Genomic DNA, 71,806 nt, shown 5'->3' with positions numbered 1-71,806 from the left:
TAGATGCTGATCTTTTACATAATTTTTCTTTTGTTTAGCCGGCCCTCTTCTCCAGAAGATATGTCTTTTTCACCCTGAACTGAATATCTGTGATACTGTGGCTTATTCCTTCATCTTTAATTTGTTGCATATTTCTCTCCCCTTATTTTTCCTTTATGTCATTTTTTATTCTCTTCTGAATTAAAGTAAAAGCAGTTTTAGTGTTAATCACCAAGGTCCATTGTGCTTTGGATAAAATCTGTGTTTAACTTGTTTACATACTTTGGGAAATCTGTATATTCGGTTTGGTTTTTGATTGAGTGTGGTAATAATATGGCAAATTGTGAGAAAGGGTCAATTTTTGCTTCTGAAGTTTAATTGCGAGAAGGAAAATAATAAAATTTCTCCTTCTGGACTTCGTTAAGTTACTATGAACTTTCTCAATAGTTATATTTGCGCCTGTCATCTTTAGTTGGAGTAAAGCTTGCTTTCCCTTGAAAAGGAGCATCCTATTCTAAGCCCATGCCCCATATGAAGTTGTGTTTCTTTGAGCTCTTAAAACTTGTTTTTGTTGTGTATTATAGAGCATGGATTCAACAATTTCAGTCTTTTTCTTCTTCGTTTCCACTCCACCCATACAGTCATAAAGAAGCATTATAAAAACTTTTAAAGCTAACATTTACTTTATAATATTTGAATATTTCTGTTAAAAGGAGTAACATTTTTTTTGTTTTGATAATAGGAGAAAGGAAGACCATCAATTCAGAGTTATGGCATGCTTGTGCTGGACCTTTGGTTTCTTTGCCTCCTGTTGGAAGTCTTGTGGTTTACTTCCCACAAGGACACAGTGAGCAAGTATGTTTCTTCTGCCATGATTCTATGAACATGATATACATTTCTGTATTTTGGTTGCTGATGGAAGCTTCTTTTCACTTCTGTACCTTTCAGGTTGCAGCGTCCATGCAAAAGGAGACTGACTTCATACCCAGTTACCCTAACCTTCCGTCCAAGTTGATTTGCATGCTTCATAATGTTGCCCTGCATGTACGTGCACTTTCCAGTTTCCAAACATGACATGACTGTTCTGCAATAATGAAAACTTGTGAAGAAGATTTTTTATAATTTTTATGATGTATATTTCATCTCCACTGAGATTTACTTTCCTTTAGTGACAATTTTAGATCATGCCTAGTTATCTGAATAAACTAGTTTGTTAAGAATGTTTTTTTGTATGAATTTTTTTTGACATTTCTGGATAATGTATATAAATTATCTTAGTTGTCTTCAGCTACATCTTAATCTTATAGTTGAACATTCTACCTGTATTTTTGTTTAATCTTCTGCTTTTCTTGTTGTATGTCATTCACCACCACACCAGATATATACCAACCTGGGAGGATAAGCAAAATCATGCCACAATATTAATTTCACAATAATTTGATATAATGATCTGTCTAAAGTTTTCTTATGGGGAAATCTATACACATATATTGATATTCTTGTGAATTTTGGATCAGGCTGATCCTGAAACAGATGAGGTCTATGCCCAGATGACTCTTCAACCTGTAAATAAAGTAGGTTTGCTGTTCAATCTGAGAATTTGATTATGGTATCTGGGTTTTATTTCCCACCTTTTCTTTAACGTTCTCTCAAGCAAATGATGTGTAAGTTGTAACTATATCAAAGATTGTTTGATTTGCCTCTTCTACAGTATGAAAAGGAAGCAATACTGGCATCAGACATGGGTCTCAAACAAAGCCGTCAACCTACTGAATTCTTTTGCAAAACTCTTACAGCTAGTGACACAAGCACTCATGGTGGATTTTCTGTGCCTCGTAGAGCAGCTGAGAAAATATTCCCACCTTTGGTGCGTGTAGAACATTTACATTTTCCTTGATTCTTTGTGGAAATAATTGCAAGAGGCTTACGAGATACATCTGGGTTTTCCGCCGTATGCTGACCATAAGTGTGTTTGATAGGATTATTCAATGCAACCTCCCGCCCAAGAGCTTGTTGCCAAAGATTTGCATGACAATACTTGGGCATTTAGACATATTTATCGGGGTATTTCCTCTTTAACATATTCTTCATTCATTGCCATCTTTTTTTAATATGTCGTCATTAGTATGTTATATGCTTTATTGATGAATCATTGAAATCCAGTATTTGCCAAACCACCAAGGCATATATTATCTCGTCGGTTGATCTTAGAATCATCTTATCAGTTGTTTGACCAAATTATGAATATAGAAGCTGTTCAATTGATGTTTTACAAAATATGAATGCTGAAATTGCTAGCATATGGCTACAGGACAACCAAAGAGGCATCTATTGACTACTGGTTGGAGTGTATTTGTCAGCACAAAAAGACTGTTTGCTGGAGATTCTGTTCTTTTTATCAGGTAAGAATATATTTTTTTTATGCAGGAATTTCAGGAATATTTTGATTCCTTGTTGCTGAGAAAATTGTTTTTTTTTGGGGAAATTTTTAGAGATGAAAAACAGCAACATCTTTTAGGTTTAAAGCGTGCTAATAGACAGCAGCCAGGACTCTCTTCATCAGTAATATCCAGTGACAGCATGCATATTGGCATACTTGCTGCTGCAGCTCATGCTGCTGCAAATAACAGCCCATTTACTATATTTTACAATCCAAGGTACTATTTGGCATGTATGTATGTATGTATTAATATGACACGGAATGGCATCCATTGAATATTTGTAACAGAATCTTACTGAAACGGACAATTTAACAGGGCCAGCCCCTCTGAATTTGTTATTCCATTGGCCAAGTATAACAAAGCCATGTACACTCAACTTTCACTTGGAATGAGATTTAGAATGATGTTTGAAACCGAGGAGTCTGGAGTACGCAGATATATGGGTACAATCACTGGGATTAGTGACTTGGATCCTGTCAGATGGAAAAGTTCACAGTGGCGCAATCTTCAGGTATTATTAAACCATTTCTTTTTTATGAAGAAATAGATGCATTATTTGAATAACTAGATATGACCGTAGAAAAAGTTATTTCGCTCTATTTCCTATTTTATGGAATTGGTATGAAGAATATTTTCCTAGTGCCTATAGTTTCTATAGACTGGTTAATTATTTAACAAGATGTTTTTTTGTTTCCTTAGTTTTGAGTAACTCATAACATCCATTATGGTCTACTTGGCCCTCTGTTTTTGTCTCCCATGGTAGTAGTATCTGCCTTACTGTAGTTTTACGGATCCTCTTTATTGGCTTATTGAGGCATTCATGTTTGAACTATTGATAGGTTGGATGGGATGAATCAACAGCTGGCGATCGCCCAAGCAGAGTTTCAATTTGGGAAATAGAGCCAGTAGTGACTCCTTTCTACATTTGTCCACCTCCATTTTTTAGGCCCAAGTTCCCCAGGCAACCAGGAATGCCAGGTAGCAAGAGTCACCCCTTAACTAGTTCAGCTTTAATGCCAAGATTCCTTACTGGCCTCCATTGATATCTCTGGTTCACTCACTGCCTAACAAAAAACTTCCTTAGATTGTTTTCTCCTTGTAAACTGTAAAGAACAATTCATCTAATTAAATAGAATATCTATTTCCTCTTCAACACAAATATAAGGTGTGGGGAAATTCAATACTGGTTATAGATATACTCAATATATGCCTCACACACATATATAGACATATAGTTGTAAAGAACCATTTCAATCCAAAAGCTTAACTTGTTGGATGAGGCTATATTAATGGTTTTATATTTCTCTAACTATAGTCCGTAAACAGTGTGGTATAGAATTTTAGTTTAGATCCACTAAATTGTCATGCTTATTAGAACTTAATTTAAAGAATTGGTTTGCAGAGCCACAAAATGACTTTGATGTGAATCTACTGGTCCATAATTTTCTTGTTTCCCTTTCTACATTGATATATGAGGTTATGATTCTTCTGTCGTGCTTCTAACATTGACCATCGAGAACATAAATTTTGTTCATTCTATTGGTCATCTCTTGTTAAAAAGCTGGCAATAACTAACTGTATTAGTTGACAATACTCGATAAGTTTACTGCTCTTGGAGTGAAGCTCACATTATGAAAATGACTCCCGATTGTAATATCATTTTTGAAGTTTATCATTCATAAAACCCGCATTTTATTCTCATCCCACCCTAGCATGTTGTGCATGATAAGCGGTGACAGATGATCCTTGCGATTGATTTTGCAGATGATGAGTCTGATATAGAAAATGCTTTCAAGAGAGCTGTGCCCTGGCTTGGAGATGACTTTGGCATGAAGGAAGCCTCAAGTTCAGTCTTTCCTGGTTTGAGTTTAGTGCAGTGGATGAGCATGCAGCAGAATAATCAGTTCTCTGCTGCTCAATCAGGATGTTTCCCATCCATGCTTTCACCTAATACTCTGCAAAGTAACCTTAGCACTGATGACCCATCCAAGTTATTGAGCTTTCAAGCTCCTGTCCTCTCTGAATCGAGTCTTCAATTTAACAAACCTAATTTACCAAATCAAATCAACCAATTGCAGCAGTCCCCAGCATCATGGCCTCAGCAGCAACAACAACTGCAGCAGCAGCAGCAACAACAACTGCAGCAACAGCAACAACAGCAGCTACATCATCAACAACAGCAACAACATCAGCTGCAGCAACAGCAGCAGCAGCAGCAACAGCAACAACAACAGCTACATCATCAGCAACAGCAACAACATCAGCTGCAGCAACAACAACAGCAGCAGCAGCTGCAGTCATTGTTGCAAATACCTATGAACCAGCTCCAGCAGCAGAGGCAACAGCAGCTGCCTGAACCACAAAACCTGCCATTGATGCAGCAACAACTGCCTCAGCAGATGGGACAGCAGCCACAGAAACAGCAACAGCAACAGCAACAGTCATGTCAAAATACTATTATGAATAATGGTGTAGTTGCTTCTAACCAGATTACAAATCAGTTTGTACAGCAACCAGTAGGCTACGCTCAGCTTCAGCAACAGCAATTACTCTCAGGAGGTATTCCAGCCCAGCAAAGTATCCAGCCGGCTAGTAAGAATACATTCCCACTGACATCCCTAACACAAGACTCGCAATTTCAGCAACAGATAGACCAGCAAGCTAGTCTCTTACAGAGGCAGCAGCAACAGACACAGTTGCAACAATCTCCAATGCGGTTGTTACAACAAAGCCTGCCACAGAGGGAGCCACCAGTGACTCAAATGTCACAGCAAAACCCCTCGGAGCAACAACTACAGCTACAGTTGCTAAAGAAATTGCAGCAACAACAGCAGCAGCAGCAACTTCTTTCCACTTCTAGCCCACTTTTGCAGTCTCAGCTTCTACAGCAACAAAATATTCACCAACAGAACCAGCAATTACTGCAGCTTCCTATATCTCAGCATCAACCTCTACAGCTTGGCAATAATGCCTTCTCAACAGAGAAGCTTCTCAATAGCAACAATTTCTCTTCTTCAGCTCTTGTACAGTCACAACAGCTTCCTGCGAATCAATCCCAGAATACACAGAAATCACTTACAATTACTAGAGCTCCCTCTACACTTACAGATGGAGATACCCCCTCATGCTCAACCTCACCATCTACTAATAACTGCCAGATATCTCCATCAAACCTCCTAAAAAGAAATCAACAAGTACCAGCCACATTAGGGAGGAGTTTGGTAGTTGAACCCACTAGTAATCTGATTCAGGAGCTTCAGAGTAAGTCTGACATGCAGATCAAACACGAGTTCCCCAGTGTAAAAGGACCTGACCAGCTAAAGTATAAAGGGACAATTACTGATCATCTGGAAGCTTCTTCTTCTGGAACATCTTATTGTCTTGATCCTGCTAACGTCCAGCAGAACTTGCCATTTTCCAACTTCTGCATGGATGGGGATGTCCAATCTCACCCTAGAAACAATCTACCATTCGATAATCTTGATGGTCTATCGCCTGATACTATGCTTTTAAGGGGATATGATTCTCAAAAAGATCTTCAAAATTTGTTGTCTAATTATGGTGGTGCTCCAAGAGACATTGAAACTGAGCTGTCAACTGCTGACATCAGCTCACAGTCATTTGGAGTTCCAAGCATGCCTTTTAAGCCTGGTTGCTCAAGTGATGTTGGCATAAATGATACTGGGGTTTTGAATAATGGCTTGCGGGCTAACCAAACTCAACGAATGCGAACATATACTAAGGTTTGTCATTTTTTGACAATTGCAAATCTATTTAGGTTTGGTATATATTTACTCTCTGCATTGTGTGCCTCGATGTTTAATGAATTGTAGGCATGTTTGCAATTTTAAGGTGCAAATTAAACTTCATTGGGATTTATATATTTTAGTAGCTCTATGCTTCTTATAGACTATAGATCTGGATTCTGAGATTCCAAGCTTGACTGTAGGGAATCCCCATTCTGGTCGTTGTTTCTCCTTTTCTTTTTATCTTACATTTCTCTATCTCTTCGATGTTTTTCTAAAGAAAAAAGAAATGGATTGTATTTCAGCATCCATTTACTAGTCTGAGCTGCAAGCTGAAGGAAATATTACTGCAGTTTAACGACATGAACGTTTTTTTAAGTTCATTTCTAGTAAGCTTATGCTTTTGTTATTTTTAACATTTCCAGCCCAACATTCATATGTTTTGTCTATGGTTTTTGAGTCCAACTCAATTCATTTCTAAGTTCATTTTGTTTTACTAGAGAGCTTCTCGTTAACCTTTTTTTCCATCTTGTTTAGTCTCTAATGCTATTGTATCTTTGTAAATTACCTTAAACCTGCACTTTGTACTACTCTTTGTATTGTCCTTTCGGAATATTTGGTAATATACTATTATAGTTGTGAGGGGTGTTACATCATTAATGTCATTCCCGAAGCAGTGCCATCTGGAAAACCACCCTCTAATGCTTTAGCCTTGCCTGCCTGTGTTTTGTATTCTTTAGATGATGTATTCAAATGTTCTACAAATTTTGTAGGTTCAAAAGCGTGGCTCTGTTGGAAGATGTATTGACGTCACCCGTTACATGGGATATGATGAACTCCGGCATGATTTGGCCCGAATGTTTGGGATTGAAGGGCAGCTAGAAGATCTTCAAAGGACTGACTGGAAACTAGTTTATGTGGATCATGAAAATGACATTCTTCTTGTTGGTGATGACCCTTGGGAGTAAGTAGTTAATTGCTTGGTAGTTTGTAGGCCTACTATTTCTGCAATTCTGGTTTGTTTTCTTGACCTTCGATGTAAAATTCCTTGCAGAGAATTTGTAAGTTGTGTCCAGAGCATAAAGATATTGTCATCTGCTGAGGTGCAGCAAATGAGCTTGGATGGGGATTTAGGTAATGTTCCAATCCCCAATCAAGCTTGCAGTGGGACTGACAGTGGCAATGCATGGAGGGGACAGTATGATGATAACTCTGCAGCCTCATTTAATAGGTAAGGATGTCAAATACTGACATTTTGGAGCAGTCAACTTGTTGATTCTGAGAGGAGGAAAACCAACTTAACCTTTAAAACTTCTGGTTGGTGTTTCTTTATATCACAAATGGAAAGGAGACATATTCATTACAAATGATGCAGTTGATGGGGTATTGTAGAGAGGTGGACACATAATTGCATCCTAATTCTGTGTCACCACTTTAATGGTGAGAAATTTAGATCCTTAGATGTACCAAGGACAGATTCCTTTACTGTTAATGTTACATATCCTACCTTGGAATCAGTTTTCTTGTGGATGTTGAGCTAGGATTTTTTTTATATTTTTCTTTTATCATTTTTTGCAAGGTACGGCAGTATAGTGTATGATATGACCGTTCCTATAAAAGATTAATTTTTACTTAGCTCTCTGTAAAACTTGCGATGGTTTAAAGTTATAAACGAAAGTGAGGTGTCTAATTGATGGCTGGGACAATTAAGAATGCACGCCAATTCTAGCTATTGTGTAAATTTCCTAGGCTGTTTCCGTTGTGGCAATCATGGAAGAAGTTCTTTTATGGATGAAGATAACTTTAACCATTGTATAAAGTTCCTGGGAATTTGCCTACGTCATTGGCTTGCCTTAACCATTTGAGAAGCATTCGGCTAGAAAGGAACATCGTTAATATAGTCCTTGAAACCATAGAATTATAAGATACAAGACCAAGTTTATTTTGGGATTTCTTTCCATATATTTGTATGTTGGATCTCCTAACAAGTTAAAGGAACGCCTTCCGAAGACGTTGTCCTTGAAATGCAATTTTGTAGACAGTTGAATTGAGTTTTAATTATTTGGGAAGAGTAGTCCGGTATGATCCAGCCCGAAATAAATCCTATTGTTAAACAAAAAATGACATGTTCATGTGAAAAAATCATAATCATATAAAGGTGAATCAATGGTTATAATTTTATAACTATCAATTTCAATATTCTTTCTCTTTTTTTATCACTATTAATCCACATTTATATGGTTATGATTTCTCACATGATCAATCATATCATTTTTTTTAACGCTAGAAATTCACTCCCCAAAACTAATAGTTTATCAGTCCTGTGAAAGAACCATAAGTCCAACCTGTTTCCCTAGGACCAATCTATATTGATGGAATTCCTGCAAGGATGATTTTAACACCTTCACCTCGATATCTCCAGTTGAACAGCAACAACCTTGCTGGGTAGCTGCCTTCAACCTTGTAATATTACAGCAACATGTACACAATTGATCTCGGAGCAAACAGGACCGAGTGGCTTGGGCAAAACCAATCTTGTATCAATATACTAAGGTTACTAGGCAAATATCCCCGAAAGTCTGTGGTGCCTTTCACAACTCCGTGTTCTTGATCTTGCATGTAACAAGTTGTATGGTCGTATTCCTGCATGCATGGGCAAAATGCTAGTCCTTGAACTGGTCTTGGAATCAGTTGAGAGGGAGCATACCAGCAGACATTGGAGCACTGCCTCAACTAAAAAGTCTAAACCTTTCAAGCAACCATCTCTCAGTTGCGTTGGTGACTTGGTGGTTTAGCATATACTTTTGAGCCATCTGAACTTGTCTCATAACAACTTGTCTGGCGAAATATCAAGTAATAATCAATTCCAGACCCTTCCATCTCATGACAAGTTATGTTCTATTTAAGCGTAGTACTGGGTTGCTGGGTGAGATTTCTGAGTTGCTTGCCGCAGCTTGGTGACAAAGAGATCTTGGAGACATGTCTACTTTCGGCTTGTTGATACGCCAAGTTCAATTGAATTCTTATAAAAAAAAATTTCGGCCTTCAAGCAACTGGCTGTCATAGCATTGGCTACTACGCGTTGACCTATTGGTTTATGAATTGCCTTCGTTATAGTACTTTTCTTTTTTCTTTTTTTATTTCTTGCCCCTGTTAATTCATATTAATTGCCTCTCCTTTCCGGATTGGATGCTTATATATGTCTTGTGGATTTCCTTCAATTTCTTGTTCCTGGAATCGAATCAAAATCGTTTTTTTCTCTCTAACCAAACATTTAGTCCATAGGCCATGGTAGAATAAATATCCATTTCCCTCGACATTTAACGCACAAAAATTGAAGTTACCAAATAAAAATTTGTTACTAGGAAAGGACAGCCATAACATCCGAGGCCCTTAAAGCAATGTAGTCAGAACCATCTTTGCCCTTGAAGTCATTCCCCGCATATTTGGAGTACAGAACTGTATTCCCTGGTGTGATTGATAACGGTTTTCTGTTACCTTCCTCATCCAGAGGCCCTGGACCAACTGCTATCACCTGTAACATTCATAATAGAGCAGAAGATTATGAACTAATCTCAGAAACTGAAGAGCAAGATTTATTCGAAATCATTATTTCAAGCAAACCATTGTTACTCCACAACAAAGGTACCCGTCTAAAACAAGGAAATACAACACTAGCAAGTATCAATTAAATTATCCAAAACATATTCTATCTACTCAGGCAATTTTTTTCAGGAGTGTTGTCAATATTAACTATAATATCTTATAAAACACAACTAATGGGAAAACTCACTGTTCCAATAGATGGTTTCTCCTTAGTTGCCTCTGTGAGCAACAGACCTCCAGCAGTTGTTTTCTCAGCTTCTGCAACCTGTAGTAAATATTTAACCAAATCAATAGATACCATCATTATCACAAGCATGTCAGACAAGCACAAATTATATTGTCTGTAAATGCTACACCCTTAATGCAAAATACAGCTAAAACAGAGAATTAAATGTGCAGAACATCAATACAACTCGAGTATTAGATTATTAAATACACAATTGACAAATGATCCGATGCCATTCACCATCTAACATCAAACATCAAAATAAACAAAGCTATAAAGAGTAAGCACCTTTATCAAGACTCTATCATTCAAGGGTTTAAGATCCTTGACCTCATCGGTTTCAAGGATACCAATGATGTCATCGTCCTTCAGTATAAGATGTTTTGAACCATTAAACTCCACCTCAGTCCCTGCATACTTTGAATACACAACTTGTGCACCTGTCTGTACAAAGAAATGCATCACATAAGTTTAAAATTAGTAAAAGCAACACCCCACCTCCCACAAAAAAGAAAAAATGATGATAGATTAAAGGGTTAACGATTTCCTAAATAGTAAAATCACCTTCACACAAATGTCCACTTTGCTCTTCCCAACTGACTTCCCTTCTCCAACAGCAACCACCTCACCTCCTTGAGGCTTGCTTTGAGCAGTTGTTGGCAGTATAATTCCACCCTCAGTCTTCTCTTCTGCATCCTTAATTTTTACCAGTACTCTATCTCCCAGAGGCTTAACAGAGGTGTGCTGCTTAACAAAATGACCAATTAGGCACAAGTAGCACTGAATTAAAACATATATGTAAAAACCAAAATACTAGAAATAGAAAAAATCTCAGGGGCCAGGACTTATATATCAACAATCATGTTAGGTTCCATTACAAAGACTACCCAGAAAAGAAGCATCCAAACTATAATGTCTGTCAATTTACAAGCAAAATAAGATAGAAAGTTGGACCCACTTCGATATGAAAATGAAAGATAATAGGAAACGAAAATAAGTGGTAGAAAATTGTTTCAATAAAAAAAGGAAAGATATATCACATGTGTTCATCAGCTGCGTTTCCAATGCTCTCAAGCATAAAACCAAATGAATTGCTTTTTCCAAAGAGTAATTTTACCAAACCCACCAGACTCAATAAACAGGACAAAACCTTCAAAATGCTAGTCCAAGAAGAGTTTTGCTAATGCTAATATTGGACTTTCCTAAAACAATCACAATAGGTTCTTACGCAAAGAGCATCAGATTGTACGACTGATGCTCCTTCTTCCGGGAAGGAATTGTGGCAATGTCACAAGCTGGACAAACCATAAATAGCAAATGAAGCACATAGGTGAAACGCATTCAAATTTTTCTCAGATGTAATCAACAACCCAAGACCCAAAAAGATAAAATTTAAAAAAAAAAAAGTACCTTAGGGGCGACAACAGTGACGGCTTTGACAACCAGAGACGGGAACGACCTTTGTGTGAGATTGCCAAATCGTATATTCCTGATTGAATGAAATTGAAGCGCTGAAGGTCGAAATCCTTCAAATGACGGCAAGTTCCTCGAAGAAATCGAGGACGCAGTAAGCTGAGCGGTCGCCATCGGAGCGTGTTCTTCCTATCTGCTCAACAAATGAATTAAAATAAAAAAATTAAACTACGCTACGAGAACAGAACATGTACGAGAATCAATGCTTTTAGAGTCAGTGTTCTTCGAGCATATTTTATGTCGTTTCTCGAATGATTTTTACTTGAAGCGAGCAAACGGTTATCCTTCGAGATTAGGTAGTTATCCAATTAAATTTTCTTAATTTTCCCGACAAACGAAAAGCTTAGTCGTTTAAGGGGACAAAAATAGAACTTGAGTAGAGAATGTACCTTAATCAAAAGAATGCTACGAAGCTTGTGAAGTGGAGGATCTATGAAAAGATAAACCCTAAACAAATTGGGGTTTTATCCGATAATAGAGCCTTCTAGAATTCTCAACTCAAGAGACTTAGTGTGGCAGTGTGGTTTACGCGCCTGTCGTGTTCATGTGATATTGTCCGGTAAAAATAAATGGAAAACATTTTTTCATATTGTACGAAAATTTATTTCTGTTATAAAAAAAAAAATTTAATTCTCATGGTATGACATTTTGATTTGTGTACAAAGTTTTTTTTTTTTTAATAAATGTGGAGTCTACAAATAATTAAGTGACAACATAAAAATTAAATTCTCATGCAATACGAGAAAATCAAACACAAGAATAAAAATTATTACTGTTATCCATCAAAATTAACTTTTATAGCATTGTTAAAAGCAACGGTTTAAGAAGGCCTCAAAAAGAGACCAACATATAGCGGAACCAAAAGTCCAAAACTCTTATGGGACAAAGTAAAAACAAGCCCAGAATGTACCCAAAAAAAAAAGCCCAGAAAACCTCCTATGGTTCCAACCCTAATTGTAGATTCAGGGCCGTTTGGTATGCGAGATTCTTGAAGATTTTTGAGAAATTAAATTTTTCTAAATTTTTAATTTTCAGATATTATCGTAAACTGTATGTAAAAATCATATTTTTAAAAATTGAGATTCTCAGATAAAAAAAAAAAAAAAATTCTCTACCAAACGTCCCCTCAAGGTAATCCGACTCAAGCTCTTGAAACAACGTCAGCATGACCTACTCAAATATTAGGATCACATTATAATTTTTTTTTAAATAATTGTAGCATTTTAAATTTTAAATAAAATTACATTACATGTGTTAAAATTTTAAATATGAATAAATCCAAACCATGAAAACAATAATTAGAAGCAAGAAGGGCATACAAATATAAAAAAAAAACAATTAGATTTTTAATATCAATCCTATGGGAAATTCACTGCTGGTAAAAATAGTATATAACAAAATTATTTTGATAAACAAAAATTTAGTTAAAAATATTAAATATTTAATGAGTAATAGCCCATATAACAAAATCAATAAGCACACATCAACTCTCAAGTCTTAATAAAGGCTTGCAGTCCACGTTAATATTTGAATTGAGAAACATGTGGGCAAAAGTATGTATAACAAGCAAATGATATAGCACATACAAAATGATAAAAAATAATTAATTAGTAACTAAATGATGAGTAAGCTAATTAACCCAACTAATATTCCAACCAACCTATGTATACTAACAATACTGTGAAAGAATTGGTCTTTTTTGTCCTGAATTTTATAATATATAAAAAAACTTCTAACGTTATTTTAAGTGAAAAATTATTCTTGTAAAGAATAATGCCCGAGTTTATCATTTATAAGTATACATTTGTTTAAAAAAATAGAAATACCTTAAATTCTTTTAAAATACAATTCAAACGCTCACAACCAAACACTTATTTTTGGGTAATTAGACATTCAAGCATACTTGACATCAATTTAAAGTAAATAATATAAATTATTTTACTAAAAACTTATTTACCAGTAAAGTTAAGATAATACACAATTAAATTTTTAAAATCTAATACATTAAAAAAAATCATATGAACTACGTCACTGATTGGTACTGAAAACGACAGTGTTGGATGGGTGAGGCAACCCGATATCCTGATGAGGAATGAAAATGACCAGATTATGAGAATGGAGAAATAACAAGCATAGTCTCTCCCAGGCTGGGAGGCAGAGGCGGAGGGAGGGGGGCTAGGGCTTGGCGACCGCCCCCTTCCAGAATTTGATGAATTTTTTTCTTTTAATAATTTTTTAAAATGTTCTGGAGGTAGTTATGGAGATGAATGTTCTGGAAGTGAGTATAGTAACGAGCATGAAGATCATTTTGGTGGAGGATATGATATGACTACGGAGACTAGAATATTGAAGGCTTTTTCTGAAAGCACTGATTTTAGTAAATATATATTATGATAAGGGTTATGCATGTATAGTCTGTAGATACTAATAATTATGTGTAACCTTACGTTTGAGTTTTAAACCTTTAGTATTTTGTATAATAGTTTTTTAGTATCTCTTTGTTTGTTGCTTCATACTTAGCAACATTAATTCTACCATGGCAATATACTTCTGTATTTCACCTTGTAATAAAATAAATCACGAGATTATTGTATATCTTGTTAAGGTTGTTTTACTCTCTCTCTTTCTTTTCTTTTTTACTATTCCTATTGTAAATTTTGTGGTGTGTGAGGGTGGTTATTGTGTGTGTTTTCTTTTTTTCTAGCCCTGCTACTTAACAAGAGTATATAGTATTAAAATTTATATTTCTTATTATTTTTTTAAATAAATCATTTTGATCCTTTTTTTGGATACAAGTTGTAATTGAACACATAATCTAACATACCAAAATCCCTCACTAGATCAATTCTAATGGCTACACTGGATTTGGTGTTTTATTCAATAAATTTTACATTTTTTGGATGAAAAATTGAGTGAACAAAATCTAGATTTGGTGGTATTAAATTTCTTAACATTTATTACACATGGTTATAAAAAAAGAAAAAAAAATCCGTCCCCTCTAATTAACAATACTGGCTCCGCCTCTGCTGGGAGGGGAGTAGATTTTTGGTGCAACCACTATATATTTTTTCTAATAAAAAATAGAAAAAAAAAAGAGAATATTGAAGAAAATAATTATTAAAACAACAGTAGTATAAAGATTTTTTTTCATATTTAATAAATAATGTATCGAATAATCGCTATATCTATAATACCGAAAATATTTCGTAGGAGGAAGCTCATTCATGACGTAACGTAGAGGTCTCCATTCCCGCACGTGGATGTGCGTGTCTGCTGTTTCCCTGACCCTATTCAAGAATTTTCATTTTTTCTTTATTTATATATTATATAACTAAATCACGTTTATTATAATACAAAAAAGTCAATAAAAGTGAATGAAATGTATTAATAGTTCGTATAAATAAAGACAATATATTTTCTCATGTTAAATAAAAAAAAATTTATTTCATGCACATATAAAAAATTAAATGAGATCCACTTTTTTTTTTATCTCTTTTTTTAGTGGGTCACACCCACTTTTTCATTTAATATGAGAAACTATATTCTCATAAATAAAATAGGATACATTAAATAATATAGAGATTTTTTTTATTCTTTTTCTGGTAAACATTTTTTTAATTGTTTTTAAGAGTATATGAGAGTCATACAATAATTATACGTTTACATGACGATCTAAATTCATATTTTTATTTATGAGGATAATATTTTTCTTTTAGCTAATCATATATACTATTTGTTTAATTACCAAATAAATTATATATGTTATTTTTTAACTATTTATGCTTTACTAAGTTTTAAGATTTAATTTTATTCCCGTGTTTTATATTATTTATATATACAGTGAATTACATTTTGAAAAAAAAAAGTTATTAAACATTTGACATCAATTCAATCTATGATAAATATTATAACACGAAAAATATATAGCATGCTTAATCTTAAATAATTACGATATATATGTATTCTTTAAATTATTTAAATATATTATTTTTATAATAATAGCTCCTATTGTTATCAACTTATCATCAACTCCTATGATAGAATTCAGCCTATCACATAGATCTATTACTATAAAAATGGTGCCACCCCTCCTAAACCTCCCTTTTCTTTTCTGTGTGTGTTTTTTTAACATAAAAAAGGGAAACGACTAATGTAACACAATCCGGTTGGTTCGTTCCTCTTATTTATCTTAAATGAGAAAAAATAAAAAAATTATTCTCTTTTATAAAATATAAATATTTTTATATTTATTCAATTAATAAAATAAGCAATACAATATTATTAATTATCAATGAATGCTGGCATAGGTAATAATCATTGATGAAAAATTTGCATAAATTTATTAATTAAGTATAATTGTTCTTTAAATGTGTATCCTTATGATCAATTAATGGATCAAAATTTGTAAAAATATTCATATAATTAAATAAAACTGATTTTTAAACAAAAAGTAATTAATGATTTTAAAAATATTTCAACAATTCCTTTATGAGAAAGGATATTCTTACTACAAAAAAAATCCACTACCAATCTAATCACCATTAGATCAAAAAGAGAATGCTGAAAAGTTTCTAAAGAGAGAGAAAATACTGATCTAATGGTAATTAGATAGGTAGTGAATTGATAGTGAATTTTTTAAATAGTAAGAATATTCTCCTCTTCTTTTATAATCTAACTCCAAACAAAAATTTAGTTTTTATGGATTCTTACCAATTTTCAGATTCCATTATGTAACCTTGAGTTGTTACTCGTTACTAATTCCATATAATGTTCTGAAAAACCGCAACAACAAAAAAGTGCTAAATGAGATTTGTCATTGAAAATATTATTTATCAAGTATATTCAATTAGTTGATTATTTTCTAATATTTTGCTGAAATACAGTTATGGATGAAAATTTGTGTAAATTCATTAATTAATTATGATTTATTTAAAGAAATTTTTCATTCTTTAATTGATTATAAGTATACTCATTTAAAGATAATTATAAACAGTTATTAGATTTACACAAAATTTTTGTTAATGATTAATTACAGGTATTAGTGTTGATTGATAATTATTAACATAATAATATGGATAATATTCTTAAATATTTAATATTTGAAATAAATGAATGTAGGGATATAGGTGTTTTATGGAAAGAATAATAGGAAACTTTTTAATTATTTTTATTTAGATATAAATAATAATAATAGAAAAAGTTGCCCAAAGGAGAAGAGGGGGGGGGGGTTGCCATCAATCACCCTTTAATAACGTCAAACAGCCATCAAAGCATTAATCGGTCTGGAGAGTGAGCCAAATAAGGCATAAGAATCACTATTGGAAGGTGGTATCAAATCACATTTGAGTGTGGGAGGAGAAGACACCATAAAAGAGATGACATAGCTAAAAGAAGTGCACTTCCCGGTTCAAGAATTCGATTCCCGTGGTTAATGCTGATGTATCGAGAAATTGGTACTGTGCATGCCATGGACCAATATTTTGCGTAACTAATACACTAAAACCAAATCAATACAATCCTACCATATAAGGGTTAATGGTTTCTTATATCACATGTTGAGACAAGAAGTAGGTGGGCTTCACATGTTTGTTATGGGTCCCACATATTTTTTATTTTTTTTTGTAATAAGGTCCCACATATTTTCAGTTCGGCTTATTTGCCTGTTGTGTTAGCAAAGAAAAAAATCTTTTCCCATGGCATAAAAAATCATTACTCTTTGATTAAGTGATTGTTTGGATTTTCTTTTCTTTTTTAGTTTTATTTTTCTTATAAGTACGCAGAAGTTAGGCTAAATAGATTTTTATAAAAGTTTTTATACTAAAAATAATTTTTTTTTATATTACGAAAGAGTTCATTTTTTTTGGCAGTAAATACAGATACATTATCTGAATTGAACCCAAAACGACGTTATTTTGGGGCTAAAATCAAAGTGTTTTTATAATTTTAATTTATTTCTGGATTATAATAGTATTTATCATTATAATTTTTAATCTTTTAATCCAAAAATGACGTTGTTTTGAAAGTAAATAAAGATAACTTATCTCTAGTCACTATAGAAATATTTTTCTGATTAAGAAAAAAGTCAGAAGCCAAAAACTCCTAGAAGGAACTTTTTACTCGTATCAGCTTTTCTTGAAATGAGATTTGAGCTTTGAAGCTAAAAAATTTATGCAATCACCAAATAATTTTTAATTCTTTTAAGCCTTTTTTTTTAGTTTTAGTTGAAAAATAGCTTTTAACTTAAAAAAAGAGAAGATCCAAACAGGCTCTAAATTATCTATTGTTTAATATAAAGAGTATGATAACTAATAAATATAGGGTTTAATATTTATCTTGTTGTAAGAGAAAAAACCCTACATGCATAAAACCATAAAAGTGTATAAAATTCATATAAAAAAAAAAAAGAAAGAGGAAAAAATATGGAATCCATATAATTTTATGGGTTTGGTGTTTGTCATTTTAAATGATATAAGTTATGTCATTTTAGGAGAGAGATAGACACAAAAAACGGAAATTATGGGAGAGAGAAAGTGAGTGACTTTTTTTAACTTAAAATTTTAATTTTCTGTGTCTGTATCTCTCTTAAAATGACATAACTTTATGTGATTTAAAATGACAAACACTTTTTCCTAATTTTATATATACATATATAAAAATATATATTTTATTTCTTACAATGAAGCAATAAACCTATAAACATATGCTACCTTTCCCAATTCAGCATGTCTAAAGGAATCATGACATTTCTTTTTTTTTTTAACTCAGATTTTTTACCTACTTTATTCAGATTATGTTCTCAACTAAGCTACAGAATTGAGATATCGCTTTTTTAACTATTAAGTTCACGTGGATTACAAGACGAACGTGGTCCAACAATGTCACCTTCTACCAAAGGTCACAACGCGTAGCTACGAATTATCTGCCACGTATACGAACCACAGTGGGTACGTTGGGTTCGAAAACTTATGGACGCGCCTCGGGGAGTGTTGACCATTCACAGTGAGTCAAACTTCTTCACTCGCTTCAGCAATCAACCCTCGTAGCAATTCGGTCAAACTCATTCATGCACATATATATATATATATAGAGCCGCAAACCATTCACCAACACAAACCACAACAACAGCCAACGACAAATATTAATTCCTCAGCACAACCCAACGTACATCAAGTTTTCACAAAGCATAAAAAAAACATTCTTATTCTTTTGTTTTGCTTTTCCTTTGCTTTGCTACCTGTGACTGTGACTTGTTCGGAATCAAAAAACATATAACAAAAGATGGTGAAGCCGACCATTGGAAAACCCGAGGAGCAAAGCGAATCAAAGTACAGAGGGGTCCGAAAGAGGAAGTGGGGCAAATGGGTATCCGAAATAAGACTACCCAACAGCCGCCAGAGGATTTGGTTGGGATCCTACGACACTGCCGAGAAGGCGGCGCGTGCTTTCGACGCCGCCATGTTCTGCTTACGTGGCCGCAACGCTAGGTTTAATTTCCCTGATAACCCGCCCGATATCGCCGGCGGCAGGTCCATGACTCCCTCACAAATTCAGGCCGCCGCATCCCGTTTTGCCAACTCGGAGCCCCACGAGGGACATTCGGGTCGACCCGCTTCCACCGAATCGCCCGTGGGATGTTCGTCGGAGGGCACAATTTTGCATACTGAATCTCCGTCGCCTTCTCTCTCGGAGGGGACTGTCCAAACGGACAGTGACATCACCATGAACGGTTCGTTTCCGGATTTGTTCACCCCGATCGGGTCGAGTAGTCATGCATCCGATTATGAGATTTTTCCGGGTTTTGATGATTTTAGCGGTAATTTCTACGTGCCCGAAATGCCAAATGTTAATTATGGAGAAGAAAACATGGATGGATTGATAGTTGATGACTCTTTCTTGTGGAATTTCTGAGGATTGATAGTTGTTAACTATGGTCCGCTAAATCCTATTCACCAGCAAAGCGGGTCATGGTTGTGGATAGTTTTATTGTTTCCGGAACTGTAACAACAACCCGGGATTCTATCCGGGTTTGGATTGGTTAATTTTTACACTACCAATCCAAACCTCTGCTTATTTCTTTGCTGGTAACAATTTTTTATTTTCTTACCAAGAAACTATGGTGTCCATACCAGCATAAATGAGTAATGCAATTGTCAAAGATAATTGTAAATTTCTCGACAGATATGGTAATATTTTGTGATTCATTCTAACAAATTATAATATTTGATCTCATTCAAAGATAAAGAACTTATGTCTACCTTTTCTTTTTTTAATATTTGTGTTTATCACGTGTGTGTGGAAAGATACATGCATTCAAAAATTAAAATATAAAAATATGGTTCCCATGGTAGGTATAATAGTCCCATATTAAAGGATTATTTGAGACAGAGTTAGACAGACTGCTAGTAATATGGGCCGCTTCCTGTGTCCAATCGTGTGTTTACGTACACGATATTTTTAGATAACAAGAATTCTCAAAATAATCTTTCACGTTTGAAGATTCAATGAGAAAAATTAGATGCATTCTATTTGTTTAACTCCATCTTTACTTCGAAGGTGAAATGCAAAGACAAAGGTACAGGACAAAAATGTCAAAAGTAGGGAATGGCACGATTAACATCATTATTGGACTTGAAAAATGCAAGAGCTTGTTCGCGGAAAGTGTCACAGGGCTTTTGATCAGAAAAGCAAATGCATGAGAATGTTCAATCCAGTAAAAAAGAAATAATAGAAAGGCTCTGACTTATATAAATTCTAAGAGCAAAGTAACTTAACCACATGCAAAAATTTGTGTCGTAGGATAACAGTGGAAACACAATCACACATAGAGTGAAATGAATTATAGGAAACTAGAAAGCAATATGCAAGATAGAAAAATTGATGAAAATCAAGCCTGAGCCCAATATTGAATACTATGTCCTTAAGACAATTTTGTCTCCTGAACTGTGTCTAAGGTTCGTGGTCAAATACCTTCCAGAATAGAATATGTTATCTTTGTTTCGACAATGGCACAATCAGAAGAAAAAACACCAGCAGAAACAACGAACGCTTGATCAATCGCAGACAAAGCCGGTATCTGAGGATTTTTCTTGGCAGAGTTTCAGTAAGGAGTCAAGAAAATTTGTTATTTGAATTTACTGAATACTGATATTTATCAGAGATGAACGGTCGCTAAAGACACACCGAAGAGGCACGACTATTTGTAAACGAAGAAAAGGCACGACTGTTCAGAAATGAAAAGACATGACACTTTCAACTTCTAATTCATAAGCATTTATATAATAATCCCCTACATGAATAAGAAGTTTATCCTCTTTGACCATTTGCATTTCGAGCTAGGTACAATCTACGACTGATCAATGAGCAACAATTGCATCTGTGGACGCAATGCCTTGTAATCGTCTCTAGTAAAACTTGTTGGGTTTACTCGGTCAATCAATGGACATGATGCCTTATAATCGTTGACCTTTGAATGTAAACCAAGATAATAGAAAACACATAATTGTTCTTCGAACGTGGTTGGTCCTCTGTTTGAGTCCATTTTGGCCATGGAAACCTCCTGGTTCTGTAAGTGTATTAGAGAATATGACATTGTCATAATTTCACAAAAATGACCCTCACTTCACACTTATATAGGTGATTTCTGGAAGTGCATCCCAACATACACTGTCAGAACATATCGAAATTAGAAATCACTAAAAGATTACTTGCTTACCCTTTACTTATGCATTGTCTTGTCTAGGAATGAGCATGAGTTTTGAAAAATTAACTCCAGAGTGCTTATTCGTCAATCATCACTTGGTTTTCTCTTTGGAACTAGTTCGTGCGATCTCCAGTACTCTTCTAAGTAGAGTTTCCGCAATTATCAACATTTTAATAGCCTTAAACACATTCCTTTTGACAAACTATACATTTACTCTCTAGTTACACATTTGGTTAGCGGATTCGCAATTCACATAGTCAATGGTGATAGCCTTATGGTATCATGTCTTCGACGTATATGTCGAGATTTACCATTATAGATAACATTCCTTGCTCTTTCGATCGCTTCCTGACTATCACAGTGTATGCACACTGCAGGCACTGGCTTCGGCCAGTTCGAAATATCCTCAAGGAAGATTCATAGCCACTCGACTTCTTCATCGACTCTATCCAAAGTAATAAACTCTACTTCAATAGTAGACCTTTCTATACAAGTCTACGTGGACGATTTCCAAGAAATTACATTCCCACTAAGTGTGTACATATACCCACTCGTGGATTTAGTATCGGTAGAACTGGTGATCTGTTCGCATCACAATATCCTTCTAGTAGAACTGGATCCTTCTCCTAATGTAGAAATCTTTAGTATGCTATAAGTATCTCAAAACTCAGACTATTGCTTTTCAATGAGACTCTTTTAGATTACTTGTAAAACTACTTAGCAAGTTCACAACATATGCTATGTCTGGTCTAGTGCAATTCATGATATACATTAAATTGCCTAGTACTTGAGCATACTCCTTTTGTGCCTCTACTTGACCAGTATTTGCGTGTATTTCTGAGACCTCGAACTTATCTCAAGAAATCGATAAACACTATTATTAAGTACATATTCAATGAACACACAGTCTACTGTCTTTGGTCTAACTTAACCATTTTCTGTTTTGGAATCGTGACCTTTGCCAAACACTCTCACACTTTAAGATATTTCAAAGTAGGCTTCCTACCTTTGCATATTTCATAGCGAATGTTCTTTATTTTCGTATGAGGTACTCTATTGATTATATAGTTTGTTTTTAAAAAGACTTTCACTGACAAATTGTGGTAAATCAGACATAATCAACATAACATTCATCATTTCTTTTGTCTAATTTTTCCTTTTCACAATTCCATTTGACTGCGGCGCATAAGGAACAATTGTTTGGTGGATAATTCCAAATACAAGACAAAATTCTTCGAAAGGGCCATCATACTCTCCCCTCGATCGCTTCTTATTGCCTTGAGCCCTTGATTTTCTTACTCAATTGAGTTTCAGCTTCACTCTTGTATTGTTTAAATGCATTAACAGCTTCATTTGCTTTTAAGCAAATAAACATAACAATATCTAGTGCAGTCATCTATAAACGTAATAAAATATTTTTTATTGCCACTAGATGGCACATATTTCATGTAACATATATCTGTATGTATTAAATCTAAAGGCTTCGTTGTACTTTCATTAAGAGAAGGAAAATATGGTTTAGTAAACTTCGATTCAACACATACTTGACACTTTTTGTTCAAGCAATCAAACTTTGGCAATAACTCCATGCTAATTAAAGTATTTATCTACTTATAATTTACATGTCCTAATCTAGCATGCGACAAACCAAGAGACTCAAGCAAGTAAGCAAAAGAACCATTATTATTATTATTATCAGGATCCTTGGTTACAATAGTCATAACATTTATCTTCAAGAGACCATCACTAAGATATCACTTTCCTACGTATGTATCATTTTTAGATAGTACAAACTTATCGGAAACAAACACTAGAAGCCTTATTAGATGCGACTGTTCTCAAACGAAGAGGCACAACTGTTCGAAAGCGAAGAGAGGTAACTCTTACAACTTTTTACTCATAACCATTTATACAACACGACATTGATAAAACAGTCATAATAACATAATTAACTTCAGAACGACTAGGGCTTGAGCCTATAAATTCTACACTTAAAATGGACCTTTTATTATCTATAGATAAAGAAAGTCCTAGCAGACTGCCTCCACTGCAAGCCTTTTAGTAATATCTCCACAAGCCGTTGGCCCAAATGTCTTCTGTGAAACGTCAATTGAACATGCTTCCTTGTCGACGCATGCCTACAAAATTCGAAATATTAACTCAGAGCCATTTTCATGTTTTTTTTTTTGTTTTGAAAAATGCAAATAACAAGAGTTTTGCAGTTTGCACAATGGAGAATTCATCATTCTTGCTTTCGCAATTGCCCGTGGTGAATGCTCCACACATACACCTTGTGGGTCACCAAAACTAGCAAACTTGATAGCAGAGATTGGGCGACCTTGGCAAGATAACTTCTAAGGTCTTGTTCTCATGTGCATTTTCATGCTTATTAAATTGGAAACAAAATGCTGATCATGTGCACAATTAAATCATCATGATCCATACTGTGATACCTGAAGTCCAACGGTGACACTAAGAGGGCTGATAATATTCTTTCCAGGCTTCAACTTAAATCAAATTTATCATTGTGAATCCCATATATGGCCCAATGAGAGCCTATATATCAACCAGATGGAGATCATGTAATTAAAATTCACACACAAATATAGCTAATATAGAATGTTAATTAGTATCCTAAATATTACCAACATGTTCTCCATTGATGAATGCATGAATTACATGGCCACTGCCGTTAATCCTAAGAGACATATCATCACTCAAAACTGGATCATCTTGATCGAGATCAAGTCTGTCATAAAGGAAAATGATAACCAAAATTTTGTTAACAGTTATGAACAGAACAAAGAGAGCAAAAAGAAGAAAAAAATTAAGTGGATTATTACCTTGTCATGTACCAAAGATAGTCGCTAGCAGCATCTTTTTGATCAATAAGTGCGTTTGCAGAGACATTAACTTCAACTTTACCAAGAAGAGCATCACCAATATTCTCAGGCCTCCACACTACTACAAAGATAATGGTTCATCTTCAGCTTGGCTTTTTTGTTTAACCATTAGAGAGGTTTGGACAATCACCTGATTAAGAAAATATTAACGTATCAATTAGTAACAGAACCATTGATCATAATGAACAAAACTAGTATCGATTTTTTTGTTTTTATACTAAAAGACGTTAATTACGTACCTTGGCTGTGTTATACTCTTCATTTTAACAATCAGGAAGAAGGCTAACAGACCATGCGGGAACAGTATAGTTCCTTCCTCCAAATGTTAGAGTGGCATCAGTGGTACTGTTGTTGGCGTTGCTGAAGAAGCAGCTTGATGATTCATTTGGGGCATACACAGTGGCCTTAAATTTGAAAGTGTATCATATTAAGCGTCTCGTTTTTAATACCAAAGTCATTGAACTTGTAGTGTGCTTTATTTCCCCTTCTCATTTACCTTAACAGAGTTGCCAAAATCAGTCTCGAAGACGTTCCCTTGTGTAAGAGTTTCCTCCAGTTCTTTGAGGTTACCCCATTTTGGTTGGGCAATGTTGCTTGCAAATTTAAGTAATAAATCAGAGGTTTATTCATGAAGAGTTGATGTCCTATCCCTATATATATATATATAAATAAATCGAACACTAAGGTTTAAATAAAAGCAGTTACCATATTCATCGAGAGGAGCATCATATAAATATGAAGTGGTAATGTATGGACCGCCGGCTGTTCTACCAAAGTTAGTCCCACCGTGATACTGTGAAACACAAAATATACACATGCAAGAAGAAATTTGTTATCGTCTTATTTATAACAACTAGGATCTGGAGGCTTTTTGACCCTTATGACCTTTAATTAATAATTAATTACCAAATTGCCCTTCATTCAAAACTATTTCAAAAATTTACCTTCCCGAACAAACATAACACCAATCTGCCCCTGTTTGACCGTTGACCACGAAGCCTACCCGGGTACACCCCTCCCTACCCTGGTATTTTTTGAAATTTTTTATCTACCCGGGTAGAGAGGGGTGTACCCGGGTAGAGTTCTTGAATCTGGAAAAATGGTTGAATTCGTTACCCGGGTAAGAAGGGTTGTACCCGGGTAAACATCCAGAGTAGAGTTTTTATATAAATGAAAAAAACTGTGACAGACATGGTTCATGGACGATAGCAACGAAGATCCAAGGCTTCCTCGCCATGGCAGCCCTAATGAATTTGTTTCCATCAACCAATTAGCAGGTCATTACTCTCTCTATCTATCTATAGTTTCACTTAGTTGTGACGTTGCAGAAAAATGGTGAGTTTTGCAGAAGGTGCTTAATGGTAATGTTGTATTAATTTTTTACTAATTTCATTTTGTTTTCTGTAATCAGAAGGTGCTTCAATTTTTTGCGTTTTCATTAACCTGATAGAAATATAAATCCGAGGAGAATATGAATTGGAAAAAGAAACTTTTTAGCATCTCGGTTATATAAAAACGCTACTCTGGATGTTTACCCGGGTACAACCCTTCTTACCCGGGTAACTAATTCAACCATTTTTCCAGATTCAAGAACTCTACCCGGGTACACCCCTCTCTACCCGGGTAGATAAAAATTTCAAAAAATACCAGGGTAGGGAGGGGTGTACCCGGGTAGGCTTCATGGTCAACGGTCAAACAGGGGCAGATTGGTCTTATGTTTTCTGAAAGGGTTAAATTTTCGAATTAGTTTCAAATGAAGGTCAAATTGGTAATTAATTATTAATTAAAGGTTATAAGGGTAAAAATGCCAGGATCAGGAACATAATCATTAATAATTTGAACTTCGAATTGTTTACCATATAATAATTTTGGAATGTGCCTCCGTTTTGGAAAAATCTAGCCACAGCATAAGCAACATCTTCAGCAGTTCTATGTGGATCTTTGCCACCCCAATTCTTAAACCTTAAATTCACAAAAAAAATAAAAATAAAAATTGAAAATTTAAAATCCAATAATAAAGAAGACACGAAGCTAATTAAAACTAAGTTTTATTTTAAAAATTTTTAAGTGATTCCGTCGCAAAATAAGTTTATTCTTTTATATTATTGAATATGCACCATTTTATTTATAATGTTAAAAATAATTAAAATGAGGTTAAATAATAATTTTATTTGAAAAAAAATATAATATAATATTTATATTTAATTTTTAAATTTATTTTCTCAAATTTGTAAGAAAAGTATTAAATATGTTTTAATTTTGGTTTTAATAATAAAACATATTTATTTTTAAAAAAATTCTCTTAGAAGAGTTATAAAAAAGAATTCTGTTATTGAAATAAATTGATTTAAACACGTATTAATTATTTTTTGATATTTTCATTTTTAAAAAATTTAGGCTAAAAAATAATTTACCCCTTCAACTTTAGTCTTGTTTTAGATTTAACACGTTATACTTTCAATTTATTTAATTAACCCCTTGTACTTTTTTTTGATGATAACAAATTAATATATGTTAAAATTTTAACTAATAGTATTAACCCTTAAATCCCTAATTTTATTTTCCTTCCCAAATTTGCATTCCATACTATTCTCTCCCTCCCAAATTTGCACTCTATGTGAAACATTTATATGACGTTAATATATATATATTTTTTTTTTTTGTATAAGACGTTAATATATATTCTATGTGAAGCAAATTTGGGATGGAGAAGAAAAAGAGAGTGATGAAGAATTTGATAAATCTCGCCAAATTTTAAAAGGAGAATAGATTTAGGAATTTAAAGAGTTAAAATATTAAAAAATATATTAATTTGTTATGTACAAAAAAATTAATTAAAACCTAGTACCCAAAAAAAATTAATTAAAACCTAGTACCCAAAAAAAATTAATTAAAACCATTCAAAGTATAATATGATAATTTAAAACATGATTAAAGTTCAAGGGATGAATTATATTTTAGTAAAAAAAAATATAGTTATCTTTATTTTTCAAATACCTTTAATTAAATATTTTAAAAAATATATACCGAATCCTGGAAATAGAGTAAGCGAATTTTTTAAAAAGAATATTTTTTATTACCAAAAAAATAAAAAAGAGAAATTTTAGTAACCTGGCCAGTGCAAGAAGCACACGTGTGATTTATCACGTGATGCGGGTCCCGGTCATTATTGGTGTTTGTACTGTTCGTTTGGAAACCCGTTCCGTTCCGTTTCGTTTTCGAGGCTCCTTTATTTCAGCTGTCTCTGTGTATGTGGGCCACCCATCTTATTGCATCGACCTAATTATTCATATTCCCCTGACACTTCAATTACCAAAGTACCCTTTCCATCTAATCAATTACGCTATATAAAGACTTTAGTCCCTGAATCGACCAGACATGCGTGAAAAAAAGCACAAAGAAAATAATCGATGAAACTTTAATTTGAGTACAGTAAGATTAACTTTTTAAATGGCTTAGTTGAATCGAATAACGTCATATAAATAACTCAATGTTAATAGAAAATAGAGTAAATATCTTTTTTGGTCCTCAACAAATTTTACGATGTTCGTTTTAGTTCCTAACAAATAAAAAGATCTATCGTGGTTCCTACAAAATTCAAAATGGACTCATTTTAGTCATTTTAGAGACTAATATGGGTCTTTTTTAAATTTGTAAAGGATCATCACGATTTCAACTAAATGGGTCCATTTTAAATTTTTTAGGAACCATAAAATTTGCTGAGGATCAAAAAGTTATTTACTCTATAAAATATAAACATATCTATAACATGCAAAATTAGAAATAAATTCTTAATAAATAATAAATTAGCCAATTCAGTCAAGTTTTAACTATTTTTAATAAATTTTCACCAATGAAAGTAAACTAACCAGAGAGTCAATTGTACGACTGTATCATAATTAATAAAGTCTCTTATGTAAAGATAGATTGGACTAGTCAGATCAACTGAAAATTCATTGAATTGGTCAAGTGTCCCTTCCTTTAACCCGAAAAATTAAATAAATAGAGAACAGAACAAAACCTGGCGGAGAACTAGTTTGAATTGATTTTGTTGGGATAGAATCTGTTTGTAAACTTTTTTTTGCAAATTACACTAAATATGACTGATCGTACACTGCATGATTACAGTATGACTGGTTGTACTTAGTGTAGTTTGTAAGAGTTTGTAAACAGAAAAGTTTGTAAATATAACCTGCACTTGATTTTTTTTTTTTTCGTTCAACTTAAATATTTTTTTGAATCAAACAAAAGTCTATTATCAAGCTAAAAAAACTCTTGTTGTTATTTAATCATTTTTTAACATCATCTTTTATATTGATTTAATGATTTTATATTAATTTTTATTTAATATATTGTATAATATTGAAATATATTTAATAATCAATTATTCAACATACTTTAATTACAGTCGACCAATGAACTATAAACCTTTACCTGTTAAATCGGTCTAATTTTAAAAACATTAGCTATTCACAATTATTTTAGGGATTTATAATTTTATATGTTACAAGATATTCATTACATCATATTATATAAGGATTTTATAAGAGTTATGTTGTAAGAAAAGTGATTATGTAATGTTATAGAGATTCGTTTTGCGTGTCGTAATTTTTTTTTTCTGTAAAAAGTGTGGGCCCCACAAAATATTGTGTGTGTAGGAAAGTTTGTTGTGTTATGTTAAATGACAAATGCAAACCCTATTATAAAAAGACCGAAAATCTCAAATATTTTTTTTTTTGATTTTTTTTTTTAAAACAATGGGACCCATGGATATTGTCTCTTCATGAAAATAGGATTCCTTCTTGTTGCGTGACATTCATAATCCCCATTATTTTATGCGTATAATTTGTTATGAATTTTATTTTCTGGAAATACTTCTCTGTGCATTATCAACGTCTTTTATATAGAAAGTATGCATGTTTGCATATTAAACTATATTGATTTATTTGTTTTTCATACATGAAAAAAGAGGGTTAACTGTAGCGGATTGTATTTAAGATTTACGGTCAAAATGTTAATGTAATATATATATTGTAAATTTGATCAGTACCAGTAATGACAAATATTGACATATCTCATATCTATATCTTTTTAAAAAAATTATACTTTAATTTTGTTACGCCTATAAATGTAAAGGGAGATGACCCTTGAAAATGTGTACAAAATAGTGTTTAAATTCCATAAATATTGTTACGTGTAATATTAATTTGAAATGAAGTTTGTTACAAGCCCACTAATTCTCATAATTCGCCTCCTTGTAGTGGAAGCCTTAGTGTGGGTGATTATTATTATTATTATAGCGGCATCCAACACAAGTCGTAATTTACAATTTTTTTAAAAATATACATTTAAAATTTAAAAGTGATTATACTTAAAAGAAACACAAATAAATTCAAGACAGTAACATAATTTTAAAAAATGTTTTATAATCTTAACGCCAACAAAACACATTAAACAAAAAACTATCCATTGTTCTAATATTTCTTCCATGGGTGCTCAATACATTAAGAAGAATGTGATAGACAATTTTTATTTTCAGTTTTCAAATTATAATAAAATAAATATTATTTCTACTGAAACAAGAAAGTATAATAAAAAGTTTAAAGTTTAAACACATTATATTAATAACAATACTTGAAAACCCATCAAAGAGACGAGATAGTAATATACAAAAGGATGCAGTATTAATTAAGCTAGCCGTCTTAAAATGTGAAAAGATATACTCATTCATAAAGTAGGAGTCCAAGTTAGAAAAAGTATATTAGAATGATAGAATAGGAATTTTAATTTTAATTTTACTACAAATTTTGTTAAAATAAAAATTGATCAAAAACATTAAACATGCAAAATGGATAGATATAAATGTAATTCTGAATAGGATTAAAATTTTATTGTTTGCATAATTCATCGAGAATCTATGAATTAAATACATGTAAATTAATAAATACGAATATTAAATTGTTTTAAATAAATGTATTAATAACTTACTTAGCTGAACCACAATATATAGTATGGACAACGGAGCATCACAAAATGCAACCTATACTATGAAGTGGCCAAAGGACACCAATGTCAATAGTAGTCAATGTCGCAAACCTCGTGGTCGAATGCACATAGTGACTATGGTGGTTGTAGAATGTCAATGAATGACAGCAAAGATGATTGCCGAAACACTCTATGGCAATTGTTGCAATAGTAGTAAGTAATAAAGACAACGAATGATAAAATACACTACTCGTTTTTAACTTGCATGTGTAGTATTTGAAATTATAATGTTTAAGTTGTAAGTCAAGAATTAAGGTTACCCAAATTAATTGTTTTTCAATTTTTCAATTTTCATAATTGAACTTAGAATTAAAATTCAAACTTTAATATACACGCTGAATTAAAAAAAAAAATAGAACATCATGATGTCCCGTTCTATTCTAAAGGTAAGGTTCGATTTCTATCTTAATTTCCTTCGATAAACGGACTTAGGGAGGTGTATTTGATTTGGATTTTAAAAAAAAAATGAGATAAAAAATCTTATAGATTTTAAAAGACTACTCAAAATTGGAGAGACTTTAACGACCTTTTTAAAAAACTTTTTTTACAATCAAGATTTCATAAGATTGAATTTTAAAAGATTTTAATAGTATTTATAAGATTTGAAAAGACAACATGAATTTATAAGATTTGAAAAGACAACATGAATTTATAAGATTTTAAAAAACCATCTGAATTTTTAACAAACATTAAAAATTACAAGAGTCAATAAAAAAAGTTAATAAAGAAATGCAAAGATATTAATAAAAAAATGTAATATAATTTTCTCAATTAGTAAAATTATGATAAATTTTCGTTTGAAATTTTTTACAATTGATCTTGTAAACTTTGGGATTTTTGTTCTACGTGATAAGAGTTTTTTAATAATATATCATATGCATATTTTCATTGAGTAGTCTAAGAAAATTTTGAATCTAAATTTCTGGGTTTTATTACATAAAAGTTTAAAAAAAATTTCAAATTGCTTTCAATCAATACATTGAAATCTTAGGGGTTTTTGAAAAACAAGTTTTTTGTGATATATTGACACAAAAATTGTTTTAAATCGTGTCCTATAGCAAAGAAATTTCGTTCATGAATATATTATTATGAAGCATAGGGTTCATATTATGAAAGTTTCAATCGATCTTGTTTCATAGATGTAAAATGAAAATTGGTTTGAAGAATTTTTGTTCCCCTGTTGTTTTTCCACTATTTTATATTGTTTTTAATACAAAAATCACACAATTTTGTACCAAGAAAAATTATGACCAATAGCTTGAAAAATCATTTTTAAACTTTCAAAAATTGCTTCAAAATCTGCTGTTTTTGAGATGAATTATATTAAAATCTTGTTGGGTTGTTGCTTCTGAGTTGTTTTGTGATGAAAATCGCTCAAAAATCTATTTTTTTTGCTTTGATGAAGCTCCCACGGCGGAACTCAATTTCTAGCATGTTGACCCACTAAAGAAAAAAAAAAGACAGTGCAATAGAGAAATCTCAAAAAATCCTAAGGGTTAGGGTGAGATTGTGAGAGAGACATCCTGTTTATATTTCTCACTAAAAAGTCTCGCGAAATCCACACCAATAAAAAATTCATTAAAATCGTAAGATTTTTGAATACCACAATATTATTTTTCCTTTGTTTAAAATTCTGATTGAATACCAACGAATTTAGACGGACTCTAAAATAATCTTTTAAAATCCTAATTGAATACCACATGACTTTTTTTTCAATCATTTAAAATCCATTTTGTCAAATTTTTAAGATAAAAAGTCATTCAAATCAAATCATTCCGTTTTCTTATTTTCTTTTAATTTTTTTTGGTACATTGCCAGGAGTTTCTAAGAAACTGCTTGAAACAGGGTTTGATCTCTGCACCAAGCAATCCTTTGGGAGCTCAGCTACCAACTGAGCTACCCTTGGAGGTTTCCGTTTTCTTATTTTAGAAACTTATTAATTTGCTCTCATTTGGAGGACTGAGCAAAAACAAATTAAACTAATCATAGTCTGTTTTACTGGGTATAAATACACTTTTTCTTAAATAAATAACAATTTTTTCAAAAAGAAAATACTTAGTAGAAACATCGTCAATTGATATCAAACAACATATTAACCTAAATATTTTTATATAAAAAAATATAAGAAATGATTCGTTTACAAAAAGATTTTATAAATTTTTTCAAATTACACTTCATATTCCCGGAAGTATATAGTGTAATCTAGTGTACTTCCAAGAGTACATAGTGTTAGGGGTGTTCATCAACCGATCCAAACCGATTCAAATCGCGGTGACCGAACCGAAAAATCAAAAACCGAATAAACAGAAAAAAAAATCGTAAATTTTAATTGGATTGAATCGGTTTTTGGATGAGTTGATGAAAACCGATCCAATATATTAATTTCTGTCTACCTACTTGGGTCTTTCCCCAATCATAGCCCAAAAATTTATAAATCCAAGACCCATTAACCCATCAACTAAACCCAAGAAAAAATCTAGTAACATCTCATTAACAAAATTATATCTTTGTAGAGCTTCATATCTCATTGCCCAAAAAAAAATTATATTATAGTTTTCTAATGCTTTTGTATTTCAAAAAAATAAAAGAATTACAAAGTCAATATATACAAAAGATGTTATTTGCACAATAATCATGAAATAAATTTTAGGATTTTCAAAAAACCAAAAACCGATCTAATCCAAACCAAAAAAATTTGGATTGGATCGGATCGGATTTGAAAAAAATTCAAACCGAATGGATGATTATATGATCAAACCGAAGGGATTGGATGGGATGATTTTTGCTTCCAAAACCGATCCAATCCAGACCGCGAACACCCCTACATAGTGTAGTTTGTAAGAAAAGTGTAATTTTTTACAAATTACACTATATACTTAACTTTTTATTTACAAACTACATTATTCACTTCCGGGAGTACATAATATAATTTGTAAAAATTTATAAAAAAGTTTGTAAACGGATCATGGGAAGGGTTATATTTATAACTTTTTGTCTACAAGCTCTTACAAACTATATTATGCGTTCCCGAAAGTATACTATGTTACACAATGTACTTTTAGGAGTATATAATGTACTTTGGTAAAATTTGTAAAAAAAGTTTGTAACAGATACTTCCCCTAACAAAACAAAATTAAATTATGGGTTTGATATTTTTTCTTTTAAAAGATATAAAATTGTGTCATTTTAAATGAGAAAAAGACACAAGCAAGAAAAATCATGGGGGAAGAAAGTGAATATTTTTAATTTAAATTTTAAATGAAAAATATTAATTTATGTTTTTCTCTCACTTAAAATGACACAACTTAATATCTTTTAAAGGATTTTATTTGGTTTAAGTACTTTTTAAATAAACACTTATTCTTAAATAAATAAAAATTCAAAAAAAAAAATTAATAAAAACATCGTTAATTGATATCAAACAACAGATTAACCTAATTTTTTTTCTATATAAAAACATTAGTAAGCTAAAATATATATATATATATATATATATATATATATATATATATATATATAGTTTCTTTTGATTTAATTTCATAAACAGAAATTGAAAGTTTAAACCGATTATTTTTGAAAGAGGAAAACTAAACAAAACCAAACTTAATATATTTTATTTAGATTCTGATTTTTAATTTGAATAAATTTAGCCCAGTTGCGAGTATTTCTAATTATTGTAGTTAGCTTTATAAAAATAATATAAGAGTTTTAGTCTATGTAGTATTAAACTTTTTAGAATCTACTTTTCGTATTCAAATCATAATGAGGCTACCTTGCTTTTTTTTTTGGCTAAATGGCTACCTTGCTTTAAATTTGTCATACCATCTCCCTCATTACTTTAAATGTTAGACTTTTTTCATCACAAAAAAAAAAAAGAATTGTAAAAATTAAATTGCTATTGTCGTAGATTATTTTTTCACTAATAGAAAACAATAATAAAAGACATAAACCGTTCATTGAAACGAGTGTTTTGTCTAAAGAAAGATAAAGGTATACTTCTCTTTTTGGGTTTCGAAATTTTCTTTCTTTCAATAGTATAAAGCTAGGGAGAAGTGTTTGTTATTTTAAATGACATAAAGTTATGTCATTTTAGGAGAGAGATAAATATGAGAAATTATTTTTTATTAAAAATTTAAATTAAAACAAAACCATCTATTTTTTCTTCTATAATTTTCATTTTTTGCATTTATTTTTCTTAAAATAACATAACATATATCATTTAAAATCACAACATCGTATCCACAAAGTTTTGGTGGTAATTAGAATAAAAAGAAAACGATAGAATATCTCAGGGATATAAATGTAATTTGGTCGTGAAAGGTACATTTATTTTTGGAGTGGGCTCGACCATGTCGCTTTCCAAATCTCAAAATCAGTGGGCTCCGTGACGTGGTTCCAGTACACACTGTCTCAATACACTGTACACGTGGTCCTCCATCCAACGGTCCAAATTCCATGGAATCCTTCTCAACGAGAGACAACGACACAACGACCCTTTGAGTGTCAGATCCCGAGATTATCTTTTTATAGGAAAGTTTACAACAAAAATTAGTTCACAGTACTATTTTTTTTTTTTGGAAACAGTTCACAGTACTTATTAGATACAAACACTTAATAATCATATAATTTCCTAATTTAAAATTTAAAATGTAATAAAATATATCCATTTTAGGTAAAGGTTGTACTAAAACACTATAGTTGAAAATATTTAAATTTTATTTTCTTTTATTTTAATAGTAATAATATATTAAGTAACTTAGCACTTAAGAATCAGTCAATCATAATAAATTATAATTGAAACCAAATAACTACGGAGACTAGAAATCAATATTTTAATTTTAAATCATCTGATTATTTCAATTAATTATTCTACCTGTAACTATAATCAACACACCAAACCTCAACATTTTGCACATATTAATTTGACCACGCAATTTCAAAGCCTCTATTAAATTAAGGGTTTAGTGTTTGTCATTTTAAATAACATAAGTTATGTTATTTTAAGAAAGAGATAGACACAAAGAATGAAAATCACGAGAAAGAAAGTGAGTGATTTTTTTTAATTTAAATTTTAAATAAAAAATATTTTTTTGTGTCTATCTCTCTCTTAAAATGACAAATACTTTTTTTTCTTAAATTAATGTTTATATTTTCTATACGGTATCTCAATAATTGAAAATGACACTTTTTTTTAAGAATATGGTCCACTGACAAGTGACCCGATATATAATTAAGGAAAAATTATCACAAGAAAAGGAATCAGTTTAATCAGCAACGAAATCAAAACCAATAAAATATGACACCATCTGTTGAATTAAATAATAAAACACGAAATAAATATTAATTGTTACAATCAATGACCTATATAATTCCAAACAAAACCTTGGCCTTAGTCCAACCACTCCATCAATTAATATTAAGACCCCTAAGATGATGACTTTATACTTTATAGTGGGTCTTATAAAGACACCCACATTAGAGATAGTCTTGGACAACAAACCAAACCATTCTCCATCATCTCTCTCACTACAAATTTCTGATCATGTTGGGGAAGAGACCACTCCCAATGATCGGAAAGTTGTCGGAATTATTGGTCTCCGGAGGCCGTACGGCGGCGCTTATGGACACCACCGGAAGCCCGAGAAGCCCGTTAGACATGAAGTCACCAAGAGGCTTAAAAAGCTACGACCTTGGTGGTGTTGGTCTTGGAATTGTGGTGGCCCTTGATAAATCAAGCGAAATTGGGCGTGAAGTTTTGCCCAAACATGCTGTTTGCAACTCCAATTCGAACCGATCTGGACCAATCCCAATTCACTGCACGAAAAACCAAGATGGGTTTCAGAAAGTTGTAAGTGTGAACGAAATTATTGATGTGGGAAGCTTGGAGGAATACACCTATGTGACATGCCACGTGCCTAACAAAACCTTCACTAAGGTTTACTACGATGATGGTGAAGTTGATATTACGAGACACGGGTATAATAACAACAACAACAACAACAACGTTGGTGTTCTCAGTAGAACCACATCACCAATTTTAGTAGATCCCGAACCATCATTTCCAACCTCAGATTTTCTCAGTTCATGTAACTTATGCGGAAAGAAACTCCATGGCAAAGACATATATATGTATAGGTATTGATCAATCCAAAACTTGTTCAATTTTTTAACCTTTGGCTTTAGATTTATGTGAGACATATGAACTCATAATAATTCTTTTGTTGTTGTGTACAGAGGAGAGAAAGCGTTTTGTAGCACAGAGTGTCGTTCAAATCAAATAATGATGGACGAGCGCAGAGAGCGATGTAGGTCAGAAGCTTCTAGATCTGTGGAAATGTCAAGTTCATCATCTTATAAAAGGGAACAAATATTTTCAACTGGAATTCTTGCCCTTTAGTCTTTGGTATATCAGACTCTGGCAACTGGTGTTACGAGTTCATCAATATACCTACGAAACGTTATATACGGCTATACTATATAGTATTGACTATCTGGAATATATGAGAATTAAGAAAGCTTGATCGTAACCGAAAGAAAATTTTTGATCGGAAAAAATGGTAGATATTCTGATGTATTTTTCTGTTATCACGAAGGCAAGAATAATGAACTTGAGATCTCAATTGCACAGATTTAGTTTGTTCTGTCTCCAACATAAACTTTTAGTTATCATCTCATGTATAGGAGAATTTAATTTAGTTTCTTACATCAATTATTGTTAAAAAAAATCATCGCATAAGGATCAAATTAAAAAAGAGTAAAACAGCCAGGAATTTCTGGTTCTTATACTGACTGAGTTTACAGTAATTGGCAATCTTATAATTTTGTAATAGTAACAAATTATAGGAGTTGTTCCAAGTAACCTTACTCCGCTTGATATAGAACCGTTCGACTAGGGCTCTAGTCCATAAATCTAGGTGGGTTCATACCCATGATCTTCTTCCTACTATCTCTATCCATGATCACCCATAGGAAACCGCTAAGGCCATTAACTGCTCCTTATAACCAGTATAAATACAAGAATAGTATCAATAAAGAGGACACTTCCTACACATAACTTGATGGGAGCACTATCAGATTATTGTCATACTTTTAACCTTAGAGCCTTCATCATTCGCAGAAACACCCACCTTATTAACCTTATATTACGTATTGATATTCACTCTCGAACAGGAGTAAAGTTAAAAACTGTTGAACGTGTGAGTATTTAATTAAAAACTTTTTAATATAATAATCAAATTAAAATTTAGTGATATGTGTAAAATTGTTAGGGGAACTTCATGACAGGGGACCACCACCAATTGACTAAGCTACTCCAATCGTATCGTATCAAGTGAGTTCAACACTACATCTCAATCAAAAATCTTAAGGCAATAGGTTTATGAGTCCATCCACTTATATCCATTTCACTTAATTCATTACCAATCAATGTTGGGCTTGAGTCCATGAATAACTATTGTTAGGATTTTCTAATCCTATTTATATTCTTTTCGTAAACCGAATGACTTGTAACGAGTGACGGTGAAGTGAATATAGTATAGACAAGTTGGACGTAACCTACATTGGTTGAATCAGATAAATCGCCGTGTCAAAATTCTGTGTTCTTTTTTATTTTTTGATTTGTATGTGATTGTAGATTTTCAACATTTGATATCAAAGTCGCGTTGAGCTCGAGTTAGTATAGTGATTGGCTAGAGGCAGTTGAATACTTTAGGCCTGCGATACTCAGTTGAAAGGGGAATATATTGAATATTTCAACAAAAATAAAATTAAATAAAAAATATTTTATTTTATTTTATTTTTCTTTGGTTTCTTGTGGATTGCTTTCATTGCAACCCATAAATGGAGCATAAGTCTTCTAAGACGACAAAAGGGGGATGAAAGTGGAGTAAAAGGGTGCGTGTATTAGGACCTTTTTTTTAACACAAGAAGCTATCTCATAAATATGTTATTTCGTCGTTTAAGTGGATGCCCTTCGGTGGGGACTGTGGGAGGACCCCTTTGAAAATGAAAGCACCACCAGTGGAATGAATACGACAAGGGAATCCAACTATCAGTGTGGAGTGTGGAGTGTGGAAAACCATCCCCATTCCCCACTAACCCAAAAAAATTAAAATAAAAAAAATCATCAAACAAGAAGGATTTTAAAGAGAATCATATCATGGTTCCCAGCTACTTTATGCTTGGGAACCCACTTTTTATTATTCGTGGGTATATGCCCCACTACAAAAATTGTATTTCTGCTCTCATATTTTCCCCAAAAGTGAACATCATTGTGCTCCCTGTTCTCTGAGAGGGGAAAGTGTTATCTTGGCATAAGTAGATAGAGCAACATTACTTTTACAAGTTTCTTTCTAATAAGTTATGTAAGCACTTTATTTTATTTTTTTGGTGATTAATAAGTTATGTAAGTATTGTTAATTTGGCTGAAATTCAATGTAAATGACCTTTCAGCCACATGATAAATTTCATATGCCTAGTTTGTGGGTGTGTTGTGCGTTGGGGGGGGGGGGGGGGGGGTAATATTATTATTTTGGGGAAAAAGCCTTACATAATTTGAACGTGAGTTTGAAGAAAACGAAATTTTATGCAATGGCTTTCACATTTCCTACCACAACGATAGATTACTTGTGTTAATTACGGGAATAATCTAAGGTGTAAGTATTCAGAGTAAATATATTTTTTGATCCCTAACAAAAAAATACGATCCTTATTTTAGTCCCTTACAAAAATAAATTAGTCAGTTAGTCTCTAACAAATTCAAAGTGAACCCATTTAGTTGAAATCGTCACCCCTCACAAATTTAAAGAAGACCCATATTAGTCCCTCAAAAGAACTAAAATGGATCCACTTTGAATTTTTTAAGGACTAATTGACTAATTTATTTTTGTAAGGGACTAAAGTGGGGACCGTATTTTTTGTTAGAGACCCAAAAAGATATTTACTCAAGTATTAATTTATTTTTCATCAACTTCGCGACTATTTTGTGAAATATTAGGCACTGTTTTCAAGATCAACTCTGTATAAAACGAAACAACATTCGTTGAAGTTTTGTTTATTTTTTATAAATATCATTAGGGGCATTCTATAATGCAAAAATTACACATGTTCTGTACTCGTTTGTGGCACCTACGTAATTCTTGCACTACAGAAAAATTGTTTGCAGTTAATTTTAATATTACTCATTAAAATTGTTTGCAGTCAATAACCACGAATGAGTATGGCACAGGTGTAATTCTTGCATTATAGAATGCCCCTAATGATGTAATTCTTGCACAGGTGCCAAACTCTATAATGCAAGAATTTCATCTAAATAATTGAAGAAAAATTCAATATTTAATAAACTGCAAACAATTTTAAATAAAAAGTAGTGTTACTATAAACTCAAGTTCATGATAAATTTTATATGCAACAATATATTTTTCATTAAATTTTACAGTATGCACTTATTTATAACTTAAAAATTGTAAATACATTGTCACGCATAGGATTCCCCTTAAATCTAAATTTGCTTTAACGATACTCTTCGATGGACTGACTATGATAGCATTCATGAAACGTTAATACATGTTAGTGGTAGATATAGGCCACGTGACCCATAAGAAGCCTTCACCTTACTCAGTACTCACATTAGACTTAATCTGTTTAGCTAACAAAGATCTTTTTAAAAAACATATTTAGCTAAAAAAGAATTACACTTCAAGTCACTTAAATAACCTATTAGGTCTAACCAGCCGGCCAGTTTAATTAAATATGATAATATTATCATTTCTTTGATTATTTTAAAATCTTATTACAAATTAGGTATTTAAATAAATTTGGAAGGTTAAGCAATGCTTTTAAAAAGGTAAAGTCATATCTTAAAGAAAAAAAATGTTATGTCATGTAAGCAAGTCAAATTTAAGCGATGTATTTGGTGAAGACATTGCCTATTATCCTATTCAAATATTTATTGATCTATTCGAAGATAAGTTTATTGATATATTTAAAAGTTTTATTACAAAGTAAACTTTTAAGTAAAATTTCAAAGAGACAAATTGAAGTTAAGCAGTGATAATTCTAAAGATTCATCTGAAAAAAAAAAAAAAAAAAATGTCTTTTATAATTACATAAGTTTATAAAATCACCATTTAGTCTGAAGGATACATGAAAAACATAGCCATATCAAAGATACTGAGGATTATTTACTAAAAAAAAATTACTAAAAAAAAAAGATATTGAAGATTATAACATAAGTGATTCGGTAATTTTTTATTTTTATTTTTTTTCAGGAGTGTTCGCATCAATTTGGATGAGACTAATCTCCTTCATTATATAAAATTTAAACCAATGATTTTTCAATCACAATAGTTGGCTTCTTGGGCACCTGTGTCACACCTTGGGGTTGATTGGCAGTTTTTTTAAGCAAGAGTTTTACAAAAAATCAGATCATACCTTAAAAAGTCTATGTTAAAGTAAATATATAAGGTTCGAGCCATATATTTTTTTTTCTTTGAAATACAAAGCAAAGAAAGAACGGTACTAACAACTTAACATAATTTGGGATTACAACCCCCATCTCATCCCCCTTTGCATAATAGAGTAAATATTATTCTCATATTGAACTTTATTATATTAATGTTGCTCTAGTTAATATCGATAAACATATAAATAATTGTTTACTTCAGTCTATTTAGTTTAATAAGAACCAAACATCAAAGCTATAACAAGGCTAATTAAAATTAAACAGCTGGTGTCCACGCTAACAAGGCTAACGGCGTCATTACAATCACGACAACCGAATCATAAAATCATTCCCATTAGAAAATAGAAGACAAATCATCAATACACACAATGGCTAAGATTTTGTAGTAATACAAATGTATCAAGCATAAATAAGCCCACAAAAGGCGAAAAAGAAAAAAAAAAAATGGAAAGAGAAAGTGAGAAGAGCAGCCGTATGGCAAGGGGAGGAAGAAGTTAACGGTATTGTAGAACCGTTCTGGCGGTTCAATAGACTTTAATCCTCCCTTGTATATCATAGGGAGTTACACAACACATTTTACTGATAGTACATTAGGTGCTGGGAGGATGCAACACTAGGGAATCCCGTACCATAAGCAGCCCCAGAAGCACCCATTCCCATGGCTGCTTGCTTTAGGGCATGCTGACCCTGCTGATGATGCATAAGGGCATGTGCGCCACCCATTCTGGTCAAAGCCATCTGGCGTTCATATGCTGCAAGACCGGCAAGTGAAAAGTCTGGCATATGTGCAGAAGTTGGTGGGGGAAGAGGAGTAGAGGCGGTTCCTGGAGGAGTAGGCTTGCTACCCCATGAACACTACAAAATATCAGTTAACAAGATTAGATACAACATTTTTTAGAGCCTTTGCACTATAAAAGCTCAAATTATATATGGTTGAGAATATGATGTAAGATCTTTGTGAACAACAGGTTCTGAGAAAGGAAGACAGCAAAAACCAGTTTAATAAATCCCTTAAAATGACACATTTTTTTGTTGTAGTGCCCAGGTAATATGCCACGACGAACACCTCTAAACAAAAAGCCATTAAGTAACACAGTCATATCAATAGGACATACAACATAATATAATTATCAACAAATAAATATCTTACAGTAGCAATGTACCTTGATAGGTTTGCCAAACAGAAACCGAGCATTACCCATCTGTATAGCAAGAGCTGCTTCCGCATGTGTACTGTATCTCACAAACCCAAAACCTTTGTCTCTTTGTACTCTAACATCTCCAATAGTTCCAGCACCAAGGGCATGAAAATGATGCTGGAGATCAACAGAAGTAACCTGCAGTTTCACAGCCTATGAGAACTGCCACAAAGCAATTTCAGCAAAAACTTAATTTACAGGACTCTGCAATACAAATTTTATACAACTTGCAAATCTAACTGCCTAATATAGTACTGAAGCAGTGAAGCACTCCCCATCTATGCACATAGCTATACGACTAGTTTATACTACACATATTTAAAATAGCAAGAAAAAGTACTTCTAGATAGATATGAAGAACTAGTAAGGTAAACACTGTCAGAAAACAAAACTAATCCTTGCCTCTGGAGCAAGATTGCCAACATAAACAGTGGTATATTGAGGATTCTTCTCTGGAGTGTCATCATTGGTTATTTCCTGGCCTTCTTCTGCAATAAAAGAACAATCCAACCATGAAGTAAAGATCGTTCACCAAGCAAAATCTACAATCAGGTCAATTATCAATTGGTGGGAAATATCCAAATATGTGCAAAACATAAATATTTGAAAAATATCAATCATGACGTACATATAGGAGATAAACCAAAATATTATATCAGCAGCTTGAAAAGCTAATATTTGATGTGCATTTTCATATCTGATAGCAATGGGTTTTAAATTTTCTTTCAATTCAAATATTTTAAGAATAATGAATCAGTAACTGTTTCCATCAGAAATTATTCTAAGCTTCATAGGTGCTTTCAAGAAACAGGCAATGGAAACTAGAGTTCATTGACCTCTAAAGCAAACTGCAAACCAAAATAAATAAATAAATAAATTTAAAAAGAAAAAGAAAATGAGGAGCCCCCTAAATGGAATTTTAGTACAATAAACTCAATCTCACCAGATGTTCCATTAGTTAACTCAACGACACTTCTAGAATCTGAATTCTGCTTTTCATCACTGGAACTAGCCCCTTTTGTAGCCCAATTACACCGAATCTGTCTGCTTCCAAGCCACTTTCCTGAAGTGTCAGGGAAAAATACTAGAATTTCAGATACAAGTGAAGCAGCTAATGTAATTAACTATAAACTGAAAATTATGAAAATGGTAATTAAATGGCCCAAACATCCCATGAAAATTATCACTAACAATGGCGGGGACTTGATGACAGCAAAATTTGTGCTCACGGACCAAATAACCAGTGGAAGTGGTTATTTGATCCTTTAGCATAAATATCAACCCAATTAGGTTCCCATAATCAGATCACTCTATAATATTTTGTTTGAAACATAGAATAGGGATCACACGTGTATAATTGAATTTCACATATAACTCCTATTAAAATGAAGGATTTTAGTTAGAGCTTGCTGCAAGATATGGTATTGCAAGTTTTAAAAAAAAAATTACATTTTATTAGATGTATATGTATAGCTTCTTTGCTTATTGTGTTGCTGTAACTGTAGTAGCATTTGCTTAGTGTATTGGGTGATAGTTGTATCAGATTATTTCTCTGTTTGTTTTCAGGTCTGTTAGTTTGTTAGATCAGACTCATTACCAGAGTCAGCTATCTCACTCTATATATTAGAGTGCCTTGTATCTTGATTCATTATTACAATATACAGATTCAAATTCCTCAAACTCTCTCTCTCACTCTCGCTCTCCCCTCATCTATGGCTTCTTCACAATATTTGAATATTGTATCAGAGCTCTCGTTCTGTGGGCCTGATCCATTTTCGTACTCACTATGTCTTCCGCGTCAGAATCTGACAACAACGCTTCATCCGGTAACAACGCTACAACTTTTTCAAGATCGAAGAGAGATTCAACATTAATGGAGAATCGTGCACCACTTCTCTTCAATCACCAAATCATTGTTAAGCTCACTGAGGATAATTATCTGTTCTGGAATCAGATAATTGAACCAATCATTACTTCACACCAGCTTCATCGTAATCTGGTGAATTCAAAAATTCCAGTTCAGTACGAAACAGAGGAAGATTGACTGAACGAGATCCAGAATCCAACATATGTTCAATGGATCAGACAAGACTCGATGCTTTCGTCGTGGCTCAAATCTACTATCTCAGAATCTGTTGTGAACGAGATTCTTGGAGTGAAGTATGCTAACGAAGCTTGGGACAAAATTCACAAGCTCTTTCATGGAGTGATGAAGTCAAGATCTCGTCAGTTACGTTCTGAACTCAGATCCATCAAGAAAGTTAATAGATCTGTAAAAGAATACTTGACGCAAATAAAGAGTTTATATGATTCACTCAAGGCCATAGGAAATCCATTGACAAATGAGGATCGAACTGATTATATACTCGAAGGCCTTCCAGTCGAATACAACGCCTTTGTTACTACTGTATATGGAAGAGAAAACCCTTACTCGATTGAAGATCTAGCTATTGAGCTCATGACTCATGAACAGATGCTCCTCAAACAGAGCGAAGCTATCCTCGAATCAGCAACAGTGAATGTAGCTCAGAAACAGAGCAACACTACTTCAAATAATGCTCTGTTCGCCCCTGTTTTAGAGAATCAGAAACAAAGCACTGGTCAGACATCGCAACAGTCAGGATTTGATGATGCCTTACGTTCCAATGGTTCGAATAGAGGACAAGGACGATTTAATGGAAGATCCAACAGAGGTAGAGGGCGTGAAAACAGATTGCATGTATACTGCTAGCTAAGCCACAAGTACGGTCACGATGTGAAGACTACCGTTTTGATGAAGACTTTGTACCCAGCCTTCCACCTCCAGAAGCTCCATCAAACCATCAATTCTTCACTCAAAGACAGCCTCCATTGAATCAGCAACGCTCTTATCAGTATGTTAGGCATATTTCTACTGCACCTCAGGCTATGGTGGCAGCTCAACCTGGTCTTCTTCCAACTCCTACCACTCCTCCTGCAATCGAGTCGTTTCCTGACTCGGGTGCATCACATCATGTCACTGCCAACTCGATGAATCTGCTTCAGAGCCAACAGCTAAGTGGTTCTGATCAAATCATCATTGGTAACGGGCAAGGTTTGGCCATTAAAGCTATTGGTTCTTCTCACTTTGTCTCTCCATATGATTCTAATAAGCAATTGCATCTTAAAAATCTCTTGTTAATTCCTTCTATAATGAAAAACCTCCAAAGTGTTAATCAATTTGCTAGAGACAACTGTGTTTACTTAGAGTTTCATCTAAATGTTTGCTTTGTTAAATCGCAGGACTCTCATAATATTCTTCTTAAAGGAGTGCTTGGCGATGATGGTCTGTATCGTTTCTCAGACATCACACTTCCTCAGAATCCTGCACATTCTGCTCATTCCACTCATTCAAGTCCAAACACCATTAATTCTAGTGTTATTCCTCTCTGTAATAATGTTCAAAGTGGTAGTAATTTTGTTGATCAGCCTTGTAATTTTGTTGATTAGTCTTGTATACCTTCTAATTCTACATATTTTCTATGGCATTGTTGTTTAGGACACCCCAGTCATGTAACCTTGAAAAATGTCCTTCATTCTTGTAATATACCTACATCGAATAAAATTGTCAGTGATTTCTATTCCTCTTGCTGTATTGGAAAGGCACATAGACTTCCCTCATCTATTTCATTGACTGAATATGACACACCTTTTGCTTTAATCTATAATGATCTTTGGGGGCCTGCATCTTTTAAATCAACCTTGGGATACACTTATTACATCTCTTTTGTTGATGCTAATACTCGTTACACCTGGATATACCTTTTAAAACAAAAGTCTGATGCTCTCACTGTCTTCAAACAATTTCATTCAATGATAACAACACAATTTCAGCTTCCTATTAAATCTTTGCAAACAGATTGGGGTGGGGAGTTTAGGTCTTTTTACTGATTACCTCAAACATCATGCTATTAATCATGGACTTGCATGTCCTCACACTCATTATCAAAATGGGGTTGTTCAGCGCAAACATCGTCATATTGTTGAATTGGGTCCGACTCTACTGTCTCATGCCTCATTACCTTTAAAATTCTGGGATTATGTTTTCCTTTCAACTGTGTATCTCATCAATAGACTCCCAACTGCCTCCCTAAATTCTGGTGTTCCCTTCACTAAACTGCATAAGCAAAATCCAGACTATCAGTCTTTGGATGAGCCTATTTTCCATTCTTGAGACCCTATAATAGACATAAGCTTGAGTTTCATTCTCAAGAATGCTTATTTCTTGGATATTCCACCAGTCACAAAGGTTATGTTAGCTTAAGACAACAAGGCAGAATTTACATCTCAAAAGATGTTTTATTCAATGACTACAGATTTCCTTACTCTTCTTGGACACACACTAAGGATGATACTCCACCTGTTATCCCTATTTCTGCTCAAATTCCCATTTTACCGCATCCCTCTCATACAAGAGCATTAGACTTAACCCCACAACATGATCCATCCACTTCTACTCCTACTGTTTCATCTCCACATCAGCCTCAGTTATTTCATTCTCCTTCACCATCTCCATCTATATCTGTTTCTTCATCTGATCCTCCTTTAGAGTCACACACACACAGTGAGACTCTACTCCTTCTACTCCTGCCACATCAGTGCAGATTCCTTCTGATTCTTCTTCTTCTTCTTTTGCTTATAATTCAAAATCCTATTCTCCAATTACTGCATCATCCTCTTCACCTTCTGAGTATGTGCCCTCCAATATTGTAAGAGATATGTCACCTACTCGATCCATTGTCACCAAATCCAAGTCACTGGCCATTTACTTACTCATGTTGAACCGTCGACTGTGAAACAGGCTTTGGCCAGCCCACCTTGGCTAGATGCCATGAAACTTGAATATAATGCTCTCATGTCTAACAATACTTGGACCCTTGTTGATCTACCACCAAACAGGAAGGCTATTCGCAGTAAATGGGTTTTTAAAGTCAAGGAAAATCCAGATGGTACAGTAAACAAATACAAGGCCAGGCTTGTAGCCAAAGGTTTTCATCAAGAGGGATTTGACTACAATGAAACCTTTTCTCCTGTGGTCAGGCCAGACACTATTTGGATAATGCTAACTTTAGCTCTCACTCACTCTTGGTCTATTAGGCAGCTAGATATAAATAATGCTTTCTTAATGGAGATTTGCAAGAGGTTGTTTACATGAGTCAGCCTCCAGGGTTTGAAAGTGCAAATAAGAGTTTAGTTTGTGGTAGAATTGTAATATAATAGGTCAGAGTAATACGCACAACACAGGGTTTTGGCCCAGAATACTGGATTTTCTGTATATTATCAAGCAAAAATTACAATAACAAAATACTGTTTAAGACTGAAACAAGTTAAACGCGAGCACAAAAACAACCACCAATTACAATAATTTCCCAAGCTGGTTCAGTGCTAATAAGAGACACTGATCCCTCCCAAAGAACTCCCAAATTTCCAGCCTCCTTCATCCCTTTATTTTCCCGTTTATATAACTACTTGTGATGCACTTTCACGCCTCAGCCCCATGCAACACACCAACTTCTCTCTCCCTAACCGAATTCTCACCAGCCTCAGCACCAACAACTATGATATTCCCTCTCTCCTGTGAGTCAGCATTAGGATTTGATCCCCTGTGACGCTTTCTACTATACACCTTAAGAAGAGTTCTATCAATACTCCCCCCCAAAACCTTCACCTTGTCCCCAAGGTGAAATGCAGGAAATTGGAAATCAATTTGAGCTGAATCTTCCCAAGAATTTTCAAAGGAAGGAAGCTTTAACCACTTAATCAAAACTTCCACACGACCCATGGAATTTTGTCGCCATTGTAAGACAGCTTCTGGCTGAACACTGAGCTCCCACTCCTCATTCAGCATAGGAGGAAGAGGCTGTATGGTGTCAGTGGGTGAGATAGCCTTTTTAAGAAGTGAAACATGAAAGACATTGTGGACCTTGCATTCCACTGGTAACAATAATCGATATGCTACAGCACCAATTCGCTCCACCACTTCGTAGGGTCCATAAAATCTAGGACTAAGCTTCTCATTCAATTTTTTTGCCAACGATCGTAGACGATACGGTTGAAGCTTGAGAAAGACCATGTCACCTACTGCAAATTCCACGTGTCTCCTATGCTGATCTGATTGAGCTTTCATTCTACCTTGAGCAACCACAAGATGCTGTTGTAACTCTTGTAAAATTAAGTCCCGGTCTTGTAACATTGTGGAGACTTCATCAATTGGAGATATAGCAAAGCTGGACCGAAACAGAGTAGGAGGTTCGCATCCATACGCTGCCTTGAATGGGCTGGTACCCGTGGCAGTCTTGAAGGTAGTGTTGTACCAAAACTCTGCCCAATGCAACCAGGATGGCCAAGTGTTGGGTTTAGGCGAACAAAAACACCTTAAATAATCTTCCAAACAACGGTTAACTACCTCCGTTTGGCCATTGGACTGTGGGTGATAAGATGTGCTATATTTCAATTTGGTGCCACTACAACGGAACAACTCTGACCAAAAAGAGCTAAGAAAAACTCTGTCCCTATCACTGACAACGGATGTTGGGAATCCATGTAATTTAACTACTTCTTTGATGAACAAAAGAGCAACTACCTTGGCTGTATAAGGATGCTTAAGGGGAATAAAATGGGCATACTTAGAAAGGCGGTCTACTACCACGAAAATCGTGTCAAAACCTTGAGCCTTTGGTAGTCCTCCAATAAAATCCATCGACAATTCAGTCCAGGCACAGGTAGGAATGGGCAGGGGTTGGAGCAGCCCTGCAGGAGATAATGTCGACACTTTATTTTGTTGACACACAGAACAAGCGGCCACATACTCCTTAATCTTCTTGTTCATACCTTCCCAATACACCAAGTTGTTGATTCTTTTCAGAGTCCTCAAGAATCCAGAATGGCCACCAACATAGGAATCATGAAATTCATGCAGTACCATTGGAATAAAATTGGAGTTTTTTGCCAATACCAATCTGCCTTGGTGAAATAAACGGCCTCCATTGAGGCTGAACCCAGCGTGTGATTGAGGGTTGATGACCAAGTCTTGAATAATTCCTCTCATTCTGATGTCTGCTTGTAATTCTTGCTCCAGCACTTCATATTTGCTAGCATCCACACAAGAGAGGGAGAAACAATGCAGATTCCGGGACAAGGCATCTGCAACTTTATTCTCCCTACCCGGTTGGTACTGAATCTCAAAATCGTATCCTAGAAGCTTGGATACCCATTTCTGCTGTTCCTCTCCCAGCATTCGTTGGTCAGTCAAGAACTTTAAGCTTTTTTGATCAGTTTTGATAATGAAATGGCGACCCAATAAGTATGGTCTCCACTTTTGAACGGCAAACACAATTGCCATTAACTCTTTTTCGTAAACTGATTTTTCCAACGCACGTGAAGAGAAAGCCTGGCTGATATAACTGAGTGGACGATCCCCCTGAGTAAGCACTACTCCCATCCCTTTTCCTGATGCGTCAGTGACCACAGTAAACGTTTTACCAAAGTCTGGCATTGCTAGGACTGGAACGGAGCACATGGCACTCTTTAACAGCTCAAATGCCGACTGAGCTTCCTTACTCCAAAGGAAAGCATCCTTTCTTAATAGGTCAGTTAAGGGCTTCGCAATCTGACCATACCCTTGAACAAACTTCCGATAGTAGCCCGTTAATCCCAAAAACCCTCTCAGCTCTTTCAATGTTGTAGGACTAGGCCATTGAGACATGGCTGCAATCTTGGAAGGATCAGCTTTTACACCCTCCTCTGAGATTAAATGGCCGAGGTATTCAATTTGCAACTGCCCGAAGCTACACTTCTTTCTATTTTCCACAAGACTATGTTGTCTCAAAATACCCAAAACACACCGGAGATGCTGGAGATGCTCAACCAGACTGTGGCTGGAGATTAAAATATCATCGAAGAAAACCAGCACAAACTTGCGCAAATGAGGCTTTAATATCTCATTCATCAGTGATTGGAAGGTTGAAGGAGCATTGGTGAGCCCAAAGGGCATCACCAAGTACTCGTAATGTCCCTCGTGGGTTCGAAAAGCCGTCTTGGGTATGTCCTCTTTCCGCATTCTAATTTGGTGATACCCTGACTTAAGATCAAGTTTGGAGAAAACCTTGGAGCCACCTAACTCATCCAAAAGTTCTTCAATCACCGGAATTGGGAACTTGTTCGGCACAATGAGTTTGTTGAGGGCCCTATAATCCACGCAAACTCTCCAACTGCCGTCCTTCTTGCGTACTAAAATGACTGGGCTCGAGTAAGGGCTGATGCTTGGTCTTATCATCCCTGCAGTGAGCAACTCAGAAACCAGTGACTCAATCAAGGACTTTTGGTAGTAGGGATACCTGTAAGGCCGTATGTTTGGCACTCCACTCCCTGCTTTCAACTCAATTGCATGATCGTGCCGTCTGTGAGGAGGTAGGCCCTGTGGTTGCTGAAAGATGTCATCAAACTCCTTCAGCAGTAGTGAAAGCTCAGCCCAATCAACTGGCATGATTGTTGATTCTCCTTGAATCCACTGAGGCCCAACAACACACCCTTGACCACTGTCCTTTAACGTCTTCACCATTGAACGAAGAGAGGACCAAGCTCCTTTGCGTGACAGAGCAAGATCTCCGTGAAGTACCGTCGCATTTTCCCCATCATTAAACTTCAACGTGAGTTTGTTGAAGTCAGCTGTGATCTCCCCCAAGTTCCTCAGCCACTCCATGCCCAAAATTACCTCTGCACCACCCAAATCAAAGACGAACAAATCTAATGTCGTTTGAAACTCCTGAATCTGCAACGGAACTTGACGGCACACACCTTGGCTGCCCACCTTGTGACCGTTGCCAAGCACCACCTTAAAACTATATGAATCTTCAATGGTGAGTTTCAATCGTTCAGCCACCTGACGATTGATAAAATTATGAGTCGCACCACTGTCAACCAACGTCGTCACTTTCTCGCCGTTCACCGTTCCCCACATCTGCATACTTTGGTTTGAAGAAAGCCCTAAGACACTGTAGATGGAGAGCTGTAAGAGTGCAGCTTCAATGGGCTGGGATTCTTCAACCGGTTGCAAAATCTCTTCGCGCGTCTCCATGGGCGAAGGAATTTCTGGATCGGTCAACTCCTCATCTTCTTCGATGACCAACAATCGGAGATGGGCGTTCCGGCAGCGGTGGTTGCGGTCCCACTTCTCTCCACACTTGAAACAGAGACCCAAGCGACTTCGATCGTGAAGTTCCGCCTGGCTGAGCCGTCCACCTCCACCAACCAGGTTGCTACCAGAACCAGAAGCTTCCATGGTTCGTGTTGCTCCCTCACTGCCCACGTTATGAGAACGGGTAGGGTTTGTGTGACCAGAACGCGTGTCGTTTTGAATGGTGGGGGAAACTTGATGACCGACACCTGTCATGGACGTGGCATTAGTGGCCATGCCCTTGGCATGTGACGCGTTAAAGAACCCTTTGATGGGCTGATTGGAGCGGCCCACTACACTTGTCTTTCCAGCACCCCACGAACCCAGCCCATCACTAGCCCACGAAAAATTTCTTCTCTCCAAACTCATCGTCTTCCTCATCAAGTCAGATAATGATACTATATTGGCTTGCATCAGCTCAGTGCGCAGACTGCTATGAACCCCATGCAACCAGATCTCCTTAAGCATAGCCTCATCTGCATATTGAATAGGGCTGATTATTCTCTCAAATTCAGCCCTAAAGCTTGCAACGCTACCCGTCTGCTTCAGACTCATCAATTCCTGGTAGGGACTCCCAGTTAGCTCCAATTGGAATCGGTCCATAACATCCATTCGAAAATCTTCCCAAGACGCGTTGGGGTTGCCACGCTCCCAAACGAAGAACCAATTTAACGCTGGACCATCCAAGACGATCATGACAGCGTCAATCCTTGCTCTTTCTGGGATTGCATTGACCAGAAAGTATCGTTCCACCCTGGTCACCCAAGAGAACACATCATCCCCAGAAAATCGAGGGAGTTCCAATCTGGGCTGACGCGAAGGTCCTCCCCCACGTGTACCTGCGAGTGGGTTTCTCCAGTCAGAATCTGTGGATTCCGTGCTCCTTCGGCGAGAGCGACCTCGACGCGGGTTGCCATCCCCATCAACTCGAACTCGATGGCGAGGATGACGTTGTAACAAGGCTAAAATCTCATTTAGCCGTTGGTCACTTTGTTCGTGACGCTCTTCAGCTAAAGTCTCGATTCTCCGTAAGCGTTCCTCCACGATCTCCAAACGATTGTCCATGTTGCGAGTAACAACCATTCAAAGCACCCCAAGGATCGGAGTGCTCTGATACCAGTTGATAGAATTGTAATATAATAGGTCAGAGTAATACGCACAACACAGGGTTTTGGCCCAGAATACTGGATTTTCTGTATATTATCAAGCAAAAATTACAATAACAAAATACTGTTTAAGACTGAAACAAGTTAAACGCAAGCACAAAAACAACCACCAATTACAATAATTTCCCAAGCTGGTTCAGTGCTAATAAGAGGCACTGATCCCTCCAAAAGAACTCCCAAATTTCCAGCCTCCTTCATCCTTTTATTTTCCCGTTTATATAACTACTTGTGATGCACTTTCACGCCTCAGCCCCATGCAACACACCAACTTCTCTCTCCCTAACCGAATTCTCACCGGCCTCAGCACCAACAGCTATGATATTCCCTCTCTCCTGTGAGTCAGCATTAGGATTTGATCCCCTGTGACGCTTTCTACTATACACCTTAAGAAGAGTTCTATCAGTTTGCAAGCTCAACAAAGCTCTATATGGTCTAAAACAGGCACCTAGAGCCTGGTTTGATAAGCTGAAAAAATGCTTTGCTGCTGTTTGGCTTTAATTCCAGTTGTTGTGACCCTTCTTTATTCATCTCAGACATTATCTCACTGAACATATATTCTAGTTTATGTGGAATGTGACCGGAACTAATTCTTCATATATCCAGCAACTCATTACTCAATTGCACTCTCAGTTTGCCTTAAAGGACCTTGGCAATCTAGACTATTTTCTTGGTGTTGAAGTCAAACCTCATTCTTCTAGTGGTTTAATTATGTCCCAGTCTAAATATATATATCCGAGACTTACTAGCTAGAGCTGATATGCATGAAGCAAAAAGGATATACTCTCCAATGCCCTCAAGTTGTAAGCTGTCCAGGTTTGGGTCAAATTATTTCTCTGATCCATAGCTTTACAGATCAGTGGTGGGTGCTCTTCAATATGCAACCATCACTCGCCTTGAAATCAATTATGCTGTCATCAAGGTTTGTCAATTTTATAGGACAACCTTTAGATGATCACTGGAAGATAGTCAAAAGAATATAAAGATACCTCAAAGGCACCATCTCCATTGGCCTTGTTCTCCAACGGGCAGACCTACAACACTCTTTCTCTCTCAGCCTTTTGTGATTCAAATTGGACAAGTGATCCTGATTACTGATGACGGGCGTTCAACATCAAGAGTTGTTGTCTTCTTGGGTCCTAATCTTGTTTCATGGTAGTCTAAGAAACAAACTTTGGTGGCAAGGTCAACTACAGAAGCAGAGTACCGAACTTTATCTCTTACATGTGCTGAAATTCAATGGATTCAGTCACTTCTTCGAGAGTTGCAAGTCCCTTTTGATCCTCCTCGTGTATGCTGTGATAATCTGAGCACTGTATCTCTCACTCACAACCCTGTTCTGCACGCCAGAACAAAGCATATGGAGCTGGATATATTTTTTGTCAGAGAAAGGGTCCTTGCTGGCGATCTCAGTGTCTCTCATACTCCTGCCTCTAATCAGATTGCAGACACTCACTAAAGCTCTACCTCTGCTCGTTTTGCAGAATTGAGGACCAAACTCAGGGTTCTTGATTCCATGCCTCAAGATCCCTGAGTTTGCGGGGGTGTATTAGATGTATATGTATAGCTTCTTTGCTTATTGTGTTGCTGTAACTGTAGTAGCATTTGCTTAGTGTATTGGGTGTATCAGATTATTTCTGTGTTAGTTTTCAAGTCTGTTAGTTTATTAGATCTGACTCATTAGCTGAGTCAGCTATCTCACTCTATATATTAGAGTGCCTTGTATCTTGATTCATTATTACAATATACAGATTCAGATTCCTCAAACACTCTCTCACTCTCACTCTCCCCCTCATCTATGGCTTCTTCACAGTATTTGAATACATTTTAGTATTTTACTATAAAGTTAAATATAAATCATATGGTATTGTCAAAGATTATACTAAAATATATGTACTTCAACAATATTCTGAAACATTCATTCATTACATGGAGAATGTTAAATATGAAAAACCAGCATTTACGAAATTAAAATATCTTACCAGTTAAATCATTTATGGCACTTTGGGCATCCTGATAAATTGATTCACAAAACCAAGACACCCTACCATTAGCATGGCAACACACAAAAAATGCCAAAGACTGTAAAGTAAGAGAACATATGGGAAAAATTAAGTGATAATTTCATGCCTGCTGATTCCGAAAAGAAACAAATCCAAATCCCCTTGAACGACCTGTCTTCTGATCCCACATTACCCTCGCATCTCTGTAATCAATGTATCGTAAGTGTCATGAAACTATGAATTCAGATATACATTCAGTTGTAAACCTGTACTTCTAACAAAATATTTCTAGTAAACTCTGATAACAAAATAAAAATGATAAAAGAAAAATAGAAAGAGCTAGAAAAACTTACGAACAAGTAGGATATACAGAAAAGCAAGCATACAATGTTGCGTCTGTAACCTCAGGACTAAGGTCACCAACAAAAACATTAAAATGACCTGAATCCAAGTGATGAGAAAAAGGTAAAGTTGTCATTCCATTTCCACAGAATAAGGCACAGCAAAATGACCTAAAAAAGGTACATAGTTAGCAAAAATATAACCTGACGTATCCTCTCTCTGGCTGCTAGCATAAGCCCAGTTAACTTTAATAATCTGCCCAAAACTGAAGACAACATATTAACAATTAAAATACGAAACTACTAAAAGTTGTGCCACGACTCAAATTGAGATCCCACATACATATTCATCCCATTAAGAGTTACAATAGCAAATGCAGCTGAACTTCGATCAAAGTAGTCCACAAAGCCATAGGATGACTGCAGAATGCAGATGACAATAAAAAGCAGGTCATGACGATTGAGATGACACAAGAAGAAGCATATAGCATACAAAACTTAATATAATATTGCCTAGCCAAAGATTTTTTGGTCAATAAACTACTTTTATCTGCCGCAGCTAACAGGAAACATGAACTCTATCATACATTAGTAATTTTTCACTTTATTTTCTGTTTAGAGAGATCATTTTAAACAAAGCTGACCTTCTCTTTCCGAATAAGCTTGCATCCTTCAAGGGCGCCTACACTTGAAAAAAGCTCTTGAAGAAGGGATTCTGTAACCTGAGGATGAATGTTGCCTACATAACTGCATTTCGTCAAAAGTGATTAGAAATTTAAAATGCAAAAAAGTAAAGAAAAACTTATTAAGACTATACAGGAATTGAGTTCGCCAACTATAAAAAACAGAAAACAATAGAAAACTTAGAGAACAATTCATGCTAAAGATTATCATAGAGGAAAAGAAGTCAACAAGTCACTTAAGGCAGCTAAACCGGGAAAAATGACTAAATCAAAATAACCAAAGAACAGTTGAAGAAATTTATTAAAAAAAATCAAAATAAAATGTCTACTAACACTCACACACTGCGGCATGTACTCGAATCAAAGCCAGGAGGCAGATTTCCACTCAAGATAGGCTCTATCTGCAAAATAAAAATGTAAAAAACAAAGGAAAAAGAACTCCTAAAAGCAAAATTATCCACTCTCCTCTCAAGTCTCAACTAATCAAATCAAACAAAACGCACATGCTGAATCACAGAGACACCTAGAGTTTCAACTAATAAACAAGCACCAAAACGACAAGATGAATTCGAACCAGTACAATCTTATTTTATTTTTTATCGTAAACAAGAAATCAAAATTGTAGGGTGATTCACACATATCCAATAAAAAAACTCCGGTTGATCAATTAGCGGGAAATTGAAGTGCAAAGAGTAATCACGAAGATAACACGATAGATATTGGGAGGAAATGAAGGAGAAAACATCAGCATAAGTAGCATGGAAGAAAAAAAATGATAAATAAGAGAAAATAATAGGAAGCAAGGCGAAAGAGGAACCTGAGGGGAAGTAAGAAGAGCAGGGTGATGGTAAAGAGAGGGCTGCATCATGGCATGCTGTCTTAACCTCTGTTGCTGCATCTTCAATTCTAGGGTTAGGATTACAGAGGAAGATGAAATGGGGATACAAATTACAAAGGAAACTGAATACAATCAAAACTAAAATACAAGACAAAAGACAAAAGAAAAAAGAAAAGAAAAAAGAAAAAAAAGAAAAACCCTCGAAACAGAGGGGCAAGGGATGGAAGACAGACAAAGGAAAGACGAAGAAGATGATATTGGGTTCGAGCCTTCGAGGGACTGAGTCTCAAGTTAAAAGAGACGATCTTCTAAAAATAATGATATTATTATTATTATTACGGGGAGAATCCACTTACAGCTAAAAAAGTTTACAACTCTTACGACCAATTTCATCATCGTTGATTTTCGTGAATGTAACAGTTATAATTTATTGAGAATTAATAACTAACGGTGATTAAATCAGTTGTAAGAGTGATACACTTTTTCTTTTTTGGTAGTAAGTGAATCTGTTCCCTATCATTGTTAATTTAAAAATAAATAAATTAAACGGACAAAGGGATAAGCTGATGTAAGGACCGTCATAGATTTTGAATCTAAATTCTCAAGCTGATTTTTAAGATGAAATAATTTTTTCTGTCTTGTAGGGATGTTCATAACAATATTCTTATAATCACTTTTTTTTTTAAAACAGAAATGGATAGAAACAATATTTAATAAAATTGATTTATTTTTTCTATTCTCGAGAATGAACAGGTTCAATCTCTATATTCGGAAACAAAACAAAAAAATTAACTTGTCTCTATCAATCATTCTTCACCACCACCATCATCACCACCACCATCCTGACACGATCACCACCATCATTGTACCATCACCGCTATCGTCACCACCACCATCATTACCATCGTGCCACCATTATCACTACTATTATGTCATCACCACCATTACCACCGTCACTACCACTAAGCCGTCGCCACTACTATTACCACCACATTGCTACAGCCACTGACGTTACAACCACCACCACTACCGTCATCATGTCACCACCATTATCGCTGTCACCACCACTATTGTCGTAGCCATTGTCATCACCACCATACCACCACCATCATTGTTGCCGCTGCTACAATGTTCACAACCACCACCACCAATTCATATGAAAAGGAAAGTGATGATTCAAAATTTTTTATACTTAATATGAATGATTTTGATTCTATTAGTTGTTGTGTTATCAAACGCAATTCTCATTCTCGAAATAAAAATATAACATGTTATCAAACATATTTTTTTCCTCGGTAGCTGTTCTAAGGCACAAAAATAAAAAAAGTTATTTCTCTTCAAAAACAGTGAAGAGAAGAGTTGTCATGCACTTCACTAAGAGTTCTGAGAATCAGAATTACGTTTATTAATACATTTTATTTTTATTTCGAGAATCATAATTACATTTGTTAACATTTTTTATTTTTATTCTGAGAATCATAATTACATTTAATAACACAATACAACCGAGGTGCTTGGCCAATAAATGTGGCTGTCGACGTCAATGGAGAGAGAAAGAAAGAGATGGATGGCTAGTGAGATGTTGTGACTAGCAAACGATGTTGTTTAGTCAGCGAGGTTAATGATGGAATAATGGAGGAAGGCGTTGATGACATGGGAGATGGCTAGGTTGGTTGTGAGAGACTTGCTTGTGGGTCGGTGGTGGGTGTTTTGTAGATTCAACGGTGGTGGAGGTTATTAGTCGAAAGGTTGGTGTTTTGGTGAAATTTGGTCGGACGAAATTAGCGGTGGCCATGGAGGTTTGTGGCGGAGAAGAAGATATTTGGGGTTTCAATTAAAGGTGGAATGGTGATATGCGAACAGGAATGAGATTTGTGGTAGTGGTTTGGTTGGGCATGGTGGTGGATATGTGGTTCACCAATGAAGATGGGAGGTGATGGCTGGCTTCTATGGTGGTTATGGAGGTCGGCGGTTGTTGGAGGTGAAGGGCAATGGGGGTTGATGGTCGATGGAAGAAGATGAAAGGGGAAGGGATTTGGGTTTCTAAAAAAAAAAAAAGGAGAAAATAGTATTTTAATTTTGCTTCAATTTTTTTTTTTTTTTGAATAAAAGGGTTGAGAGTGACAAAAACGAAAAAAAAAAAGATTCTTTTTTTGTTCCCCGGAACGGAGAAGCAAATTTTTTTATTTTTTTTTTATTCCACACCACAAAAATTAAATTGGTTCATCTGGAAAACAAAAAAATAAACTCATTTATGTTTTAAAAGAAAATTTATTGGATAGTTGTCAGGCACACATAACCGAACAAGGGAAGTGGGCTTCTTTTTATTAAAGGGCCTAAGCCCAGAAAGGAGTCACAACACAGCCAAACCTCTCTGAGAGTTTGAAGATGAAATATAGCTAATAATGGTTTAATGCTTCATAATATTTTAGAAATTATAAATTAAGAACTCCAAGGAGTTCGTTGCGGTAATGCATGCAAGAATGTGATGTCTAAATGTCTACCTTTTTTATTTTTTATTTTTTTACATTAATGGTCTGAATGTATAATCAAGCGTGCACCGGAAAGCCAAAGCTTCGAATGTAATTGGGTCAGTTTCTTGGAGCAGGGCACAAGGAAATTTATTGATTGTTACATTATAGTTTAAAATCGATTATGAGGAACAACGTTAATTATAGGATAAAACTGAAATAGTGGTCATGTGAAGACCTCCAACTTTAGTCGATCTTATCAAACCCCTTAGACTTGCCGGTCTTTTAGAATTTGATTGACTGAGTAAATAAAATATTATCCGCCTAAAAATAACTTTTGGCCAACAAAGGTGGGCACAGTTGACTAAGAGTTTGGTCCATACCCTCAAGGGCGTGGGTTCAAACCCTACAAGTCTGTGAGGACTTTGTTGGTGAGTGATATGTAATCCCTCCTAGAAATTCTCATAGAGGTTAGGGGATCTTCTCTGATCCTAATGGAATACCGGTGTCTAATCTCATTTAAACTTTTCTTGTATTAAAAAAAAAAAATAACTTTTGAGAGTAAAAATGAACACTTCTTATTTCTCTTTCATCTTACAATGGCGTGGGCCGGCACTGAACCTATCTATTGCAAGTTGGTTCCCAAGAGACATGGGTTGATCGTTTTCTTTTAGTGACAATTATTAATTATTAATTAATACATTTTGCTCACGAGAATCAAAATCCAATTTATGCAAATAGAATTATTATCCTTATTAAGTTTATGGGTTGTTTTGGTTGTCCAGGTTGATGATACCTTTGATTGATCCTCTTTCATAGCGACTAAATGGGGCGGAGGAAAGGAACAAATGAAGAAAGAAAACAAACAAAAGAAATGAGAAAAATGAACATATTAAATTTAAAAAATTTGAAGTACTAATCACATGAAATACTTTTCATAATGATTAGATCCAACAGCTAATAAAACTAACGTTAGATCCATCATAGTCATCGCAGAGCAGAAGTTAAAATGACAGAGACAGAGCTTGTGGAGAAGCCCATAAAAAAAAAGGCTAAAACTACTTGAGATTGGAACTGCGCTTAGATTTGTGTTGATTTAGCACCCAATCCAAGCCATGACATGGATTCAACCGGCTTATTAGGGGCCGTGATGGGATTGCTTGTTTTATATGGTGCTTTGGCAGCAATTCTGCAAATACAGCATAAGAAAATAGCAATGTCAGTCAATTAGGCCAAAACAACATTGTTTAGAGGATCTAGTTTCAAGTATAATTATTAATTGCAGCACAACAAGAGGAAAATCAATTTTTACAATGGACTATATTAATCTTTTCATTGCTAAGAAAATGACACGATGTATCAATTTCCTATGACACAAAGCCAGACATACACATACCTCACCAAAAAGGTAATACAGCAATTACCATACAAACTAGTTGGTATTGAGATTGTTTCAAACTTCCAATCACAAATAGAAGGGCAAATAAAAGTTCTTTTTTTGGAAAAAGAAAAATAAAAGAAACGAAACATATCAAACACCTGTCTAACTCGTAAATCAATTTATTTAGTACCCAACACAGATGCACCAAGCAGTATTTCTTTGCTAAAAAAATTCAATTGTTTGAGAGGCCTACCTATCTTTCCTCTTCTCCAGGAACCGATGAAGTGAAGCTTTCCTAGCAATTGGTAGGTCTGTATATAAATGAAATTTATGATCAGAAAAAACATGATCCATGACATGATACAAAAATATTCAGCTTTAGTCGTATCAAAGTATCATTAATCAAAAGGAAATTACCACAAAGAATTGGTCTGGATGGTATTTGAGGGTTGATATTAGGAATAATCGAAGGCTGACTGTGAGTGGAAGTATAAGCAGCAGAGGAATTTTGGCTTTGGGAGATTCCTTTGGTGGCAAATGCCATCATCTCCTCCACTTTGTGAGCGGGAAAATCATCAAATACAATAACTTGCCCAGCATAAAACATTGTCAACTGTGCAGATTTAGGTTCCTTCTCTGTAGACTTAAATGCACTGTAGATCATAAAAACAAAAAAAACAATTAATCATTATGACATGGTATGTAGTCATGACTCGTGATTCATTAATTATCTTCCACACAAATAATGGTACAAGAAAAGCAGTTAATTGACTTCACGGCTAATTAAAGAAGCACACCAACAACGCACCTTGAGTTTACCAAGGTTGGAACCTCAGTGTGGCGAGGATAAGCAGCTTGTGGAGAGAGCAAATCCATAGTTGTCAGGTTTTGTTGTGGTGTCACGTTGGTAGGAAACAGCTCCATGGTTGTTGCAGAGTGACATGATGTCTCAGAGGACCCTGTTAAGCACACAGATTCAGAAAATCTTAGAAACAACTCACGCAAGTCCATGATGGTTTATGAACAAATCTATTACAGTCCGTGTAATATATAACTCCTCTACCCAGAAATATTCCTTGCACTGAAAACTAATTTATCTAATTAATTTGTTCCAATTTTGAAGCTCGGCGACCAAATGCAACTTAATTTAAGGAGAAAAATCTGGACAGTTAGAACGCATATGTAAAATAAAAAATTATGCATGTGCGCAATAAAGATTTTCTTGTGCTCTCCGAATAATTTGGGATATTTTGAAGCACGAAGAGTGCAGGTGTCAGATCCGTCACTTTGAATAATTATTCAGTGCAACAAAAAAGCATGTATGATTGAGCAACCGAAGAAATTGGAGAAATTGAAACCTGAGACAGAAATTCAAGCCTACCCAGGTGGGAAAGACGAAACATTTTATTAAAAACCCACAAACTTCTTCCCTTTATTATAAGTAACCATCAATTTTCCAATTGTTCCTATCTCTAATACAAAAAAAAAAAAAAAAAAATGGAGAAAATATATAATTCAAAATTTTCACATTCGTTTGAAAATTTATTTTCTAGGGAACCAAACAGGATTTAAATGTATCCAAATTTTTTGATGAGAAAAATAAAGGGGGTGGGGGGAATTTAGGGGTTATTGAGAAATTAAATTCATACCATTTGTTTCGGTGTTGCATGTTATCCCGAGGGTAAGGTCTCCGAAGCTGCCCTTCTCCTTGAGGTATTGGCTCAATAGACTACAAGTCTGGGAGAATGAGGACTTCTCCTGCGACTTCGCCGGCTGATTGCCGGAAAACCCCGAATACTCCGATGAGCTCGACATATTCCCCGCCGAATATACCCACAAATGAAAGATAAATTGGGAAGAAAATAAAACCAGAAATCCTAATTCACAGAAGCCAAAGGCTTTGATGATGGAGTTATATGAACAAAGAAGATGTTAATATAATGATTATCCTTCTTGTCTCAGAGGCGTTACCTTATATATAATCATAATCATTTTTTAATTGAAATGAGAGGGAAAATGGAATTCAAGCACGAGTAATTTATGGGTGTTTCTTTTTTTAAAATACTTTTGTTGCCTCCTATAGTCCTATGACCTATATTGCACTTGTCCAAGTCCACTCTGGCAATATTTTTTTTAGGTACAGCACTCTGACATTACTTTATTATTCATTATTATTATTATTGCCTAGTTTTGTTGGAGTAATTTCCACCACGTGCTCTTTGTTTGGTTAAACGGCAGCGGCAAACTTTGTTCTCGCCCTTTGTTTTCTGCAGTCTGCAATTATATTAATTGCCTCTGCTTTTTTAAAATCGATTTTGTCAAAGTCTTAAATGTGGATACGTTATTGTCTTCTGACAATATGAACCAGCTCAGACGAAGGATCGCATGAAGAAACCGTGACTATTAATTATTATTATAAATGTACTGTATTTATATTAGTTTTTTATTTTACCACTTCGTTATTATTTGCCGAATTATAGTGTTAATATTGATAAAGTAGATCATCACATATATTTTTTTTTTTTAGACATTACAGGGAATTGAACCGCACACCTAATACACACTAAACACACCCAACACCACTCCCTAGTGGTGCAGATCATCACATACTTGTAATATAATAACAATGACCTACTATAATTTTGTCACGAATTGGAAGTTCAATTAACTTAACGTAAAAGAATGTGATGGTCAAACTCGCGATTTTACGTAAAATCGTGAGGGGATAGTAAAATCGTAAATCGTAAAATCGTCACGAATTGTAAGTTTTTACTTTTAAAAATATATAATAAATATAATAATATCCAACTAACATTATAAATAAAAAGACACAAACTCATAACAAAAAATTTAGAGACTAAGTGCTTAGAGTACAAAGTTCATCAAATTCTCAAAGTTAGCATCGTCGTCGTCATCTCCCACGGCAACTTGTACTTGTTCTTCAACCATTTCTTCTACTTCCAAGTTTACAACCATGTTTTCTCCACTTTGGATTCCCACCATGTTTTCTTCAATTTGAGTTTCTAAATCCAAGTTTGTCCAAAAACAAAAAAAAATTCCATCACTGCCCATGAATCGCTAACTCGTCCCAAATCGTACGAGTTTGCGATTTTGCACAGTAAAATCGCAATTTTAACGAGTTTACTCAGAATTTCGATTTTACTACCGATTTAACTCACCAAACAAAGTAAACTCGTAAAATCGTACGATTTTACGAGTTAACTCGCGATTTTGATAACCATGGATATTAGTAAGGTGAGTACTTAAATCTATTGTGATTACAAAAATATATTATTTAATTCCTTGTCTTTTTAAAGTATTATGTATATCCATTATGGTTATAAAAAATATGTCACTTAGATCTCTTGTGATATTTGATATATGTGCACACGCGAGAGCGCGCACATACACATATCAATCTTATTAAAATCGGGACGGTCATTGATCCGGTTGAGGTACTGGGTCACTGGTTCAACCGCATGACCCGATAATTATGTGTAATTTTATAATTTATATTAAAAAATTATAAACATACTCAAATATCTAAAAAAATGATAAATTTTTTAAATATTTTAATATAAAAAATAATAAATCACATATTATTATCCAATAAATGATCAAACAAAAATATATTGATCGTGATACGGGACTTTAGGTTCATAAAATAACATCTCTAACTATATATCAAGGGTTCGCTTTTTTTACACTCAATGTAGATAACTTATCTACATTGAGCCCTAAACGACGTCGTTTTGAGGCGAAAATCAAGGTATTGTTGTAATTATAATTTATTTCAGGGTTATAATAGTCTTTTTCATTATAATTTTTTAATTTTTCAACCTAAAATGACGTCATTTTGGGAGCAAATGTAAATAACTTATCTACATTCACTTATCTACATTGAGCCCTAAACGACGTCGTTTTGAGGCAAAAATCAAGGTATTGTTGTAATTATAATTTATTTCAGGGTTATAATAGTCTTTTTCATTATAATTTTTTAATTTTTCAACCTAAAATGACGTCATTTTGGGAGCAAATGTAAATAACTTATCTACATTCACTTTATAAACATTAAAGCCATAAATCAAATCAAAATTTTCTGCATAGTGCATAATTGAGATAATATCAGTGTTGTAGGTACGTAATTTATGTAAGTCAATAAACAAAAAAATATTCAAATATGTCCATTATGATTTTTTTATTTTTTTTAAAAATTGTAAATTTTTTTTGGATCAAGGCAGGTCACTGGTTTTCGTGAAAACCGGCATGGTCAGACCGGGTCGCACCGATTCTGATGCATGGCCGGTCCGTTGCTTCAATCGGACCGGTTACATGATCGATTTATCGGTTCCCGTGTCAGTCCGGTTTTATTAACACTGACAGACATGCACGCACGCACACACATATATATAGGGGGTGTAAATAGACTAGGCTAGGCCTATGCAAAAAAATATTGTGTATGGTCTGGCCTATTAGCCTGTGTAGGCTCCAAATTACAAGTCTGGTCTGACCTATATTTAAAAAATAAAAGTCTTGGCCTAGGCCTGTTAGCCTGTTTAAGCCTATTAAACATTCAACAATTAAAAGAATAACTAAAATAATATTATTTTATTATTCAAAATTATTAAAATAATAATTTTATTTATTATATTTTAAATAAATAATATAATATAGACCGGCCTGCAGGCTTAAAGGTCCGACATGTACAAAAAAGTCTGTGGCCTGTTTTCTAAATAGATTTTTTTAAAAGTCTAGGTCTGTTTTATTCTACTATTTATAATAGACTAAGCCTCACCTAATATAGGCTAGGCCATAGGCCCCTGTAAGCCGGCCTAGCCCATTTACACACACACACATATATATATATATATATATATATATATATATATATATATATATATATATATATATATATCAGTCAGGATCATTTTACACCAGTGTAAGTTACACTCTCAATCGTGTCCGTTGATCCCACTTATGTCTAAGGGCTCTAATTTTTTTAGTAATGTGAGTCATTGGATACAAGTGGATTAATGGTCAAGATTGAGTGTGAGACTTCTAACTCTTACACCGGTGTAAGAATATCTGTCCTATATATATATATGTGTGTATATATATATATAGGCATTTGATTCATGATAAAAATAAATAATTTTTTTATTTTTTTTAAGAAATTCTTTAGATGATATGCATTTAAATCTTACGGTCTTATATTTTGATTGTAAAAATAAATATAAATCAAATATTATTTTATTTTATTTGATATTGTTATAATAATCAAAAAAATAAAAATGATTATTTAACTAATACTTCTTTCATTTATTTTGAATAATATTCTTAATTTAAAATATTTTTTTACATAACTAAAAAGATTAAGTGATTTTTAAAATAATTTCAAAATAAATAACTTCAAATATTTTTTAAATTTAATCATCAATAATTAATTTTATTAAAATTTTATTTGATAATATCATAATTATATAAAGTAAAAGTTTGTAAAAATAAAGAATTTTAATTTATAAGACAATGAGTATCTAAACGACATTTTTTTGTTACCACGATGAGTGTAAGTGAATGTTTGAAATTATAGGGGTTAAATAATAAATTTATTTAACCATAATGGATATGAATAATAAATTTAAAACCATAAGAGATTAAGTAATACTCCATTAAACCGCAAGGGAAGAAATTGAAGTTTTCCATTTTAAACTTACTAATTATTTTAAATTTACTAACTAATTATATTTCTAGTGCTTTTACTTTTACTTGCAAGTATTTTATGTTTTATATAATTTGTGGCGCAGTTCGATGAACCTAACCTCCTATTTTTTTGTCATATATGTAAAAAGAACCAATTGTTAGTTAAATATTCATACTAGTTCAAATTTACTTATTATATGGTTTTCTCATTTGGTCCACCATCAATCTATGTCTAAAATGAAAGAAAAATTTGTATTTTGAGTAGAGCAGACAAAACGGGCTCGGCTCGGTGGGCCAACCCGCTCCACCAGCTAAACGGAGCGGGGCGAGCTCATTTTTTGGAGGGTTGATGGCGGGTATAGGCAGGACGAGGCGGGTCAGTGTAAAATAGGCTCGGACTGGCGGGCCAACCCGCCAAACAGGATGAGACGGACTGAGTTTTTCAGCCCATTTTTAAAAGCGGGGAGACTAACTCGTTTTTTGATGGGGTGAGGGAGGCGGGACGGGACTGGCCACCCACTTTGCCACCTCTAATTCTGAGTACACTAGCTATCATAAAATAAATAATTAAAAGACACGTATATCTAAACACATTTCATTTAGGGTAACAATATAGTACTTGGAAAATTGTTGAGAAGATTTGTTTTGTTATGGATCTGATGTTTTGCAGCTTAGGAAAATGCTTATTTGCATTAGTTATGTTGTGGTCAACGTTGAAAATTCTTATGATCTAGATAATTTATTTCTCAAAATTATGGAATTGACAATTTGCTTGGAAATTCTTTTTCCCGATACCAGTTATTCTTAAAAAAAATAGTTTGGTACTACAAAGTCTATGTCATTTGACAAATAATGATTTGATTGAGAAGCCATTGAGAAGTGATAAATTTTGTCTATTTAATTCCTTTATTTTAATGGTAATCATCGTAGTCTCTGTGTGTTTATGAATCATTTTATTTATATTTCTTTTGTTTGTGTAATGTGTGTGACATGAAAAAAAAGAACAATTGTTCTAAAGATGACAATTTTGTTTGTGTATTAGAATATGTGCAATTAATTTGTGTTAAAAAGCAGTTACAAATCATTTGAGATCAAACAAATTTAATTTGCAAAATGGATTATCTTGTGTGAAAACCTCCAAAAAAAAAAAAAGAATGACATGGTCATGTGGAAAGATCACAATCATACAAAGGTAAATCAACGGTTATTATTTTGGAACTACTTATTTCAATATTTTATCTCTCTTTTCTTTTATTACTATTGATCCACCTTTGCATGGTTAAGATTCCCCACATAACCATGTCATTTTTTTTAACATGAGAGCATCCAAATCCATTTCCCCCCTTATTCTTACATTTTATCTTTATTATTTGTAAGTTTGTTAGCAGTATTTAATTCTTCTCCATTATGAAGATACTAGAGTAATGTAGGAGATTTACCCGAACCACACAAAGGCATATCCTATTCCTATACATATGGCGTTTAACAACTTTGTTTGAGAGATAATTTGCAAACATCACTTAATTCGAGTTTTTTGAAGCTAATATATAAGACTGAGATTATTAGACTCTAATACATTAAATATTATTATCATCAGGGGAGAAAAATACGTGTTGCACTCTGTTTTCCTTCACCAGGGTTTTGTCTCATTGGGTTTTCGTTGTAAGTTCTCAAATGAGGCAGCTTGTGATATATATTATTAGAAATGTATACTCTTCTTCCTTTACTATTATTTTTTTTCCCATGGAGTTTTTTTAGTAAGGTTTTAACGAGATACGTTGTCTTAATGGGTATACAAAGGGTCTACAGGAAAAAAAAATAGATATACAAAGGGGAGTGTTATAAACAATATTATTGTATGGATGTTCATAATCCCCAAAGATATTATTCCCTATTGTAACTCTTAGAAATTCATTAGTATCATTATTGTATTGTTACTTATAGTACTCATAGCTGATAAATAGTAGAATGTAAAGCTCAAAGAAAAGACCATCAAAATACAATGGAAAAAATCTGTCCATTATCAGTTTCTATCTCTACTGCTCTTATAGATATCTATTGTTTTATAACAAGAGAGCATTTTTTTAAGGGAAAAGTATTTCTCCAGGCACCGGAGATAAAGTTATCTCCAGTGAGCTCAAAACGATGTTGTTTTGAGGTTATAAGATTAAAAAAATATAATGATAAAGACTAATATAACCCTGTAATATATTACAATTACAAAAATACCTTGATTTTTGCCCCAAAACGATGTCGTTTTGAGCTCACTGGAGATAACTTTATTTCCAGTGACTGGAGAAATACTTTACCCTTTTTTAAAAGATTAAATAGTGTTTTGCTAAATTGAAAATGGAGGTGATATTCTTATTACAAAATAACTCACTACCAACCCATTATCTATATAAACACCATTGGATCAAAAAGAGATAATGTTGAAAAGTTTATAAAAAGAGAGAAAATGCAGATTTAATGATGATTATATATATGAGATAAGTTATTCTACCTATCATTTTTTCTGTCTACCTTTGCCTACCACTCTAAAACACGATTAGATCAGAATCTTAACTAATATTTTTTTTTCTCTTCTTGAGATTATGATCTAACGGTGTTGGGGTGTGGTAAGCAAAGGTGGCAGAAAAAGTGGTAGGTAGAATAACCTATCTATATATATATATAGTAGATTAATAGTAGAATTTTTTTTATAATAAAAATATCCCCCTCGTTAAAAATTTAAAAATCTTTAAGGTTAGATGGGTTCGGATTTGAAAAGTTCAATGAATACCTTGGTAAATAGCAAAAGGTGGTTCGTAAAAGGGGTAAGGTGTACATATTGTAAACTCCATCAGGTTAGTAGTCTAGGTCATGGTAGTTAAAATCGAAAAGAGGACAAAAAATCATATAACATAAAATTATAACGTAAAAAAATCGTAAAAGCGTTTGGAATTTTGATGAAATCATTTTGATTAACAAAAATCGTAAAATCGCAGATTTAAATCAGAATTTTAACTACCATGGTTCAGGTCTATGTTGCACCGACACTGACACAGGATACGAGATACGGCACGACATGACACGTCGACACATTAATTCTAAAGAATGCTATATTTCCACACGTTAGGACACGTTTTGATATTAAGTAATATTTTTAATATATATATTTTATAATTTTAGAATAATATTTATGCAGATATTGCAAATAAGTTATCTGCAGTTACTCCTAAAACAATGTCAATTTGGGATTAAAAAATTAAATAATTATAATTATAAAGACTATAATAACCTTGAAATAAATTAAATTACAAAAATACCATGATTTTTGCCCCAAAATGATGTCATATTACGTTTACTGCAGATAACTTATCTGCAGTAACTGCAGAAAAAGCGAACCCTTATAATTTATATTTAATACATATAACATCCCGTAATAAGTCGTATAACCAACCAAATATTCAAATTTCATAAAATAAATAGAAAGCAAAAATAATTTTGAGTACCTTGATAATTTTTCATGTCAAATGCATAACAGAAAAAATTGATTTATAAATTATTTTTTCATGTTTAGTTAATAAAATAAATTTTAGACCTAAAAAAATGAGTCAGATGCGTGTGTAGCGTTAACCGCGTGTCGTAAAAAGTTAACATGCGTGTCAGAAACAATATCGAAATGTGTCGAAGCGTTGACTGCATGTCCCAAAATATTAATCGCATGTCAGATGTGTGTCGAAATGTGTTGGAGTATTCTATATCTGACATGTGTCCGACATGCGTTTTTCAAAAAAAATTGCACGTTCTGCTTTCTAGGTTTAGGTAAGCAATGCAGCGCACAAGTTGTCAACATTAAATTAATTAATAATTAATAAATTATTATTTATATTAAATAATTATATAAATACTTTGTTACATTATTCTTCATGTTTAAAATTATAATATATTAATTAATAAAAAATGTAATTATAATTCTTTAAAACTAAATCAAAAATTATATTTGAAAAATATATGATAATTGAATAATTTTAAAAAAAAATTATTAAATGTTTATTTTTTAAATAAAATTTAATGTCAGCTAAGGAAGAAAATGAGTGAGGCAAGGTAAGGTCGTAAAGAGTTAGTTTAGGGAGAGAAAGCAGATACAAAATGCACGTTCATATACCAATCACAAAGCAGCGCATGGCATTAGCAAATGGATCTCACAATCACACGTGTTAGTGATTCTTAAACCAATCCTTACCTATGTGGTGGGCTCCATGCATCCCATAAGGCAACTTCTTGGAACAGTGATCATTTTGTCACGCTTCATTAAATTATTTATCAGACTGCCACTCAACAGTAAAAATTCCTGGAATGTCACACGGCATACTTCGCTACATTGTGTAGCGAATTATGATTGCTGATGTGGCACATTGGAGGAATAATTCGCTACACAATGTAGAATACGTGATCAAAATATCAGAGTGCACATTCAGCAACAGGACATGTGTCAAACCAGCAGTAATTCGCTACATGGTGTAACGAATTATACAAGATGATGTGACAAAGTTCTGTTAGATGAGTAATTCGCTACACAGTGTAGCGAATTACTGCTGGCTTGACACGTGTCCTGTTGCTAATTGTGCCCTCTGACATTTTGACCACGTATTTCGCTATACAGTGTAGCGAATTGTGCCGCGTGGCATTATGAAAATTTGTACTGTTGGTGCGACAATCTGATAAATAATTTGGTGAAGCGTGACAAAATGGTCACTGTTTCCAACTTCTTCGTCTCATTTTTATTTATTTATTTATTATTATTTAGTGTTGATGTATTATGTGTATTTCGAAATCTAAATCGTGCCGAGTGCATCTCATTCCCCTTTTAATTATAGGGTTTGCATATATCATTTCACTTGACACAAAAAAGTTTCATACACACACAATATTTTATGGGCCCACACTTTTTGAAGCAAAAAAAAAAAAAAACTACGGCACGCAAAACAAATCTCTATAACATTACACAATCTCTTTTCCTACAACATAACTATTATATTATACGGATAGAATTGAATGTCACTCTCATTCAATCCCTTCCTTCAGAACAGCCATACAAAATGCAAATCTATCTTTGAATTATTCGGATTAATATTTCTTATATTATAAGAAATGATATTATTTCTTATATATATATATATATATATATATATGAAAGGTTTATATTTTTTTTCTCTTCATATAATTTTACGTGGGTCCTACACACATTAAAATATATGTAGGAGATAAAATTATTTCCTATAATATTATTCATACACTGAATCTCTATCAAAAAATAAATAATGATGATTATAAGACGAATTTTTTTTTTCTTGTTACATGAAAGATAAATTCTTTCATGCACAATAGTACAATGTGAGTCCCATTAAATAAAAGAACAAATGAGACTCATATTGTGCTTTGAATATGTAAAATGATTTTTTTTATTTTTTTATAAGAAATGGAATAAATAGATAAAATAATGTAATCTGGAGACGTGATTGGATGAACTATTTCAAAAAGAGAATCTGAGTTAGTTTAAGGAGAGCTCCAGAACGCAAAATGCACATTTTTGGACAAATTGCAAAACGGCACATGGCATTAGGAAGTGGATCTCACAACGCCACGTGTTATGATTCTTCAACCAATATTTACGAGAAAGATCACTATTAATTAAGTGTCACCGATCAATTAATTGAATAATCATTTTAAAAGATATAAGTTAATATTATTTTAGATCTTAATCGTTGATTTTCGTTCATTATTGGTTATAATTTATTGGATCAAAATTATTAATTAATTAATAATAAATTTGACCTATTAAATTTGATCTAATAGATTATAATCGTTAATGGACGAAAATCAACGATTAGAATCTAAAATAATACAAGCTTCTATCCTAAATGACAGATATTTTTTCCATTAGATAATTACCGAGAAAAAAAAGGAGATACGAAAAATGAATTTTTTTTTATTCAAATATTATCATATAAATGAAAGAACTATGTGAGCCTGGAGCATCAATTTTTTCCCCAATCTTTACCTAACCGGTGGGCCTCAATGCAACTCTCACGAGGCAACTTCTCTCGCTCTTTTTATTTTAATTTGGTGCATATGTATATTTATTTTACGCACATTCTAAATGTAAATTATATTGATGGTGACCGACAAGTGGAACGGTGTTGTACTTGTACCTACTGCACTTCATTCCCTTTTACCATTTGGAATTGAATACAACTCTCGGCCGCTT

General features: G+C 34.0%; 6 protein-coding genes and 1 pseudogene across 8 annotated transcripts in view; 3 read left to right on the top strand and 4 right to left on the bottom strand.

The window, feature by feature from the left end:
• Positions 1-7,511, top strand: part of LOC133305563 (auxin response factor 19) — an 8,538-nt gene extending 1,027 nt beyond the window's left edge. The window contains exons 3-14 of one of the 2 annotated variants that reach the window (XM_061505824.1): positions 722-834; positions 928-1,023; positions 1,497-1,553; positions 1,691-1,846; positions 1,959-2,043; positions 2,291-2,381; positions 2,472-2,636; positions 2,736-2,931; positions 3,260-3,398; positions 4,185-6,163; positions 6,940-7,130; positions 7,221-7,511. In XM_061505824.1, coding sequence (XP_061361808.1) covers positions 722-834; positions 928-1,023; positions 1,497-1,553; positions 1,691-1,846; positions 1,959-2,043; positions 2,291-2,381; positions 2,472-2,636; positions 2,736-2,931; positions 3,260-3,398; positions 4,185-6,163; positions 6,940-7,130; positions 7,221-7,401 — 3,449 coding nt within the window. In that variant the 3' untranslated portion in view covers positions 7,402-7,511. Of the gene's footprint in view, positions 1-721; positions 835-927; positions 1,024-1,496; positions 1,554-1,665; positions 1,847-1,958; positions 2,044-2,290; positions 2,382-2,471; positions 2,637-2,735; positions 2,932-3,259; positions 3,399-4,184; positions 6,164-6,939; positions 7,131-7,220 lie in introns of those variants that run through there. The other variant, XM_061505826.1, reaches the window with a different exon arrangement.
• Positions 7,512-8,216: 705 nt separating this feature from the next.
• Positions 8,217-11,996, bottom strand: LOC133305347 (20 kDa chaperonin, chloroplastic-like). The gene is made up of 6 exons (XM_061505543.1): positions 11,861-11,996; positions 11,409-11,604; positions 10,563-10,742; positions 10,287-10,442; positions 9,960-10,037; positions 8,217-9,701 (listed from the first exon to the last, which is right to left on the bottom strand). The coding sequence occupies exons 2-6, from the start codon at positions 11,583-11,585 to the stop codon at positions 9,528-9,530; spliced, it is 765 nt and encodes a 254-aa protein (XP_061361527.1). The 5' UTR covers positions 11,586-11,604; positions 11,861-11,996; the 3' UTR covers positions 8,217-9,527.
• A 6,727-nt stretch (positions 11,997-18,723) lies between these two features.
• On the top strand, positions 18,724-19,379 carry LOC133305348 (ethylene-responsive transcription factor ERF017). Its single transcript, XM_061505544.1, has one exon. The coding sequence runs from the start codon at positions 18,750-18,752 to the stop codon at positions 19,377-19,379; it is 630 nt and encodes a 209-aa protein (XP_061361528.1). The 5' UTR covers positions 18,724-18,749.
• Positions 19,380-23,201: 3,822 nt separating this feature from the next.
• On the bottom strand, positions 23,202-27,404 carry LOC133305484 (beta-galactosidase 15-like; annotated as a pseudogene).
• An 8,188-nt stretch (positions 27,405-35,592) lies between these two features.
• On the top strand, positions 35,593-36,836 carry LOC133305422 (FCS-Like Zinc finger 13-like). The gene is made up of 2 exons (XM_061505645.1): positions 35,593-36,254; positions 36,354-36,836. The coding sequence occupies exons 1-2, from the start codon at positions 35,662-35,664 to the stop codon at positions 36,514-36,516; spliced, it is 756 nt and encodes a 251-aa protein (XP_061361629.1). The 5' UTR covers positions 35,593-35,661; the 3' UTR covers positions 36,517-36,836.
• A 4,105-nt stretch (positions 36,837-40,941) lies between these two features.
• On the bottom strand, positions 40,942-56,279 carry LOC133305317 (oligouridylate-binding protein 1-like). 2 transcript variants are annotated; one of them, XM_061505491.1, is made up of 12 exons: positions 55,981-56,279; positions 55,503-55,564; positions 55,125-55,227; positions 54,824-54,900; positions 54,685-54,746; positions 54,493-54,580; positions 54,267-54,342; positions 54,119-54,149; positions 42,724-42,843; positions 42,183-42,268; positions 41,745-41,918; positions 40,942-41,436 (listed from the first exon to the last, which is right to left on the bottom strand). In XM_061505491.1, exons 1-12 carry the CDS (start codon positions 56,059-56,061, stop codon positions 41,158-41,160), a joined length of 1,239 nt encoding a protein of 412 aa, XP_061361475.1. In that variant the 5' UTR covers positions 56,062-56,279; the 3' UTR covers positions 40,942-41,157. The 2 variants fall into 2 exon arrangements, with proteins under 2 accessions (XP_061361475.1, XP_061361476.1); XM_061505492.1 differs by having other exon boundaries at positions 42,183-42,265.
• A 3,212-nt stretch (positions 56,280-59,491) lies between these two features.
• On the bottom strand, positions 59,492-61,668 carry LOC133305519 (protein TIFY 10A-like). The gene is made up of 5 exons (XM_061505763.1): positions 61,503-61,668; positions 60,662-60,812; positions 60,271-60,506; positions 60,107-60,164; positions 59,492-59,661 (listed from the first exon to the last, which is right to left on the bottom strand). Exons 1-5 carry the CDS (start codon positions 61,666-61,668, stop codon positions 59,553-59,555), a joined length of 720 nt encoding a protein of 239 aa, XP_061361747.1. The 3' UTR covers positions 59,492-59,552.
• Positions 61,669-71,806: the final 10,138 nt, after the last annotated feature.

The sequence above is a fragment of the Gastrolobium bilobum genome, unplaced genomic scaffold, assembly GCF_033153095.1.
Source record: "Gastrolobium bilobum isolate Gb01-03AN ecotype WA unplaced genomic scaffold, APGP_CSIRO_Gbil_v1 utg1221, whole genome shotgun sequence".
In the NCBI taxonomy this organism is placed as follows: Eukaryota; Viridiplantae; Streptophyta; class Magnoliopsida; order Fabales; family Fabaceae; genus Gastrolobium; species Gastrolobium bilobum.
This window is presented reverse-complemented; position numbering and strand designations above follow the sequence as displayed.

Excerpts from the sequence above, each read along its gene's own strand:
- LOC133305347 (XM_061505543.1), bottom strand. The coding sequence starts at position 11,585 with ATGGCGACCGCTCAGCTTACTGCGTCCTCGATTTCTTCGAGGAACTTG. Across the intron at positions 10,443-10,562 it reads AAGTGGACATTTGTGTGAAG|ACAGGTGCACAAGTTGTGTA; the intron begins GTGATTTTACTA and ends TTCTTTGTACAG. Across the intron at positions 9,702-9,959 it reads AGAAACCATCTATTGGAACA|GTGATAGCAGTTGGTCCAGG; the intron begins GTGAGTTTTCCC and ends TGAATGTTACAG.
- LOC133305348 (XM_061505544.1), top strand. The coding sequence starts at position 18,750 with ATGGTGAAGCCGACCATTGGAAAACCCGAGGAGCAAAGCGAATCAAAG.
- LOC133305422 (XM_061505645.1), top strand. The coding sequence starts at position 35,662 with ATGTTGGGGAAGAGACCACTCCCAATGATCGGAAAGTTGTCGGAATTA. Across the intron at positions 36,255-36,353 it reads AAAGACATATATATGTATAG|AGGAGAGAAAGCGTTTTGTA; the intron begins GTATTGATCAAT and ends TGTTGTGTACAG.
- LOC133305317 (XM_061505491.1), bottom strand. The coding sequence starts at position 56,061 with ATGCAGCAACAGAGGTTAAGACAGCATGCCATGATGCAGCCCTCTCTT. Across the intron at positions 54,747-54,823 it reads ACTCTTAATGGGATGAATAT|TTTTGGGCAGATTATTAAAG; the intron begins GTATGTGGGATC and ends TGTTGTCTTCAG. Across the intron at positions 42,844-54,118 it reads TGCCATAAATGATTTAACTG|GAAAGTGGCTTGGAAGCAGA; the intron begins GTAAGATATTTT and ends CTGACACTTCAG.
- LOC133305519 (XM_061505763.1), bottom strand. The coding sequence starts at position 61,668 with ATGTCGAGCTCATCGGAGTATTCGGGGTTTTCCGGCAATCAGCCGGCG. Across the intron at positions 60,165-60,270 it reads ATCCAGACCAATTCTTTGTG|ACCTACCAATTGCTAGGAAA; the intron begins GTAATTTCCTTT and ends ATTTATATACAG. Across the intron at positions 59,662-60,106 it reads CTGGAGAAGAGGAAAGATAG|AATTGCTGCCAAAGCACCAT; the intron begins GTAGGCCTCTCA and ends CTGTATTTGCAG.